This window comes from Pseudophryne corroboree, chromosome 8 (genome assembly GCF_028390025.1).
Source record: "Pseudophryne corroboree isolate aPseCor3 chromosome 8, aPseCor3.hap2, whole genome shotgun sequence".
Classification (NCBI taxonomy): Eukaryota; Metazoa; Chordata; class Amphibia; order Anura; family Myobatrachidae; genus Pseudophryne; species Pseudophryne corroboree.
In genome coordinates this window covers 307,683,865-307,755,953 of record NC_086451.1, presented here as the reverse complement: position 1 = coordinate 307,755,953, position 72,089 = coordinate 307,683,865, and the positions used below count along the sequence as shown (strand labels likewise).

The window sequence follows — 72,089 nt, the reverse complement described above, 5'->3', positions numbered from 1 at the left end:
AAGACTCCCAAAGAATAAACTGTAGTTTGTAGTAATCTGTGACATGCAAACTGTATTTGTTCTAGAGAATAGCACCCATCTCTCCTACCCTATAGCTGTTTTCTGTTGGTAACTCTTCAAATCTTGTACAAAATAATTTGCCTTTACACTATAAAGGCCCCCATACATTACCAACATATCGCCATAATTCTCAGATCCCCCAGCGGGGTCTGGAAATTGGGAATATTAAACATGTTTAAACTAGAGATGTGCACCGGAAATTTTTCGGGTTTTGTGTTTTGGTTTTGGATTCGGTTCCGCGTCCGAATCCAAAACACGGATTCGGACGCATTTTGGCAAAACCTCCCTTAACATTTTTTGTCGGATTTGGGTATATTTTGGATTTGGGTGTTTTTTTCAAAAACCCCTCAAAAACAGCTTAAATCATAGAATTTGGGGGTAATTTTGATCCTATAGTATTATTAACCTCAATAACCATAATTTCCACTCATTTCCAGGCTATTCTGAACACCTCACACCTCACAATATTATTTTTAGTCCTAAAATTTGCACCGAGGTCGCTGGATGACTAAGCTAAGCGACCCAAGAGGGCGGCACAAACACCTGGTCCATCTAGGAGTAACACTGCAGTGTCAGACAGGATGGCACTTAAAAAATAGTCCCCAAACAGCACATGATGTAAAGAAAAGAGAAAAAGAGGTGCACTGTGGTCGCTGGACGGCTAAGCTAAGCGACACAAACACTTCAACATCACAGGAATTATTTGTTCTAATCAATGGTATTATTGGGTCAAATCACTGGAAGAAAACGACAAAATCACAGGAATTATTTGTTCTAATCAATGGTATTATTGGTCCAAATCACTGGAAGAAAATGACAAAATCACTGGACTTAAATGGCAGTAATGTCGGGAATTATATCAAATGGCAGTACCACTGGACATATACGGAAGTGTCAGACAGGATGGCACTTAAAAAAATAGTCCCCAAACAGCACATGATGCAAAGAAAAGAGAAAAAGAGGTGCACTGTGGTCGCTGGATGGCTAAGCTAAGCGACATAAACACCTCAATATCACAGGAATTATTTGTTCTAATCAATGGTATTATTGGTCCAAATCACTGGAAGAAAATGACAAAATCACAGGAATTATTCATTCTAATCAATGGTATTATTGGTCCAAATCACTGGAACAAAATGACAAAATCACAGGAATTATTCGTTCTAATCAATGGAATTATTGGTCCAAATCACTGGAAGAAAATGACAAAATCACAGGAATTATTCGTTCTAAATTCTAATCAATGGTATTATTGGTCCAAATCACTGGAAGAAAATGACAAAATCACTGGAATCATTTGGCAAGATCACTGTAATTAATAATGAATTATAAATCACTGATATTAATTGGTAAAATCTCGCTATCGCCTGCCTAGTGAAGTGGAATCTAGATGGGATTTTGTACCGGGGACAAAATAACTTCATCAATTGTCTAAATCCCAATGCTCTAATGGCAGAAAACGGGCGCACATCTAACAGCGCACTGATTATACTGCTAACTGATTATACTGATCAATCACTGATTATACTGAGCACTGATGATACTACGGAGAACTGACACTGAGCAGCGAGAACAGCACTGGACTATTGTACTGTAGTATACTGGTCACCACAATGCAGCACTGACACTGAGCACTGTACTACTGTACTGTTCAACTATATACTGTTGGTCACCAAAATGCTGCACTGTACTACTATACAGGTATATACAGCTCACAACAATGCAGCACAGATATGGATACTTGAAGTGACACGGAGCTGCAAGATACAGCAATGGACTACTGTACTGTACAACTATATACTGTTGGTCACCAAAATGCTGCACTGTACTACTATATATACTCCTCACAATAATGCAGCACAGATATGGATACTTGAAGTGACACAGAGCTGCAAGATACAGCAATGGCCTACTGTACTGTACAACTATATACTGTTGGTCACCAAAATGCTGCACTGGACTACTATACATACTGCTCACAACAATGCAGCACAGATATGGATACTTGAAGTGACACAGAGCTGCAAGATACAGCAATGGCCTACTGTACTGTACAACTATGTACTGTTGGTCACCAAAATGCTGCACTGTACTACTATATATACTGCTCACAACAATGCAGCACAGATATGGATACTTGCAGTGACACGGAGCTGCAAGATACAGCAATGGACTACTGTACTGTACTACTATACTGGTGGTCACCAAAATGCTGCACTGTACTAATATATATAATATATATAGTATATACTGGTCACACAACAATGCAGCAGATATTGAGCACTGATGATCAGTATACTGTCTAGAACTGAGTCTGACACAGAGCTGCAAGATACAGCAATGGCCTACTGTACTGTACTACTATAATTATATACTGGTGGTCCCCACAATGCAGCACACTGAGCACAGATATTTGCAGCACACTGAGCACAGATATGGAGCTTTTCAGGCAGAGAACGTAGACATTTGCAGCACACTGAGCACAGATATTTGCAGCACACTGAGCACAGATATTTGCAGCACACTGTACAGAGATATGGAGCTTTTCAGGGAGAGAACGTAGCCACATCCTCTCCGTTCAATCTCCAATGCATGAGTGAAAATGGTGGCGACGCGCAGCTCTTTATATGGAATACGAATCTCGCGAGAATCCGACAGTGGGATGATGACGTTCAGCCTCGTTCAACCGAGCAAGGCGGGAAGATCCGAGGCTGCCTCGGACACGTGTAAACTAGGTGAAGTTCGTGGGGGTTCGGATCTCGCCGAACTGAACCCGCTCATCTCTAGTTTAAACATCTGGATTCCCCAATCCATCGGCAAATCAATGATTTAAAAAAAAAAATAATTTCCCTGATGCCCGGTCGACAATAATCTATTGCCACTGATCGGCAGATCTGATCAGTGGATTTAGTGTTCTGATCTCAGGACCTCCAAGAGATCAGAAGAAGAACACGAATCACAACTGTAAAAGAAAATAAAACCTAGATCCCAAACTCTTAAAAAATTCACACTTGGAAGAGTTAAAGAAGCTTATTTAAAATGTACACCTTTCCTGTATCTCATGATCTAAGTTACCATAGAAAGTTACAGCTTCATACATCTGGGGACTCTGTATTCTAGCAGTATACTTTGTTGCATTCCTGAAATTCAGGCTCCAGCTTGCAGGTTAGTGATTGCTCAGATGGGTTAGGTACGGCATGCTGGCGCTGAGAATGAAGACTGACCTTGGCATACCGAAGGCCACGATACCAACAGTTTTAGGGTAAGTATGAACTTCTGCCCTTCCCCCTAACCATCCTCTCCTGCAGCCTAAACCTAACCCTCCTCCTTCAGCCTAACCCTCCCACCGCAGCCTAACCATCCACCCAGCAGCCTAATCCTAACCCTCCTCCTGCAGCCTAACTGTAATTCTCCCCCACAGCCTAACCTACCCCTAGCAGCCTAACTGTAACCTTCCCCCTTGCAGCCTGACCCTACCACGAGCAGTCTAACCCTAACCCTTCCCCCACAGCCTAACCCTAACCATCCCAGCAGCCTAACCCTGACCTACCCCAGATACTTCTGTTCGAGATGTAGACTGTCGGGATTCCGGCATCTAGATTCTGACAGGTGTTGGGATGTTGGCACCAGTCTTCCATTCTTCCATCTGCCAGCATCCTGAACACTGGAATGTCAGCTACATTCCATTCAGATGTTCATAATAAAACAGCTTGGATACAATTACAAAAACATATTTTGTTTCGTAACAAACAGATCATTGTATATCTCAATTGTATGGTACAAGGAAAAAAAGGGATGCCATTAGGGAATCTGTATTCAGTCAGTGAGATGTACAGTAGCCCCAACCAGCTACTAGTGTGCATGTGACCTGTGTTCAACCTCAGTGTCGTAACTAGACATTTTGGTGCCCTGTGCCAGAAAAAGAATGGTGCCTCTTCTTCCACCATATTCAAAATAGGGTGTGCCAAAAAATAAGGGCATGGCTTTAAGGGGGAAGGGGCGTGGTTACAGAATAATACCAATTCACACTACACGGCACAGTAGTGTCCATAATACCCCTTTCACACTGCCAATGCCGGATCCCACCCGGGAATTGAAAGCCGGCCCTTCCCGGGTGAGATCCAGCATTGGCAGCTGCTGCTGACTTCCCCGAACCGGCAATAAGCTGGGCGGGTTGCCATAGCAGCGGGGGGGGGGGGGGGGCGGAGGCGACGGCGGGGAAGGAGGCGGCTCTGGGAGATGAGCTCATCTCCGCGCCACCTCTCCCTATCTAGTAAAGAGGGAGCCCGTTTACGCAGCCACTGACCCGGTATTCAACCCGGGTACAACACTGCTTTATACCCAGGTTGAATTGCCGGGTCAGGCGACCCGTGATTTCGGCAATGCCCCTTTCACACCGCACACCGACCCGTGTCGACCCGGCAATATGCGGTGTGAAAGGGGTATTATTCACATTACACTGTACAGTAGTGTCCGTTATTCACATTTCACGGCGCAGTAATGTCTGTTATTCACATTACAACACACAGTAATACCGATTATACACGTTACGACATGGTACAGTCCCTTATACACATTATGCCAAGTAGGACCCCTGATACACCTTATGCCAGGTGGAGCTCATATTAAGCCAGGTAGAGCCCAGTGTGTGTGTGTGTGTGTGGGTGTCAGTGAGCAATGTGTGTGTGTGTAAAAGAAGGATGCAGTGTCATTGAGTAGATTGTAAGCTTGCGAGCAGGTACTTCCTACCTCTATGTCTGTCTGTTTTTACCCAGTTTTGTTCTATTACTGTTGTTCTAATTGTAAAGCGCAACTGAATATGCTGCGCTATATAAGAAACTGTTAATAATAAATAATTGAGTAGTGTGTGAGCAATGTGTACAGCTAAGCTGTAACTTACAGTACATTACATGTGCCTGGTGATGAGCAGCAGCAGGCAGCAGCTGAGTCCCCAACCAGGAAGTCCTTCCACACAATGCAGGAGAGGAGGAGGGGGGCGGTGCTACAGCAGCCAGTGCTTCAGCAGTCTGCACATAGGTGGCCAATCGGGCGCTGCAGCTGCATACCACCACCACATATTACTATTGCAGAGCTTAACTGGAGATGTTGCCTGCGATTCTCCGCCCCCAGTCCATATGCAATGCATATGCACTGTGTGCCTGGCTCCGCTGGCACACGCCATGTTATGGCCCTGCACAACCTAAACTGCTGAGCAGGTGCAGCATCGCTGTTAAGCTGGGTACACACTCGACCAGTGGTTCTCACTGGGTCCTGAGGACCCCAACTGGTTTACGTTTTCCAAGTCACCTGGAAGCTGTCACATTTTAAAATTTCACAGGTGAACTGGAAAATGTGAACTGTTTGGGGTCCTGAGGGCCAAGGTTGAGAACCTGTGCACTAGACGATATGTCATCCGGTATTTAGTGTGTACCATCTCTGTCGCTGACGATGCACGCTCCCATTGGTTGTCAGTGACATCCTCCTTGCATGCAGGCTGATGGAAGACATCGCTAGCGAGGGCCAAGCTGACGAATGCAGCATGGCTGCCCCCGTCACCGTGGACATTGGCAAGTGTGTATGCACTTTGCTGATGCCTGCTCCCTGTTGGGTCCCATTGTGTGCGATGTCACTGGGTAAACACATCATTTATTGTGTACCCAGCTTTAGGGTGTGTATACTCTAGAACGATCTAAGACCGATAATGAGATTTATGGTAAGAACTTACCTTTGTTAAATCTCTTTCTGCGAGGTACACTGGGCTCCACAATGATTGGACAATGGGGTGTAGAGTAGGATCTTGATCCGAGGCACCAACAGGCTCAAAGCTTTGACTGTTCCCAGAATGCACAGCGCCGCCTCCTCTATAACCCCGCCTCCCTGCACAGGAGCTCAGTTTTTAGTTAACCATCCCAATGCAGTAGCAGGAAAAGAGACAACAACGGTTAGTAGCCACATACACCACACTCTCACGACAAGAGAAGTGTCAGCGGCTAATGCCATACCAACCCAAAAAAGCTAAGTGCGTCAGGGTGGGTGCCTTGTGGAGCCCAGTGTACCTCGCAGAAAGAGTTTTAACAAAGGTAAGTTCTTACCATAAAACTCGTTTTCTGCTGCGGGGTACACTGGGCTCCACAAGGAATGGACAATGGGGATGTCCTAAAGCAGTTCCTTATGGGAGGGGACGCACTGTAGCGGGCACAAGAACCCGGCGTCCAAAGGAAGCATCCTGAGAAGCAGCAGTATCGAAGGCATAGAACCTTATGAACGTGTTCCTGGAGGACCACGTAGCCGCCTTGCACAATTGTTCAAGGGTCGCACCATGTTGGGCCGCCCAAAAAGGTCCAACAGACCGAGTAGAATGGGCCGTAATGTGAGCAGGAGCTGACAGACCAGCCTTCACATAAGCATGTGCAATCACCATTCTAATCCATCTGGCCAGGGTCTGCTTGTAAGCAGGCCAGCCACTTTTGTGAAATTCAAACAAAACAAAGAGAGAATCAGATTTTCGAATAGAAGCAGTTCTCTTCACGTAGATATGGAGAGCCCGTACCAAATCTAAAGACCGCTCTTTGGGAGACAAATCAGGAGAGACAAAGGCCGGGACCACAATCTCCTGATTAAGGTGGAATGAAGAAACCACCTTAGGTAAATATCCGGGACGAGTCCTAAGAACCACCCGGTCACGGTGAAAAATCAGATATGGGGAACTACAAGACATGGCACCCAGATCCGACACTTTTCTAGCAGAGGCAATAGTCAGCAAGAACACCACCTTAAGGGAAAGCCACTTAAGGTCAGCTGAACCCAGGGGTTCAAACGGAGGCTCCTGCAACGCCTCCAAAACCAACGACAAGTCCCAAGGAGCCACAGGCGGGACATAGGGAGGTTGGATACGCAACACACCCTGAGTGAAAGTATGAACATCAGGTAAAGTCGCAATTTTTCTCTGAAACCACACAGAGAAGGCCGAAATATGAACCTTGAGGGAGGCCAGAAGCAGGCCTAAATCTAGGCCCTGCTGCAGAAAAGCCAAAAGTTTGGCTGTACTAATTTTGGAAGCATCATAATTATTAGATGCGCACCAAACAAAGTAGGAATGCCAGACCCTATAGTAAATCCGAGCAGAAGCCGGTTTCCGGGCCCGCAACATAGTTTTAATGACCTCTTCAGAAAAACCCTTAGCCCTCAAGACGGAAGCTTCAAGAGCCATGCCGTCAAAGACAGCCGGGCTAGGTCCTGGTAGACACAGGGGCCCTGAACGAGGAGGTCTGGGCATTGTGAAAGCAGAAGTGAACGCTCTGACGATAGGCCTTGCAGGTCTGAGAACCAGGGCCATCTGGGCCACGCCGGAGCTATAAGAAGCAGATTTCCTTTTTCTTGCTTGAACTTCCGAATTACCCTGGGCAGGAGTGACACCGGAGGGAACACGTACGGCAGCCGAAACCTCCACGGCACCACCAGCGCATCCACGAATGCTGCTTGAGGATCCCTTGTCCTTGCTCCGAAGACTGGAACCTTGTTATTGTGTTGAGACGCCATCAGATCTACATCTGGAAGACCCCACTTTTCCACTAGGAGTTGAAACACTTCTGGATGGAGGCTCCACTCGCCGGCATGCACGTCCTGACGACTGAGAAAGTATGCTTCCCAATTCAGGACTCCCGGAATGAATATTGCCGATATGGCAGGTAGATGGCGTTCCGCCCAACGTAGAATCCGTGAGACTTCCTTCATTGCCAAACGGCTTCGAGTGCTGCCTTGATGATTTATGTAAGCCACTGTGGTGGCGTTGTCCGACTGTATTTGAACAGGACGGTTCTGAATTAAATGCTGGGCCAGGTTCAACGCATTGAAGACCGCCCGCAATTCCAGAATGTTGATCGAGAGGAGAGATTCCTCCTTGGTCCACCGACCCTGAAGGGAGTGTTGCTCCAGCACCGCACCCCAACCTCTTAGACTGGCATCTGTCGTCAACAGGACCCAGTTGGATATCCAGAAGGGACGGCCCCTGCACAACTGTTGGTCCCGGAGCCACAAAAGTAGCGACAAACGGACCTCCAGAGTCAATGAGATCATGTGAGACCTGATCCGGTGAGGCAGGCCATCCCACTTGGCTAGAATCAGCCTCTGGAGGGGGCGAGAATGGAATTGAGCATACTCCACCATGTCGAATGCTAAGACCATGAGGCCCAGCACCTGCATCGCCGAATGTATCGACACTTGCGGATGAGAAAGGAAGCAACGAATCCTGTCCTGAAGCTTCAGGGCTTTCTCCTGAGACAAGAACAACCGCTGGTTGTGAGTGTCCAATAGCGCTCCCAGGTGCACCATACTCTGAGCAGGGACCAGGGAGGATTTCTTCCAGTTGATGAGCCACCCGTGGGCTTGTAGAAACCGGACCGTCATATCCAGATGACACAGGAGAAGATCTGGGAAATTTGCCAGGATTAACAAGTCGTCCAGGTACGGCAGTATCCTGACCCCTTGATGGCGGAGTACCACCGTCATCACCGCCATTACTTTGTTGAAAACTCGCGGAGCCGTTGTTAAACCAAAAGGTAACCCCTGAAACTGGTAATGAAGGTTGCCAATAGCGAACCTCAGGTATTGCTGATGTGACGCTGTTATAGGAATATGCAGGTAAGCATCCTGTATATCCAGGGAGACCATGTAGTCCGCAGGTTCCAAGGCCAGAACTATAGAGCGAAGGGTTTCCATACGGAACTTGGAAACCTTCACAAACTTGTTCAATGCCTTGAGGTTGAGAATGGGCCGGGAGGACCCATTCGGTTTCGGGACTAGAAACAGCGGAGAATAGTACCCCCAGCACCTCTGAGCAAGAGGCACCTGTACTACGACTCCTGTATCGAGGAGGGTCTGTACCACCGAATGCAGAGTGTTTGCCTTTGTCTGGTCCGACGGGACGTCTGTCTGGCAAAATCAATGAGGGGGTCGTTTTTTGAGGCCCGCCCAGTCATGCGGCAGGCCTATCGGTCTTGGAAGCTGGCTGACGGGCAGCCCTGGCTCTTTTGGGCTTCGGCTTACCAGGTTTGGAAGTGCGGGCCTGCTTGTGGTACGCCTGACCTTTTGCTTTACCTGAAGGGCGAAAGGGGCGAAAGGACGTACCTTTAGCCTTCGACACAGAAGGAGCGGTATTTGGTAGACAGGCAGTTTTGGCAGTAGCCAAGTCAGCCACTATCTTATTTAAGTCCTCTCCAAACAGAATATCTCCCTTGAAAGGGAGTACCTCCAGGGTTTTTCTAGAGTCCAGATCCACAGACAGGGATCTCAGCCACAATATCCGGCGAGCCAGGACTGACGTAGTAGAGGCCTTGGCTGCTAGGATACCGGCATCCGAAGCCGCCTCTTTAATATAGCGAGAAGCTGTGACAATATATGACAAGCATTGTCTAGCATGGTCAGAGGAGATTTCAGTATCTAACTCCAAGGCCCACACTTCAATAGCCTCGGCAGCCCATGTAGCTGCAATAGTGGGCTTTTGCACAGCACCCGTGAGGGTGTAAATCGCTTTCAGACAACCCTCCACACGCTTATCCATAGGCTCTTTTAGAGACGTGACGGTAGTGACAGGCAGAGCTGAGGAAACCACCATCCTGGCCACATGTGAGTCCACTGGAGGAGGCATTTCCCAATTCTTAGACAGCTCTGGCGCGAGGGGATAGCGAGCCAGCATCTTCTTGTGAGGCACAAACATCATACCCGGGTTTTCCCAGGGTTCCTGACGTATATCCACTAGGTGGTCAGAGTGAGGTAAAACTTGTTTAACCACCTTCTGATGCTTGAACCTATCTGGTTTCTTAGGAGGGATGGATGGCTCAGGATCATCCGTAATCTGCAGAATTAACTTAATAGCCTCCAAAAGATCAGGAACATCCACATGTGAACTACCCTCCCCATCAGCCGTATCTGAGTCAGAACCTGTGGGGTCAGTATACATGCCGTCTTCATCAGACGAGGTGTCAGTGACAGCAGTGGATTGTGAGGAGACAAGCGCTCGCTTAGAGGACCTCTTGGACTTAGGCGAGCAATGGTCAGACTTTTTAGTAGTCAGGGACTGGTTCAACTTCTTTAACTGAGCAGATAAATCGTCCGCCCACGGCGGGTTAGCTGCAGGGACCACATATGGTTGTACCGGCATTGGGGGTCCCATAGGGGGTGTTAGTTTATGAACTAGCGTATGCAGAAGCGCGGAAAAAGCGGCCCACGGTGGGTCAGTATGTGCCTCCGTTGCCACAGTCCCTCTGGGGGGCAAGGAGCCCCCAGAACCAGAGCCCACAGCTGCTATATTCTCCTCATATGGGTCTGTGGCTTCAGCAACACCAGCAGTGTGTTCAGCCCCAGAACCGTTACCCTCAGAAGCAGACATGATATAACTTGCAGTATGAGGTAACACTACAATTATCAGCAGCACTGTATCTCTAAACCCAAACCCCTGCGCAGTGTAGTCAGCACTAGCAGAGATAAAGGAGAGATATGGTGACTAAATCACAGAGAAAAATACGTAATACAGTATATCTTTGTGAAAATAAATATTAGATAAAACCTGACGCACCAAGACCTGCGCCCATGCCCTGGTGATCTAGTGGGATCGACTGTATCCACAGTGTCCACCGCCAGCGCGCGCGGCCCGCCTCCCACTGACCGTGCCGGATCACGATAGAAACCGGGTCCCGCAAGCGGGACCCACTTACCACCTCCCGAAGCGTGGCCACGCGATCCTGGAGAGCCCCAGCCATGTGTGTCTAACGTGAAGAAAACCGGAGCCTCCGCTGTAGGTACCCGGCAACCAGGGCTCGGGAGTGTACAGCGCCGCTGGGGAGAGCTGGAGCTGCAGCAGTGAATGTCACAAGACATTTACCAACGCTGCTGCCCTTGAAGTCTTCACTTTTTACCTCATTAAAAGCATTTCTTAGGGCTGCCTGGAGCAGCCCCTCTGTTCAGTGCCTGCTTACTGCAGCACCAACTTACAAAACTGAGCTCTTGTGCAGGGAGGCGGGGTTATAGAGGAGGCGGCGCTGTGCATTCTGGGAACAGTCAAAGCTTTGAGCCTGTTGGTGCCTCGGATCAAGATCCTACTCTACACCCCATTGTCCAATCCTTGTGGAGCCCAGTGTACCCCGCAGCAGAAATGTAATTTTCCTGCCAAATCGGAAAGACATATCGGCTAGATCGTACAGTGTGTATGCCCAACTTGCGTGCTCCTGCGGTTGCATGCATTATCCAAATGCAGTATGGCATCCTACATCGTACTGGCGTCCCCTACTTTGTCCAAGTGTGTATGCACTGCTGATGCAGGGTCCCATCGCCTGTCGGATTGGCCAGCTAGTGCTACACACCGATCTAGTTTGTAGCTGGCTTTCGTGTCAGCAGCTAGTGACGGAAAAATGTCACTCCCCTTATTTTTACACTACAATTTAGATTTCAGTTTAAACACACCACACCCATATCTAAATCTCTCTGCACATGTTACATCCACCCCACCTGCTGTTTGGCATGGTTATGCCCAGTTGTGTGTGTTTTTGCTTTACTAACAAACATGAAGCAGGCCCATGGCTTTGATTGGGAGCGCACAATGGGGGTAATTCCAAGTTGATCATAGCAGGAAATTTTTTAGCAGTTGGGCAAAACCATGTGCACTGCAGGGGGGGCAGATATAACATGTGCAGAGAGAGATAGATTTGGGTGTGGTGAGTTCAATCTGCAATCTAAATTGCAGTGTAAAAATAAAGCAGCCAGTATTTACCCTGCACAGAAACAAAATAATCCACCCAAATCTAACTCTCTCTGCAAATGTTATATCTGCCCCCCCTGCAGTGCACATGGTTTTGCCCAACTGCTAAAAAAAATTCCTGCTGCGATCAACTTGGAATTACCCCCAATAGCAAGTACTTAAACTATTTCTGACATTGTTTGGGGGTGTACAGCGACCACCCCGGCTTTTGTTGCAGCACTACTGTTTTGGAACGCAGTCTTTCCGTCTTTTGGATTTGATTGCGATGCAGTCAGGATCCTGGCATTTGGAATACTGATGTAGGAATCCCAACACTGCTCGGAATACCGACGCCGAGATCCTGACATGGATTACAATGCCGGCACTGGTATCACGATAACCGGGATGCCGAATGAGCAACTGCTACCACTCAGGAGACGTAAGCCGCCGGAGGTGGGGGAGGTTAGGTTTAGGCTGCAGGGGAGGGACGGTTAGGTTTAAGCTAAAGAAAGGGTGGGATAGGGTTAGGCACCACCTGAAAAAGTTAGGGCTAGGCTGCGGGTGGGGGAGGGTTATGTTTAGGCTGCGGGGAGGGAGGGTTAGGGTGGTTGGGGATTCGGGTTAGGTAACTCACTGTTTGGGTGTTGGGATTTCCAGCTCCGGGATGCCGCACTCTGTATTTTGACTGCCAGCATCCCGACCGCCGGGATATCATATGCAGTGTCGGACTGGGGCATAAAGGGCCCACCGGGGGAAATGCAGTGGTAGGGGCCCATGCTTAAGGGTGTGGCCAGGCAATAGTGGAGGTGTGGCCAACCACCACAGAGGCTTGGCTAAACTTTATGACAATGTACCAGATTAATAACAGCAATGCACTGTAGAAAATACACCATAGTCCTGTGCAGTATAATGTAACATATGTATAATATATAATTAAAGTACACTAGGATAGAGTTTGGAACCTAATCCCAAGAGGAGGTGGGCCCACAGGCAGAGGAGGTGTGCCCACAGGCAATGGGGCCTACCGGTGGTTTCCCCTGTTCCCTCTGTGTGCCAGTCCGAGCCATATCTTATGTATTCCCTCTGATTGCCTAAGGAGCTTGCAACTTCTGTAAGACGCATCATAAACACTTTATGAACACATTGAGAGACTGAATAAAAATGGCATATTGGAGAAGAGTTTACATGAATTTTTCCAAAACAAATGAACTGATTTTATCTGAATACCATATTGTTAATTTTCTTTGCTTCATGTTTTACCATATTTTAGGCTTCAATTTATTGAGAACATAAGAATTGATTTTATCTGTATTATTAATATAATTATATTGCTGTATGTATTACATTTTTCATTCATTTATAAGACTATATTCATATGTATTTGACTTCAAAGACTGTCATTGTTATACATTTAAAAAAAATCACAATTAAAATAAGATTCATTATGTTCAATTTTAACTCAGGTATTAACATATTAAAACTCTTCCCACTATAATTTATACTGTTGTTTACCTTGGTGTAATGTACTACAGGTTGAGTATCCCATATCCAAATATTCCGAAATACGGAATATTCCGAAATACGGACTTTTTTGAGCGAGACTGAGATAGTGAAACCTTTGTTTTTGATAGCTCAATGTACACAAACTTTGTTTAATACTCAAAGTTATTAAAAATATTGTATTAAATGTCCTTCAGGCTGTGTGTATAAGGTGTATATGAAACATAAATGAATTGTGTGAATGTACACACACTTTGTTTAATGCACAAAGTTATAAAAAATATTGTCTAAAATTACCTTCAGGCTGTGTGTATAAGGAGTATATGTAACATAAATGCATTCTGTGCTTAGATTTAGGTCCCATCACCATGATATCTCATTATGGTATGCAATTATTCCAAAATACGGAAAAATCCGATATCCAAAATTCCTCTGGTCCCAAGCATTTTGGATAAGGGAGACTCAACCTGTATTCAGCTCTCGTTTTCAACTATGTCCTTCAATACATCACAGCGAGTTGTGACCTAATTAAGTCGAAAGTCGGTAAACAATACAATTATAAACATGTTTCTAGAGCTAAATAACATAACTTTTCATCCAACTCAGACAGGTGTCAGATTTAAGTAATTCCAGTTGGCTGTTTCAGAGGTGAGACACCTTGTAGGAGAAAGAGCATTCTGATACCTCTGTTGATTTCATGAATCATTAGCCAGCTTCTAAAGTTAGGTCTTACTTGATAAGCGCTGATGGATACAGGAGTAAGAAGTCAGATCAAGTAATTGGGTAACTTGTCCAGAAAATAACTGAAATAAAAACAGACAAATTGAACTGTTCGCCTAGACTCCAGGGAGAGTTAGCAGATCTAAGAGCACCACAATGTTGCGTTTAGTAATTACATACAAAACCAATGGCAGATTGAATTGTAAAGAGTATAAAACTTGCTGAGGTGACTTTGAGGGGCTGTACTTTAAACAAAGTCACCGTTTAGTGATTTATCAATTACTAGCTGGAGTACCCGGTGTTGCCCTGGATTTTAAGAATGTCTGTTTACAAAAAGAAATGTAAATATTAAACACACAGTATAAATAACATTGTGATAGCTGAATACCCGTGCTTCGCTATGGGATGAGGGTGGTAAATTAGAATGATAGTTGTTCGCTAATTTACGTTGGTTGGAGATGTAGTATATAGGCATATCTTGCTTCCCGGACGCACTTTGTGTAGTGGCCGGACCCCTTTTTGGTCCCCCAAGGGACACTGCTCTTCCCACTATACAACTCTCAGTCTATGGCTTCCTGCTGCCTCCATTCCCTCCTTACATCATGTCAGTGCCCCTGTGAAATTATTGATTTTTTTACAGTTTCTTATATAGCGCAGCACATTATGTATCTCCTGATATACTCTGTGCTGCTGGGGGACCGTGCTACTTCCACTATATAACTCTCAATGTGTGGGTTTGTGCTACCTGCATTCCCCTCCTAGCATCATGTCACTGGCCCTGCCACATGTAGCCCTGTCATCACTGACATATCATGCATGTCCTGATATAGTGTGCTACTAGCCCACCCCTAGGGGTGCTAGTGGTGTGTTACCCCCACAGTGTTTGTTCCCAGAGTGTAACTCATATGTGTAGCAAGTTTGGTGTAAATTGCTCCAGGCATTCCAGAGTTATGCTGTCTGCTGAAATACTCTGTGCTGCTGTCTCACCGCTAGGGGTGTCTTACCCTCACAATGTTTGTTCCCAGCTTGTAAGTCATATGTGTACCTGTACCAAGTTTGTTGTAACTTGGTCCAAGCATTCAGGAGTTATGCTGTCACCTGAAATACTTCATGCTGCAGTCCCACCCCTAGAGGTGCTAAGGGTATCTAACCCCCACAGAGTTTGTTCACAGATTGAAGGTCAGATGTGTACCAAATTTGGTGTAAATTGCTCCATGCCTTCCACAGTTTTGCTGTCTGCTGACATACTCTGTGCTGCTGTCCCATCCCTAGTGGTGCTAGGGGTGTCTGACCCCCACAGTGTTTGTTTCCAGAGTGAAAGTCCTATGTGTGACTAGAGATGTGCACCGGACATTTTTCGGGTTTTGTGTTTTGGTTTTGGATTCGGTTCCGCGCCCGTGTTTTGGATTCGGCCGCGTTTTGTCAAAACCTCCCTGAAAATTTTTTGTCGGATTCGGGTGTGTTTTGGATTCGGGTGTTTTTTTTCAAAAAACCCTCACAAACAGCTTAAATCATAGAATTTGGGGGTAATTTTGATCCCATAGTATTGTTAACCTCAATAACCACAATTTCCACTCATTTCCAGTCTATTCTGAATACCTCACACCTCACAATACTATTTTTAGTCCTAAAATTTGCACCGAGGTCACTGGATGACTAAGCAAAGCGACCCAAAAGGGCGGCACAAACACCTGGCCCATCTAGGAGTGGCACTGCAGTGTCAGACAGGATGGCACTTAAAAAAATTGGACACAAACAGCACATGATGCAAAGAAAAGAGAAAAAGAGGTGCACTGTGGTCGCTGGACGGCTAAGCTAAGCGACACAAACACCTCAATATCACAGCATTTATTTGTTCTAATCAATGGTATTATTGGTCCAAATCACTGGAAGAAAATGATAAAATCACTGGAATTATTCGTTCTAATCAATGGTATTATTGGTCCAAATCACTGGAAGAAAATGACAAAATCACTGGAATTATTTGTTCTAATCAATGGTATTATTGGTCCAAATCACTGGAAGAAAATGGAATGGATGGATACTTGCAGTGACACAGAGCTGCAAGACACAGCAATGGCCTACTGTACAACTATATACTGTTAGTCACCAAAATGCTGCACTGTAATACTAGAAGCTATAGAAAAGTATATATATTATTGTTTATATCAGTACAGAGCAGTGTAACTGTGACACATGTGTCCTGACAAGCAGTATAGAAGCTATAGAAAATAAGAAAAGTATATATATTATTGTATATATCAGTACAGACAGAGCGGTGTAACTGTGACCCATGTGTCCTGACAAGCAGTATAGAAGCTATAGAAAAGTATATATATTACTGTATATCAGTAGTAGTACAGAGCGGTGTAACTGTGACACATGTGTGTCCTGACAAGCAGTATAGAAGCTATAGAAAAGTATATATAATATTACTGTATATCAGTACAGAGCGGTGTAACTGTGACCCATGTGTCCTGACAAGCAGTATAGAAGTTATAGAAAAGTATATATAATATTACTGTATATCAGTACAGAGCGGTATAACTGTGACCCATGTGTCCTGACAAGCAGTATAGAAGCTATAGAAAAGTATATATAATATTACTGTATATCAGTGCAGAGTGGTGTAACTGTGACCCATGTGTCCTGACAAGCAGTATAGAAGCTATAGAAAAGTATATATATTACTGTATATCAGTAGTAGTACAGAGCGGTGTAACTGTGACACATGTGTCCTGACAAGCAGTATAGAAGCTATAGAAAAGTATATATAATATTACTGTATATCAGTACAGAGCGGTGTAACTGTGACCCATGTGTCCTGACAATCAGTATAGAAGCTATAGAAAAGTATATATAATATTACTGTATATCTGTACAGAACAGTGTAACTGTGACACATGTGTCCTGACAAGCAGTATAGAAGCTATAGAAAAGTATATATATTACTGTATATCAATAGTAGTACAGAGCGGTGTAACTGTGACACGTGTGTCCTGACAAGCAGTATAGAAGCTATAGAAAAGTATATATAATATTACTGTATATCAGTACAGAGCGGTGTAACTGTGACACATGTGTCCTGACAAGCAGTATAGAAGCTATAGAAAAGTATATATAATATTACTGTATATCAGTACAGAGCGGTGTAACTGTGACACGTGTCCTGACAAGCAGTATAGAAGGTATAGAAAAGTATATATATTATTGTATATATCAGTACAGAGCTGTGTAACTGTGACCCATGTGTGTCCTTACAAGCAGTATAGAAGCTATAGAAAAGTATATATTGTATACTGGTGGTCCCCAGTCCCCACAATGCAGCACACTGATCAGATATTTGCAGCACACTGAGCACAGATATGGAGCGTTTTCAGGCAGAGAAAGTAGATATTTTCAGCACACTGAGCACAGATTATTTGCAGCATACTGAGCACAGATATTTGCAGCACACTGAGCACAGATTACGGAGCTTTTCAGGGAGAGAACGCTGCCACGTCCTCTCCGTTCAATCTCCAAAGCACGAGTGAAAATGACGGCGACGCGCGGCTCCTTATATAGAATATGAATATCGTGAGAATCCAACAGCGGGATGATGATGTTTGGCCGCGTTCTGGTTAACCGAGCAAGGCGGGAAGATCTGAGGCTGCCTCGGAACCGTGTAAAATGGGTGAAGTTTAGGGAGGTTCGGATCGCGGGGAACCGAACCGCTCATCTCTATGTGTGACACGTTTGTTGTAAATTGCAGCAGGCATTCCAGAGTTATGCTGTCTGCTGACATACTGTGTGCTGCTCTCCCACCACTAGTGGTGCTAGTGGTGTGTACCCTCACAGAGTTTGTTCCCAGATTGTAAGTCAGATGTGTACCAAGTTTGGTGTAAATTGCTCCAGGCCTTCCATAGTTATGCTATCTGCTGACATACTCTGTGCTGCTGTCCCATCCCTAGTGGTGCTAGGGGTGTCTGACCCCCACAGTGTTTGTTTCCAGAGTGAAAGTCATATGTGTGACTAGAGATGTACACCGGACATTTTTCGGGTTTTGTGTTTTGGTTTTGGATTTGGTTCCGCGGCCGTGTTTTGGATTCGGCCGCGTTTTGGCAAAACCTCCCTGAAAATTTTTTGTCGGATTCGGGTGTGTTTTGGATTTGGGTGTTTTTTTCAAAAAACCTTCACAAACAGCTTAAATCATAGAATTTGGTCAGCGGTTGACCGAAAGTAAGCTCACCGCTGACCTCAAAGTTCCCACCATTGGCTACAATGGAGCGCATAGGCGCTACATTGTATCACTGCCGTGTGCTGCCTGACAGACACTACAGGAGCACACAGCCAATCAGGAGGGTGCCACGACGTGGCGCTCCCTGATTGGCTGAAGGGACCCTCTTTGACAGGAGTCAGGGGGGGTCCTGGCAGTCGGGGAAAGGGGTCCCATGTGTAAACATGGGGCCCCTTTCAGTGCGTGGTCGGGTTTCCGTTTTATTTTTTTGCCAAGTACGTGGATTATTCAAAGGTCGGATTCTTCTCTGGATTATGTGAGTATAATTTTTTTCACAGGTACCCCAAGGATTCTACATTGAGAAGAGGATCGAGCCTTGTGTGAACATAGGTAAGTATGTGAGTATGTTGGTGTGCATGTATGTAATAAAGTTGTACTGTCACGGTGTGTGTGTCCTGTTTTTATTAGGGTATTTTTTTAGCAGTAGTACTACAGGTACCAGCGGGCCCGGTTTTCCACCGCATGCTGATACTTGTGGTTCTCCAAGTACCAGCTTGCGGGGGAGGCTTGCTGGGACTTGTAGTACTGCTACTAAAAACAATATTCACAATTTTTCACAAGGCTATCAGCCCCCCATCCGCCGCCCTTGGATGGGGGGGACAGCCTCGGGCTTCACCCCTGGCCCTTGGGTGGCTGGAGGGGGGGTCCCCTTGATTGAAGGGGTCCCCACTCCTCCAGGGTACCCCGGCCAGGGGTGACTAGTTGGGTATGTAATGCCAGGGCCGCAGGGACCAGTATAAAAGTGTCCCCCGGCTGTGGCATTATGTACCTGGCTAGTGGAGCCCGGTGCTGGTTTTAAAAATACGGGGGACCCCTACGCTTTTTGTCCCCTGTATTTTTGGAACCAGGACCAGGCGCAGATTCTGGTGCTGGTTGATTAAATATGGGGGAACCCCTGTCATTTTTTTCTACGTATTTTTTCAACCAGGACCGGCTCAAAGAGCCCGAGGCTGGTTATGCTTAGGAGGGGGGACCCCACGCAATTTTTTCCAGATTTTTTAAGACTTTAATCAACTTTTTAAGGTACACAAGGAAGCCCTGCACGGATCTCACAGATCCGGCCAGGATTCCTTGTGTTTTTTCAGGCAGTGTTTTACTCATCACTCCCATAAAACACTGCCTGATATTACGAATCACATCGACATCGGAAAAAACGATTGTGCAAAACTCAGCAGCTTAGTGAATGATCGTATCAGGATTCAAAAAGTTGCAGTAAAATGCACCCGATACCATTCGAGTTCAAACACCCTTCAAAACGGCCAAAACACGAATATTAGTAAATAAACCCCACTGTTTGTTTCCAGATTGTAAGGCATATGTGTACCAATTTTTTAGTACATTGCTCCAGCAATTCTGGAGTTATGCTGTCTCCTGATATACTCTGTCCTGCTTACTCCCCCGCAAGGGTGCTAGGGATTTCAAATTGTTTTAGTTGCCTCCGCCGTGTTTTAATACACTTGTATGTCAAATTTCACGATCTTCTCCACAAGTGGCCGACACAAACACCTGGCCCATCTAGGAGTGACACTGCAGTGTCAGACAGGATGGCACTTTAAAAAATAGTCCCCAAACAGCACATGATGCAAAGAAAAAAAGAGGTGCACCAAGGTCGCTGTGTGACTAAGCTAAGCGACCCAAGTGGCCGACACAAACACCTGGCCCATCTAGGAGTGGCACTGCAGTGTCAGACAGGATGGCAGATTTAAAAAATAGTCCCCAAACTGCACATGATGCAAAGAAAAAAAGAGGTGCAATGAGGTAGCTGTGTGACTAAGCTAAGTGACCCAAGTGGCCAACACAAACACCTGGCTCATCTAGGAGTGGCACTGCAGTGTCAGACAGGATGGCACTTCAAAAAATAGTCCCCAAAAAGCACATGATGCAAAGATAAATTAAAGAAAAAAAGAGGTGCAAGATGGAATTGTCCTTGGGCCCTCCCACCCACCCTTATGTTGTATAAACAGGACATGCACACTTTAACAAACCCATCATTTCAGCGACAGGGTCTGCCACACGACTGTGACTGAAATGACTGGTTGGTTTGGGCCCCCACCAAAAAAGAAGCAATCAATCTCTCCTTGCACAAACTGGCTCTACAGAGGCAAGATGTCCACCTCCTCCTCATCGTCCGATTCCTCACCAATTTCACTGTGTACATCCCCCTCCTCACAGATTATTAATTCGTCCCCACTGGAATCCACCATCTCTGGTCCCTGTGTACTTTCTGGAGGCAATTGCTGGTGAATGTCTCCACGGAGGAATTGATTATAATTCATTTTGATGAACATCATCTTCTCCACATTTTCTGGAAGTAACCCCGTACGCCGATTGCTGACAAGGTGAGCAGCTGCACTAAACACTCTTTCAGAGTACACACTGGAGGGGGGGCAACTTAGTTAATATAAAGCCAGTTTGTGCAAGGGTCTCCAAATTGCCTCTTTTTCCTGCCAGTATACGTACGGAGTGTCGAAGTCAAAAATATTACATAAAAAGAACATACAAACTACACACATATAAGTCTCTGTACTTGCAAATATGCGCAGCGAGCACAGCAATATATGGTAACACCCGCATTTACACGGACATGCCACAGAGATGGATTCAACACTTATTTCATACAGTACCTAACTATAATAATATCAAGCGCCAGACATCATGATGATTTAAAATTATATATAATGAAGTAATGTCATGTATGTGTATTATTTAAGCGAAACAAGATAGACTGGTCATGTTTACTATTGAAGCAACCAGATTGATGTGTAGATTCGTTTGATGCTTGTTCTGAAGTTGTGGGACAATGCAGCGGATAATTATGATTAAATGTATAAAAGCTAAAATCACTTTTATTAGAACAATAGATATTCCAAACAGGTGGTGGACAGGAAACTCAGGTCAGCCCTTTGGATGTCTTCAAGGCTGAACCTGATTAGCATATACAAAGAGACTAGTGACTCATCATGAGTCCCCTCCCCCAGAAACTAGATAACACACTGCTGACCACACAGGAGGTTAGTTCCTGGTTTGGTCTCAGAGGAAGATGGAGTCCCAGCATTACATACAGAGAGAGAGAGAGATAAGATACATTGAGGGAATGGTATTGTATGATGGCATGTAACTGTAACTGTATGTAACTGTATGTTTTAACTGCTTACTGTGTGAGTGTAACCATGTAACTATAGGTATACTGTACTTTTTAAAATATTGAATCCATATCTTTTAATAACAAATATATACATCAATGAGCTTTGGAACTCAGATAATGTGTGGGTGTAATGTTTTCTCTTATGGGATGCATTGTTTTGCTATGTATAGTGCACATTCATGGCACATGGTAATAAGATGTGCAGGCATTTACAATATATATTAGAGCGGGCATTTTAAATATTTGTGAGGAATCAATTTGGCATTCACAGATGAGGGCTCTTACGGGATATCAGGGGCTTAATGATGCACTGTACATTACAAACGCGGCTGTAATTGACCGGCTCCGATGGACGCATCGCGAAGCTGATGAAAATAACATCCACGTGTATTGTTGTGGTATCAGTAAGCCAATGATATGAAATTTCAAGGGACAATGCGTTTCACATAATATTTAAGATGCTAAAATGTATTTTTATTGTTGCAAAACAAGGTTCAAATAAGTCATATTGTGTTTGATTCAGATTGGATTGTTTATCTGTTAAGTAGGTTTAAAAGTTGCTGCATAGCCTTGATATAGTTTTTTTTTAACTCAGGCCTAAAATAACTTCTGGTGCTTGTCTGGTGTGTGATTTCTTTGTGACAGAGGAAGCCGCATGGTCTGTCCTCCATTTTGGACTAACCACATGGCCTGTCCACCATTTTGTGTAATCCTCACGCATGTGGAAGGGGGAGGAGCAGTGGCCATTTTAGGCAGGTCATTTTCTAAATAACTGATTTTCAGTTCTGCTCAGAACAATCAGCTTTGCTTGGTCACATCAAACACCATTTATGAGTTACCAATGCATTTATTTAACCCATGACATAGTCAATTACAAATAGTTTCAATTGGGCCTAGTGAGAGTTAATCGTGAGATGAATAATTGATGTAAGAATTACACACAGATATAAACAAAGTTTTTTTTTCTTCTTCCTCCAGGATTTAGTTAAATCTGCTTGCTAGTTTAGGATAGCCATTGAAATGTTAATTAACCTGTCCCACTACCCTCTTGAACAGGCATATGAACCTCTGTTGATATGCAAATTAGAGACTTTGAAGGAAATGCATTCATTCAGTATGTGTGTACTGTGTGGGGGTTCTATGAGAGTCAAGTGGTATATATATATATATATATATATTATATATAATATTATTATAATTATGTGTGTGTTTATATCAGTGTATGTTCTGCAGGATAGCTATCCAATCTGAATCATATCATTTAAATTATAGATTATTGCAGTCATTATAGATCTGTGTGAAACCGGATACATTTGTTGCTAGTTAAAACTAAAATAAATGTTTAAGGTAGTAAGTGTAAAGCACAAATGCAGTCTGGCCTGGTTGTAAAGGTTCATACAGAAAAAACTGTGTGTTGTGTTAAGTGAGCGATTATAGCTAGTATTGCTCACATTTATAGAAGTTGTGGGATTTGTTTTATTGCGGACGTACGGTTTTGTACACGTGTCTCGGACAAAGTAAAGGACTGCGCACACAGCGTAAGAGACACGCACGGTCGCTGGTTTACGCAAAGTGCGTAAGAATGCGGGCGCTAAGTACAAATTATAAAATAGTGTCGTTTAGTTCAAAGGTGGGATAGAAGACATTTAATACAATAGCACATAACTATCTGATTTCAAAAGCAGGTTACTCTAAATTTAGTTTAAAACTGTATTGCCCCGGTGGGTAAAGCTGCCTATCTGAATGAATTAAAATTTTCTGTACAGAAAAACAAAGTGTATTTGAGTGAGCGAACGTAGGAGTGAGTGGATATTCGAACCCAGGGAATTCGGGATCCCGTCGTGTGGTACATCAAGGTAGTGGAGGATTGGTGGTGTAAGGCGGCTGACTCACGTTAGTATAAGGTTTAATACGCAAATCGTGAGGTGATTTGCAGAGGAGCGTGATAGTGCATAGTATTGCGAAGTATTGAAGTAAAAAGGTTTTTGTAATACGCTCCGTCTGAGGTTTCGCACCTTGTGATTCGATTCCAGTGGTCGTACGGCAGATAAGTAACAAGTACCTATATGCTGTGCGATTGGACCGCGCGTTTGTGTGTGCGATATATAGCGCAACGTGATATCCTTTTTACGAGCTTTTGCGTAGAATCGTGGTATCATTAGCACTGTATAGAGCATACGTAAGCGTGATTTGTGTATAATAAAGCGCATAGGGAGTTTTCGCTGGTCTCTCTCAGGAAAATCTCCAACGACAGATACTTAACTGGAAAGGGTAATTTATTCCTAAAAACTTCCAGTAAATATAGGTCAATAGGGGCCCTAAGTTGGGTACATTGCCTTCACTATCGACAGTGTATGGTAGTACTGGCCAACGTGGGCGTGAGCGGGTGAAGAGCGCTCTGAGAACTTTCACCGTCACCTTATATTGAGTATTTTGGTGTTTGTGGGAAAAGGCCCACAATTATGGGAGCCAGTTGCTCAAGTAAGGGACGTTTAACCAGGGTTCAGGTTGAAGAGCCGCGGCCCAGGGGGTCAGCGATGTTTAAAGGAAAAAGTTTTATGTGTGGGAAATATGGTCCACACGCTGAAGACTTTTTGTCTGAATGGGAACGTATGACTGACAAAGATAGGGTACCATTCCCTAGGGTGGGAAGCTTTCAACCATAGGTATTGCAGAACTTAAGCAGTAAAATATGTCTTCTTAAATCCCAAAAACAAAGGGTCAGACATACAAATTGTTTAAACCTGTGGCAGCAAGAAGGGTTGGTGAGTTTGATCCTAAGGTATTGCAGGTGGTATGTCTAACCAAAGTCATATAAGACAAGAATGGAAATATAAGAACTGTTTGAACTTGTAGCAACAATAAACAAGTAGGAAGAAAAAAAAAGAGAATGCAAGTACACCGCCATATGTAGATGCGGAAGCAGTTACGGCCAGCATACAAACTATAGAAAATAATAAAAATATTAAAAATATGACTGTAACCTATATATGTACTAATGAATATTGAAGTTTTATTTAGGAGGAGAAGGTGATCTGATCGTTTTCAGCCATTTCTCATGCACCCAGAGGAGTATCCAACCGGTAAAAGAAGAGCAGTAGCCTGTGGGGGAAGTGGCTGAGACCAGTGGAACAGGTAAGTATGGTATCATTCGTGTACATATATAGTAAAACCCCCAAAAAATAAAACAAAAAGAAATCAAGAAAGTAACGTCAGAAATTGAGAAAAAACCTGTCCGCACATTAGTATTTGCCAGTAGGAAAGCGGACAGAGACAAGGTAACCCTGGGTATTTCTTTCAGTTACCATATAAGAAGTATTCATTCCTAGTAATGCCCCTAGTAAAGATGAGCTTGGAAATGTTTGTTGGACCATGTACAGACCCTTAATACGGGATGAGAAGGATTGAATGAATACTTTGCATGACCTAGAAGCTTGTTAAACTTTTTTTTTGTTTTTGTCTCTTGCAGTAATAGAAAACTCTCCATCTGGATAAGACCACTGGTAAACACTAATTCGGCAAATGGGAGGTGGCTGTCTCTGTGCAAATGGACGGGCTCAATAAGGCATTGAGTGTCAGGGTGCAGACTTCTTTGCAAGATTGGAAAGGGGTCACAGTAGCTAATCTTAGATAGTGTGCTATTGAACATCACAAGAATAGTGCTAGGCGCAGGGAACAACAGGTGGAGAGGTTGAAGACTGTAAGTATACTGGCACATACAGGAAAGACCCATCAACCTAAACCCCAAAACCCGGATAGTAGGAAAAGACCTAGGATATGTTACACTTGTAGGAAGGAAGGGCATTTTGCCAGAGATTGTAGGAGTAGTAGGACACATAGTCAATATAGATCCCCTAGACAGAAAACACAAGCCACATTATTAAACACATAGACGGGACCAAGGGACATACAGTAAGGAATCATAAGCCATATAGAAAACACAGATTCGGCTAATGGGAAGAACAAAATAAATGCAACATTACCCTTTGACAAAACTTGAAGCCTAATGTCGCATTCTGCTGTTCTAGATGCATGTCCATCACAGGTAGAGGAAATTATCTCACAGATACCGGGTTCCCTATAAACTTAGGATGGACAGGACACTAAATTGATGGCTGGGATAGTCCCAGTAGAGATAAGACACACAGAAATGTATTTTTTTAAGGGGAGTAGACCAAGTAGAGAATCACTTCCCCGTAGTGCCCAATCCAGTTGTCAATTTTTTATAAAATCTTCTCCACCTCTACAAACTCATCTGTCACCAACCTCTATTCTGTTTCTTTACAGTTTCCTCTTCATCTTTTGCGTTCACACAGGGTAGTACAATACATGGACACAATTACAGTTCAAACTCCACATGCCTAGGTCCTTCAGAGTTCTGCCCGAACCCAGTATATCTAACAGCATGATGACACCAGTATTACTGCAGTGTGCCTTGTCATGCACAAAGGGTGGAGAATGGAAATACTGGTGAAGGGAAATTTTGTATAGACACTGATATGTCTGTTGGTGAATGACAAACCTGACATTTTCTTTTTCATTTTCTTCTTCTTTTTCTCCTCTAGAGATGTTTCTTTTTTCTTTTTGAGTTATGCTCATGGTACTCTACATTGCAAACACACGATAGTTAAATTATGATACAAAAAAATTGTGTTCCCTACAGGAAAAGGCAGTCTGGAGGACAAAGGGGTATGGCCAGGAGTCCTCAGGACTGTGGGCAGGTGGACACGGTAAGCCAGTAGCCCCCAGAGCATACCTTCCAAGTCTAGCTGAGGTGGCATACGGTCTGACTCATCTAGACAAAGAGGGTAGGTGCAGGCTGATGAGAGTCTACTGGTGTGCACCAGGATTCTATTCTCATACAGGTAAGAGAGCAATGACCTGTCTTGCTTGCTTGAGGAAGAATATTGGTAAAGCAATACCAACAGAGCCATCCCATATCCCTCCTGCAGACGGATCTTTTCAGGAAATACAAATCGACTTCGTACAGTTAACACCCTTTAGGAACTATTGTTATGTATTGGTGTGCACTGATGTTTTCTCAAACTGGGTAGAGGCATTTCCTGCCACCACGGATGCTGCTGTGTTTACCGCAAAGAAAAATTGTGCAGAAATTTGTGTGTAGATAATGGTACCCCTAGAAGTAGGAGCAAAGCTCAAAATTGTACTATTGTGATCATAGATACTGCCACTGGTATTATGTAGCTTCGGAACCACTCCCAGATCTTCACTCAACGAATCACCCTCTTCGAAATTTGTTTTTGTTTTTGTTTTGGTATTTGTGGTTTTTTTGGTTGTTTTTGGAAGACAACCTCATGTCATGATTAAACCGCACACTGATCAGAAATACACCAATGAGGTGACAGTACAGTACCTTATTGAGATGAGCCAGCATTTGAGAACTTTACAAAAGAACTTGAAACTGTAGATTGCTGGTTTGCCAAATACTAACTGTCTTGATTGTGAACCAAGAGACTGTGTGATTGTTCTTACGCTCAGGTTGCCTAATAGACAGGTGGGAAGGACCATACCAAGTTTTGTTGACAGCACGAAAGGTCGCCGAAAGAGAGACTTGGGTCCACTCGTCCCACTGCAAGAAGGTCACTGATCCGGAGAGAACTTGTGACAAAGTAGTTTATTACTCACATTCATCGAGTTTGTGTAGTTTGGTAACTGTGTGTTCGAAGTGAACTGTGTGTTCCAAGTGAACTGTGTGTTCAAAGAGCAAGGCAAAGAGAACCTCGTATCACTAGAGACTCTGTTCCGTGATGACTGAGAGGCGGCACTGTTGAACACTACCTGAGCGTACTAAAGGACTGCAGAAAGACCAGTCATTGTAATTGATTTGTTATGAACAAGAGTTGTTTTGTTCTATTTCTCTTTTCTCTCTTTCCCGCTGACAAACATTCATTTTTCAGGATATTCTATTTTTGCAAGGTTTTTTTATGAGGAGTCGAGTGTGGGACTGGAACTGGTACTGTAGGAAGGAGTAATTTCCTCATAGGATCCCAGGATTAGCCGATCAGTTTGTTAAAGTCAGAAAAATCAAAGTTCTAGTAGTTATGGAGTTCAGAGGTAATCAGGAACAATCAGACAATGGCTATTCAGACATTGCAAATAAAGAGCTCATTAATATACGTGGAAGAAAGGTTTATGAGTGGCTCTCCCCGAACTCTGAAGGTTTATGTTATTTAGGAAGGACACTACTTATAACCCTTGTTCAATTATTAAACAGACCTAGCATATGTTCCAGAAATGGAAACAATGTTCAGAAAATGATAGGAAAATGTAGATCATGAAAATTTTATACAGATGTAGCCAACTTTATCTTGACTGTTTCTCCGCCGAGACGGGCGTTTAGCCACGCTAAGGCGATAGCTGAGTTTAATCACAGGCAGGCGCGTTGAGACGATCTAGATACTCATCATGCATTACACATCTCCACCACTGTGTGGCTAATGCTCCACTAATCCAGTACTTTCGATCGTACAGTATAGCGGCGGATTGATCTACAGCTCTGGCAATACTGTAGGCGTAACGGGAAGCGGTGGAAAAAGTATGGAGTACAGTACTGTATGTGTATGGAGACGCAACTACAGTAATTGTAATTGTGTAAAAGGAATAATGTACAGTACAATGTATAAACACCGTGCTTTTTAAAATATGAAATATACTGTATGAGCGTCTGAGTTCGCTAATGCATAATGGGAATGGAGGACTAGCAGGAGGCGGAGGAAAACACCGTGCTTTACAAATGCGAGCGTCCGAGTCCTCTAAGGCATAAACCAACAGCAATGGGGCGAGGGCCGGGCGCTGTTTGCAGTACTTTCACACATGAAATTAGAAATCTCTCATGAGGCGTCGTGGGCTAGGGGTGAAGGCTCCCACCTCCCTCGCTGGGGGTCCAGGGTTCGAGACATGATGTGCTTTCTTTCTTTTTTTTTTTTTTTTTTTCTGTAATAATGCACTGTATTATTTTATTTCCATTGTAAGACAGTCAATGGAAGGATGCACACAGGTTTCACATAAATCAAAGTACATCTGCAGGAGCGATTCTTTACGCTAAATGCACCCAAACAGCGTGAATGAAATGAGTGTATTCTGGCGCTACCAACTAAGCAAAACAGTACTGTAGATCTTCAGCGTTTGTGCATTGCACAGGACCTGAATTTCCTCCCTGTGCAGGCCCCCAGGGGGGAAGGGCGATGGGGGTAGGGGGGAGACGATGGAAAATACTGTGCCTTTGAAATGCAATTACATGAGCGTCCGAGTACACTACGGCATACTGTAAACCAACACCAATGGGAAGGAAGTGCCAACCTTATTTTTAATGTGTTCCCGTGACATTCACTTTAACATTTTTTTTTTTCTCTCCAATACAGTACATCCAATGGAAGGATGCACACAGGTTTCACATAAATCAAAGTACATCTGCAGGAGCGATTCTTTACGCTAAATGCAACCTACAGTACAGTACGGTACTGTAAGTGAGCAAAATAGTACTACAGTGGGCGTTTGTGTATTGCACATGACCTGCATTCCCTCCCTGTCTACTGCATGATCTGTGCAGGCTCCCATGGGGGAAGGGCAACAGGCTAGCAGGAGGCGGAGGAAAACACCGTGCTTTACAAATGCGAGCGTCCGAGTCCTCTAAGGCATAAACCAACAGCAATGGGGCGAGGGCCGGGCGCTGTTTGCAGTACTTTCACACATGAAATTAGAAATCTCTCATGAGGCGTCGTGGGCTAGGGGTGAAGGCTCCCACCTCCCTCGCTGGGGGTCCAGGGTTCGAGACATGATGTGCTTTCTTTCTTTTTTTTTTTTTTTTTTTCTGTAATAATGCACTGTATTATTTTATTTCCATTGTAAGACAGTCAATGGAAGGATGCACACAGGTTTCACATAAATCAAAGTACATCTGCAGGAGCGATTCTTTACGCTAAATGCACCCAAACAGCGTGAATGAAATGAGTGTATTCTGGCGCTACCAACTAAGCAAAACAGTACTGTAGATCTTCAGCGTTTGTGCATTGCACAGGACCTGAATTTCCTCCCTGTGCAGGCCCCCAGGGGGGAAGGGCGATGGGGGTAGGGGGGAGACGATGGAAAATACTGTGCCTTTGAAATGCAATTACATGAGCGTCCGAGTACACTACGGCATACTGTAAACCAACACCAATGGGAAGGAAGTGCCAACCTTATTTTTAATGTGTTCCCGTGACATTCACTTTAACATTTTTTTTTTCTCTCCAATACAGTACATCCAATGGAAGGATGCACACAGGTTTCACATAAATCAAAGTACATCTGCAGGAGCGATTCTTTACGCTAAATGCAACCTACAGTACAGTACGGTACTGTAAGTGAGCAAAATAGTACTACAGTGGGCGTTTGTGTATTGCACATGACCTGCATTCCCTCCCTGTCTACTGCATGATCTGTGCAGGCTCCCATGGGGGAAGGGCAACAGGCTAGCAGGAGGCGGAGGAAAACACCGTGCTTTACAAATGCGAGCGTCCGAGTCCTCTAAGGCATAAACCAACAGCAATGGGGCGAGGGCCGGGCGCTGTTTGCAGTACTTTCACACATGAAATTAGAAATCTCTCATGAGGCGTCGTGGGCTAGGGGTGAAGGCTCCCACCTCCCTCGCTGGGGGTCCAGGGTTCGAGACATGATGTGCTTTCTTTCTTTTTTTTTTTTTTCTGTAATAATGCACTGTATTATTTTATTTCCATTGTAAGACAGTCAATGGAAGGATGCACACAGGTTTCACATAAATCAAAGTACATCTGCAGGAGCGATTCTTTACGCTAAATGCACCCAAACAGCGTGAATGAAATGAGTGTATTCTGGCGCTACCAACTAAGCAAAACAGTACTGTAGATCTTCAGCGTTTGTGCATTGCACAGGACCTGAATTTCCTCCCTGTGCAGGCCCCCAGGGGGGAAGGGCGATGGGGGTAGGGGGGAGACGATGGAAAATACTGTGCCTTTGAAATGCAATTACATGAGCGTCCGAGTACACTACGGCATACTGTAAACCAACACCAATGGGAAGGAAGTGCCAACCTTATTTTTAATGTGTTCCCGTGACATTCACTTTAACATTTTTTTTTTTCTCTCCAATACAGTACATCCAATGGAAGGATGCACACAGGTTTCACATAAATCAAAGTACATCTGCAGGAGCGATTCTTTACGCTAAATGCAACCTACAGTACAGTACGGTACTGTAAGTGAGCAAAATAGTACTACAGTGGGCGTTTGTGTATTGCACATGACCTGCATTCCCTCCCTGTCTACTGCATGATCTGTGCAGGCTCCCATGGGGGAAGGGCAACAGGCTAGCAGGAGGCGGAGGAAAACACCGTGCTTTACAAATGCGAGCGTCCGAGTCCTCTAAGGCATAAACCAACAGCAATGGGGCGAGGGCCGGGCGCTGTTTGCAGTACTTTCACACATGAAATTAGAAATCTCTCATGAGGCGTCGTGGGCTAGGGGTGAAGGCTCCCACCTCCCTCGCTGGGGGTCCAGGGTTCGAGACATGATGTGCTTTCTTTCTTTTTTTTTTTTTTTTTTTCTGTAATAATGCACTGTATTATTTTATTTCCATTGTAAGACAGTCAATGGAAGGATGCACACAGGTTTCACATAAATCAAAGTACATCTGCAGGAGCGATTCTTTACGCTAAATGCACCCAAACAGCGTGAATGAAATGAGTGTATTCTGGCGCTACCAACTAAGCAAAACAGTACTGTAGATCTTCAGCGTTTGTGCATTGCACAGGACCTGAATTTCCTCCCTGTGCAGGCCCCCAGGGGGGAAGGGCGATGGGGGTAGGGGGGAGACGATGGAAAATACTGTGCCTTTGAAATGCAATTACATGAGCGTCCGAGTACACTACGGCATACTGTAAACCAACACCAATGGGAAGGAAGTGCCAACCTTATTTTTAATGTGTTCCCGTGACATTCACTTTAACATTTTTTTTTTCTCTCCAATACAGTACATCCAATGGAAGGATGCACACAGGTTTCACATAAATCAAAGTACATCTGCAGGAGCGATTCTTTACGCTAAATGCAACCTACAGTACAGTACGGTACTGTAAGTGAGCAAAATAGTACTACAGTGGGCGTTTGTGTATTGCACATGACCTGCATTCCCTCCCTGTCTACTGCATGATCTGTGCAGGCTCCCATGGGGGAAGGGCAACAGGCTAGCAGGAGGCGGAGGAAAACACCGTGCTTTACAAATGCGAGCGTCCGAGTCCTCTAAGGCATAAACCAACAGCAATGGGGCGAGGGCCGGGCGCTGTTTGCAGTACTTTCACACATGAAATTAGAAATCTCTCATGAGGCGTCGTGGGCTAGGGGTGAAGGCTCCCACCTCCCTCGCTGGGGGTCCAGGGTTCGAGACATGATGTGCTTTCTTTCTTTTTTTTTTTTTTCTGTAATAATGCACTGTATTATTTTATTTCCATTGTAAGACAGTCAATGGAAGGATGCACACAGGTTTCACATAAATCAAAGTACATCTGCAGGAGCGATTCTTTACGCTAAATGCACCCAAACAGCGTGAATGAAATGAGTGTATTCTGGCGCTACCAACTAAGCAAAACAGTACTGTAGATCTTCAGCGTTTGTGCATTGCACAGGACCTGAATTTCCTCCCTGTGCAGGCCCCCAGGGGGGAAGGGCGATGGGGGTAGGGGGGAGACGATGGAAAATACTGTGCCTTTGAAATGCAATTACATGAGCGTCCGAGTACACTACGGCATACTGTAAACCAACACCAATGGGAAGGAAGTGCCAACCTTATTTTTAATGTGTTCCCGTGACATTCACTTTAACATTTTTTTTTTTCTCTCCAATACAGTACATCCAATGGAAGGATGCACACAGGTTTCACATAAATCAAAGTACATCTGCAGGTGCGATTCTTTACGCTAAATGCAACCTACAGTACAGTACGGTACTGTAAGTGAGCAAAATAGTACTACAGTGGGCGTTTGTGTATTGCACATGACCTGCATTCCCTCCCTGTCTACTGCATGATCTGTGCAGGCTCCCATGGGGGAAGGGCAACAGGCTAGCAGGAGGCGGAGGAAAACACCGTGCTTTACAAATGCGAGCGTCCGAGTCCTCTAAGGCATAAACCAACAGCAATGGGGCGAGGGCCGGGCGCTGTTTGCAGTACTTTCACACATGAAATTAGAAATCTCTCATGAGGCGTCGTGGGCTAGGGGTGAAGGCTCCCACCTCCCTCGCTGGGGGTCCAGGGTTCGAGACATGATGTGCTTTCTTTCTTTTTTTTTTTTTTCTGTAATAATGCACTGTATTATTTTATTTCCATTGTAAGACAGTCAATGGAAGGATGCACACAGGTTTCACATAAATCAAAGTACATCTGCAGGAGCGATTCTTTACGCTAAATGCACCCAAACAGCGTGAATGAAATGAGTGTATTCTGGCGCTACCAACTAAGCAAAACAGTACTGTAGATCTTCAGCGTTTGTGCATTGCACAGGACCTGAATTTCCTCCCTGTGCAGGCCCCCAGGGGGGAAGGGCGATGGGGGTAGGGGGGAGACGATGGAAAATACTGTGCCTTTGAAATGCAATTACATGAGCGTCCGAGTACACTACGGCATACTGTAAACCAACACCAATGGGAAGGAAGTGCCAACCTTATTTTTAATGTGTTCCCGTGACATTCACTTTAACATTTTTTTTTTTCTCTCCAATACAGTACATCCAATGGAAGGATGCACACAGGTTTCACATAAATCAAAGTACATCTGCAGGAGCGATTCTTTACGCTAAATGCAACCTACAGTACAGTACGGTACTGTAAGTGAGCAAAATAGTACTACAGTGGGCGTTTGTGTATTGCACATGACCTGCATTCCCTCCCTGTCTACTGCATGATCTGTGCAGGCTCCCATGGGGGAAGGGCAACAGGCTAGCAGGAGGCGGAGGAAAACACCGTGCTTTACAAATGCGAGCGTCCGAGTCCTCTAAGGCATAAACCAACAGCAATGGGGCGAGGGCCGGGCGCTGTTTGCAGTACTTTCACACATGAAATTAGAAATCTCTCATGAGGCGTCGTGGGCTAGGGGTGAAGGCTCCCACCTCCCTCGCTGGGGGTCCAGGGTTCGAGACATGATGTGCTTTCTTTCTTTTTTTTTTTTTTTTTTCTGTAATAATGCACTGTATTATTTTATTTCCATTGTAAGACAGTCAATGGAAGGATGCACACAGGTTTCACATAAATCAAAGTACATCTGCAGGAGCGATTCTTTACGCTAAATGCACCCAAACAGCGTGAATGAAATGAGTGTATTCTGGCGCTACCAACTAAGCAAAACAGTACTGTAGATCTTCAGCGTTTGTGCATTGCACAGGACCTGAATTTCCTCCCTGTGCAGGCCCCCAGGGGGGAAGGGCGATGGGGGTAGGGGGGAGACGATGGAAAATACTGTGCCTTTGAAATGCAATTACATGAGCGTCCGAGTACACTACGGCATACTGTAAACCAACACCAATGGGAAGGAAGTGCCAACCTTATTTTTAATGTGTTCCCGTGACATTCACTTTAACATTTTTTTTTTTCTCTCCAATACAGTACATCCAATGGAAGGATGCACACAGGTTTCACATAAATCAAAGTACATCTGCAGGAGCGATTCTTTACGCTAAATGCAACCTACAGTACAGTACGGTACTGTAAGTGAGCAAAATAGTACTACAGTGGGCGTTTGTGTATTGCACATGACCTGCATTCCCTCCCTGTCTACTGCATGATCTGTGCAGGCTCCCATGGGGGAAGGGCAACAGGCTAGCAGGAGGCGGAGGAAAACACCGTGCTTTACAAATGCGAGCGTCCGAGTCCTCTAAGGCATAAACCAACAGCAATGGGGCGAGGGCCGGGCGCTGTTTGCAGTACTTTCACACATGAAATTAGAAATCTCTCATGAGGCGTCGTGGGTTAGGGGTGAAGGCTCCCACCTCCCTCGCTGGGGGTCCAGGGTTCGAGACATGATGTGCTTTCTTTCTTTTTTTTTTTTTTTTTTTCTGTAATAATGCACTGTATTATTTTATTTCCATTGTAAGACAGTCAATGGAAGGATGCACACAGGTTTCACATAAATCAAAGTACATCTGCAGGAGCGATTCTTTACGCTAAATGCAACCTACAGTACGGTACTGTAAGTGAGCAAAATAGTACTACAGTGGGCGTTTGTGTATTGCACATGACCTGCATTCCCTCCCTGTCTACTGCATGATCTGTGCAGGCTCCCATGGGGGAAGGGCAACAGGCTAGCAGGAGGCGGAGGAAAACACCGTGCTTTACAAATGCGAGCGTCCGAGTCCTCTAAGGCATAAACCAACAGCAATGGGGCGAGGGCCGGGCGCTGTTTGCAGTACTTTCACACATGAAATTAGAAATCTCTCATGAGGCGTCGTGGGTTAGGGGTGAAGGCTCCCACCTCCCTCACTGGGGGTCCAGGGTTCGAGACATGATGTGCTTTCTTTCTTTTTGTTTTTTTTTCTGTAATAATGCACTGTATTATTTTATTTACATTGTAAGACAGTCAATGGAAGGATGCACACAGGTTTCACATAAATCAAAGTACATCTGCAGGAGCGATTCTTTACGCTAAATGCACCCAAACAGCGTGAATGAAATGAGTGTATTCTGGCGCTACCAACTAAGCAAAACAGTACTGTAGATCTTCAGCGTTTGTGCATTGCACAGGACCTGAATTTCCTCCCTGTGCAGGCCCCCAGGGGGGAAGGGCGATGGGGGTAGGGGGGAGACGATGGAAAATACTGTGCCTTTGAAATGCAATTACATGAGCGTCCGAGTACACTACGGCATACTGTAAACCAACACCAATGGGAAGGAAGTGCCAACCTTATTTTTAATGTGTTCCCGTGACATTCACTTTAACATTTTTTTTTTCTCTCCAATACAGTACATCCAATGGAAGGATGCACACAGGTTTCACATAAATCAAAGTACATCTGCAGGAGCGATTCTTTACGCTAAATGCAACCTACAGTACGGTACTGTAAGTGAGCAAAATAGTACTACAGTGGGCGTTTGTGTATTGCACATGACCTGCATTCCCTCCCTGTCTACTGCATGATCTGTGCAGGCTCCCATGGGGGAAGGGCAACAGGCTAGCAGGAGGCGGAGGAAAACACCGTGCTTTACAAATGCGAGCGTCCGAGTCCTCTAAGGCATAAACCAACAGCAATGGGGCGAGGGCCGGGCGCTGTTTGCAGTACTTTCACACATGAAATTAGAAATCTCTCATGAGGCGTCGTGGGTTAGGGGTGAAGGCTCCCACCTCCCTCACTGGGGGTCCAGGGTTCGAGACATGATGTGCTTTCTTTCTTTTTTTTTTTTTTTTCTGTAATAATGCACTGTATTATTTTATTTACATTGTAAGACAGTCAATGGAAGGATGCACACAGGTTTCACATAAATCAAAGTACATCTGCAGGAGCGATTCTTTACGCTAAATGCACCCAAACAGCGTGAATGAAATGAGTGTATTCTGGCGCTACCAACTAAGCAAAACAGTACTGTAGATCTTCAGCGTTTGTGCATTGCACAGGACCTGAATTTCCTCCCTGTGCAGGCCCCCAGGGGGGAAGGGCGATGGGGGTAGGGGGGAGACGATGGAAAATACTGTGCCTTTGAAATGCAATTACATGAGCGTCCGAGTACACTACGGCATACTGTAAACCAACACCAATGGGAAGGAAGTGCCAACCTTATTTTTAATGTGTTCCCGTGACATTCACTTTAACATTTTTTTTTTCTCTCCAATACAGTACATCCAATGGAAGGATGCACACAGGTTTCACATAAATCAAAGTACATCTGCAGGAGCGATTCTTTACGCTAAATGCACCCAAACAGCGTGAATGAAATGAGTGTATTCTGACGGACTGTGCATCTTCGGTATTTGTGTATAGCATAAGACCTGTGAAGGCTCCCAGGAGGGAAGGGCGTAGGGCAAGACAGTGGAAAATACTGTGGTCAAAGAAAGGGCATATGTAAAACTAAGGGAAACTGTCACAAAGTACAGTAACTACAGTACTGTACGTTGAATGCCTGGAACGCACGACGTCTGAGACGCACGACGTCTGAGACGCACGACGTCTGGATCGCTCATTGAGCATAAGCATGGCTGCTGTACCTGTAGTACGTGACCGTCCCTATGCTCTGGGTGAGCTGCGTCTCCTCGTTCGCTGGCGGGACAGAACTCTCGCCAGCAACGAGGAGAAAGTTAGGGCATATAGGAGGGCCAGCAGGGATATCCTCCGGACCTACAACCGGAGGAGAACGGTGAGGTCTCTCCAGAGGAGATGGAGCGACCTCGTGAGGAGGACCCCACGACGCCTGCAGGCCATAAGGGATTGTAAGTACAGTACATTACTGTAGATTACTGTACTTTAAGTTACTGTAGTTACAGGTACAGTACATTATAGCAGGGGCTGCTGTAGCAGCAGGTATCCGGTCTATACAGCACTGTACAGTATTTGTGGTAAACAAATGGTTAAACAAGGACCAAACATTAACCCGGGTCAAAAGGTCAATTTGTTTTTTTGCGTCGACCTAGATGGTGCGGCTTTTGAAATTGGTTGACACCAGTTACTGTAGGTTGACATGGTCGTTAAGTTGACATGGAAAAAGATCGACATGCGTTTTACAAAAACAATTGTTATTTTTTTAAACTTGTGTATATACAGTAGTTCTTTACAATCCAGGTGGTCTACGATTGTGCAGTGTACAGTATCATGCAGTGTACAGTATATGCAATGTATCACAGTGTATCGTGCTGCGTAATTGCAGCGTGTCATGCAGTGTACATTCAGTATATGGTATTGTGCAGTGAGTGTAATACATAGTGAATCACATCGTGCAGCAGAGCCGGCCTTAGGCATAGGCAAACTACAGTAGGCAAATGCCTAGGGCATTTGCTATGCTTAGGGGCACCAGCAGCTTCTGCTGATTAAAATGATATGCGGCATGCCTATATTTTGCGTGACTGCGGCTGTATCTGTACCTGGCTAGGGCCAGCACTGTCGTGCAGTGTACTGTATACACATGTGGTAATTGCAGTTTTTTGTGTAGTGTACATTGTATCATATTTTGCAGGGAAATGTGCAGTTTGTCATATCACGCAGTCGTGCAGTGCATTGTGTGGTTTAATTGCAGTGTGTCGTGCAGTGTGCCGAAATTTGTGTTTCAGATAGTACAGTGTTCTAAGGGATGTTACTTTGGCAGAAATTATTCTAAGGGATGTTACAGTGGCCTAATGTGTTCTGACGTGCATTACTCTTGCATAAGGTTCATGACTGGCAGATCTCTACTTTGTGACGTAATGTGGATATACTACTGCACTACTGTGACGTACAGTAACGTGAATAAGGTGCTCTATTGTGTGACACAACGTGAATCAAGGACAGTACTGTGACGTGAATACGGTGCTCTACTGTGTGACACAACGTGAATCAAGGACAGTACTGTGACGTGAATACGGTGCTCTACTGTGTGACACAACGTGAATCAAGGACAGTACTGTGACGTGAATACGGTGCTCTACTGTGTGACACAACGTGAATCAAGGACAGTACTGTGACGTGAATACGGTGCTCTACTGTGTGACACAACGTGAATCAAGGACAGTACTGTGACGTGAATAAACTGCACTACTGTGACATGACGTGAATAAGATGAATTCAGGTGAGTACTGCATCATCTGTCATGAAATCAATTTGTAATGTAATGAACAGTACTGAGATGGTTAAGGGTGGGAGGGCTGCATGCTGATGTGTGTCATAATGTTTATAAGGGCAATGCTTATGTGTGTTACAATGTCTATAAAGGTAGTGTTCTGTCTAATACCCTGGACCTACTGTACTGTAGCGATACTGTAAGTGTACTGTATGTCACATTTAGAAATGTGCCCCTTAAGTTTTGAAGACAGTACAGTACACTATGCCCTCCTGAGTGATTAGGTGCAGGGTACTAGAATGAACAATTCCATTTATTGTGATGTCATAAAGATGCTGTCAATGTTGAATTTCATTGGCTGTACAGTATGCTGCCATTATACTGTATATATATTTTTACAGGGCTGGTAGCACGACGTCACAGGAGGCGGGACAGGCGCCGCCAAGCTGGTAAGTATTGTCAAATACAGTAGTGTACAGTACATAGTGATTTCTATAGTCCCAACCCCCTGTCCTGACCATCACAGATAACTCGCTGCAATCCGTTAATGTTAAGAATGTCTGTTTACAAAACTAAATGTAAATATTAAACACAAAGTATAAATAACATTGTAGATAGCTGAATACCCGTGCTTCGCTACGGGATGAGGATGGTAAATTCCAGTGATAGTTGTTTGTTAATTTACGTTTGTTGGCGATCTACTGTAGTATATAGTACTGTATACTTTAAGCATACTGTATCTTGCTTCTCTGATGCAGATTGTTTATTGGCCGGACCCCTTTTTGGTCCTGGATACTGTGCAGTACATGTTTCAAATTGACAGCTTCACTTACAGTACTGTTATTTTTTTTCCCACAGTACCACCACCACCACCACCTGCTGCGCTGCCAGGTATTGTGTAACGAGAATTCTGGTGCTACTGTCATCGTTGTTACACTACTGTACATGTGTCCTGGATACTGTGCAGTACATGTTTCCAATTGACAGCTTCACTTACAGTACTGTTATTTTTTTTCCCACAGTACCACCACCACCACCACCACCACCTGCTGCGCTGCCAGGTATTGTGTAACGAGAATTCTGGTGCTACTGTCATCGTTGTTACACTACTGTACATGTGTCCTGGATACTGTACAGTACATGTTTCCAATTGACAGCTTCACTTACAGTACTGTTATTTTTTTTCCCACAGTACCACCACCACCACCACCTGCTGCGCTGCCAGGTATTGTGTAACGAGAATTCTGGTGCTACTGTCATCGTTGTTACACTACTGTACATGTGTCCTGGATACTGTACAGTACATGTTTCCAATTGACAGCTTCACTTACAGTACTGTTATTTTTTTTCCCACAGTGCCACCACCACCACCACCTGCTGCGCTGCCAGGTATTGTGTAACGAGAATTCTGGTGCTACTGTCATCGTTGTTACACTACTGTACATGTGTCCTGGATACTGTACAGTACATGTTTCCAATTGACAGCTTCACTTACAGTACTGTTATTTTTTTTCCCACAGTACCACCACCACCACCACCTGCTGCGCTGCCAGGTATTGTGTAACGAGAATTCTGGTGCTACTGTCATCGTTGTTACACTACTGTACATGTGTCCTGGATACTGTACAGTACATGTTTCCAATTGACAGCTTCACTTACAGTACTGTTATTTTTTTTCCCACAGTACCACCACCACCACCACCTGCTGCGCTGCCAGGTATTGTGTAACGAGAATTCTGGTGCTACTGTCATCGTTGTTACACTACTGTACATGTGTCCTGGATACTGTACAGTACATGTTTCCAATTGACAGCTTCACTTACAGTACTGTTATTTTTTTTCCCACAGTACCACCACCACCACCACCTGCTGCGCTGCCAGGTATTGTGTAACGAGAATTCTGGTGCTACTGTCATCGTTGTTACACTACTGTACATGTGTCCTGGATACTGTGCAGTACATGTTTCCAATTGACAGCTTCACTTACAGTACTGTTATTTTTTTTCCCACAGTACCACCACCACCACCACCACCACCACCACCACCTGCTGCGCTGCCAGGTATTGTGTAACGAGAATTCTGGTGCTACTGTCATCGTTGTTACACTACTGTACATGTGTCCTGGATACTGTACAGTACATGTTTCCAATTGACAGCTTCACTTACAGTACTGTTATTTTTTTTCCCACAGTACCAACACCACCACCACCACCACCTGCTGCTGCATCCGAGAGCTCCGGAAGTGGTAATAATTACTTTTTGTTACAGACACACTAGTTTCCTACAGTATTACTGTAATTTTTGTATTTTACAATACTTGTCATCTTTTACACACAGACCGCCTCGTAATTGATACAGAGGAGGAGCTCATTCCCATTGATTCGGGGGAAGAGGAGCCAGATTATAGTAAGTACAGTAGGATTTTCTCAAGCCCATTCTTAAAAGTATTGACCAAGTCCACTTTTATTACTTTTCAGGCAGGGAATTCCAAACATGTACTGTACAGTATTTCCCTCACTGTGAAGACCCCTTTTCGCCTCTGTGCGAAATCGCCTCTACTTCAACAAGAGTTACTGTGCACGTGTCCTCTGTGTCCATCTTATCAAAAACCGTTCCTGTGTATTGTCCCCTTACTGTATACAGTATATTTGTAAAGGTTAATCATGTCCCCTCTTAATCTCCTCTTTTCCAATGTAAACATGCCTAGCCTGCCTTTCCTTGTATTCCATCTTCTCAATCCACTTCATCACTTTGGTCGCCCGCCTCTAAACCTTTTGTAGTTCCACGATATCCATTTTGTATTATGGTGCCCAAAATTGTGCATCCGACCCACCCTCCACTAGCCTAACCCTCCAATCATACTCTGAATCCACACTCTGCATTCTGAATGTCGGGATCCAGACAGCAGGTCTTTTAAATACAGTACTGTATGTCCCCTACCGCTGGACAGTCATTCTGCTCCTACTGTATTATGAATATATCTCTGCCTCCTGTAGCACTGTACTACTGTGCAATTTTGTAGTAACTGTACTCTACTGTATTTTGTTTATAATATTTTTTTATTTTCAACTCAGTAATTATTGACAGTGAGGATGAAAAACCCTCTCCCCAACTTGGTAAGTAAACTGCAGTATTGTACTGTACTGTACATTGTGTTAAACCAATGGGTTGGGTTTGCGTGACCAGCAGTCAGGATTCTAGCGGTCAGGTGACCGACAGTGGCATCCTGATTGCAGCAATCCCAACAGGGTGAGGTACGGTATCCTAACCCTCCTCCACTACCCCCTGATTCTGGCCTCGACATTCTCGTCTCTGTGTGCGAAATTTACTCTCCTCCTCCAATTCCTGACTGAATTTTTGCTTTACTGTATTCAACACAGAATACAAAAGTATATTTCATGGATTTTTTGCTTTCACAGGCCCTACACTGTCACAGGCGGTGGCGGAGGAGGAGGAGGAGGACCAGGACTCTCTGTCCCTCACCACACTGCACCCATTAAGTAAGTCCAGTCCGGTACATCGTGCCTCTGTAGAGCCAGTTTGAGCAAGGAGAGATTGATTGCTTCTTTTTTTGGTGGGGGCCCAAACCAACCAGTCATTTCAGCCACAGTCGTGTGGCAGACCCTGTTTATATAACATAAGGGTGGTTGGGAGGGCCCAATCACAATTCCATCTTGCACCTCTTTTTTTATTTATTTTTTTATTTATTTATCTTTGCATCATGTGATGTTTGGGGAAAATTGTTATAAGGTTTGATGTAAAAAAAAGGTTAAAAAAAAGAGGCAGATTAGATGGGCAAAGTGGTTCTTACAGTATTTGTCATCAAATTCTATGTTTCTGTATGCAGACCCTCCAACATGACCCGCCGCACTGCTCTGTTTCTAGACTTCCCTCTTAATTTATGATTTCCATCACCTGTGTTGAACTAGTTATATGATAAGAAAGCTGTTTCTTCACAGGTGATGGCAATAATAAATTAAGAGGGAAGTCCAGAACCAGAGCATTTTGTACCATGTTGGAGGGTATGTGTATTTCCTGGAATTAACCTTTTTTTTTTTTCACATTAATGTTTTTTTTCACAGGCCCTACACTGGAACAGGCCACGGAGGAGGAGGAGGAGGATGATGATGATGCTGCTGCATTTAGTGGTAAGAATTATTACTGACATTGATCTGATGCCATCAGAGTAGCACTTTTCATCAGATTTTTCTGGCAAATGCGTAGAAATCGGATGAAAATTGTTTTTGTTTGAACTGGTGATATTGCCCATACAGTAGCAACCGATCACATCCCACATTAACATTTACAGTATCTAGTTACACTTACAGACGATAATACAGTACAGTAGGTAATATTTGATTGGTTGCTACTGTATGGACAACATCCTGTTCTAAAAAAAACACCCATCTTACTCAATTTCTCTCTCTCTCTCTCTCTCACCCCTTGTCACTGTCTCTCCATTCATCTCTCTAGATACTGTCAGTGATGAATTTCCCATTAGGCACGAGAGGCACGTACTGTACCTAGTGGCGGCATCTGTTTGGGGGCCTCAGTTGGATGCTTACAGTATGCTAATACTGTCATCCCAAAAATTACCACTACAGTAACTGCTAAATATTTTAAGTGTACTGTACAATATGCACATACAGTACTGTACAGTATACATAATTCAAAAGAAAAAAGAGTTGCTACTGTACCTTATTCTAGTCATAATCACCGGCATACGGGTCACTCACAAATTTTCTGATGGTCTCGGTGGGGTCCCTTGGAATCACCATGCCTGTCACAAGCATACCTTTTTTTACCCACCTGACACTGGGCCTGGACACTAGTGTACTATTACTATACTTTTTACTGTATACTGTATCTTATAATATTCTTCTCTTTTACCCACAGACGACGAGCCAGAATACATTTTTGGTAAATATACTGTACAGTAGCAATAGTTGGTACTGTAATTACAGTATTTTTTTTTTCTCCAACATTATTTTAAGTCAAACTGATATGACTAACTGTACTGTATTATCTTTTTACAGTCCGTCGCCAACCAGTGGAGGAGACACCTGGTAATAAAATAGAAATACATAATGCACTGTACTGTATTCTAACTTACTGTAACATGTATAACACTGAGCTGATCATCTTCACACCCTCTGACATAACCTTACAGTACAAACTGTACTTTCTCTCCTTTTTCACCCTCTTCACTCCACAAATGCATGCTGCGTTTCCTGACTACTGATATAATAGTGTGTAGAGCGTAGCGAGGCACCGTGCCCACCGCGTGGCGAGCGAAGCAAGCATGCAAGGGGCTGCTTTCCGCTCGCCGCCCCTGTCGGGATTGTGTGGTCGGGATTCCGGCGTCTGTATTTTGACTGCCGGGATCCCGTCCAGCGGGATTACGTACTGATCTCCAGTCTGAGCCTGCCCTAGGCATAGGCATACTTGCCAAATGCCCAGGGGCACAAGCAGCTTCTGCTGATTAATATGATATGCAGCATGCCTACAGTATATTCTGTGCATACAAAATGCATTACTAATGTGCAGCATTATGTGTATACAGTACTTTGTTGTGTAACATATACTGTAGCAAGGGCACTACTGTGTGGTCTAATGTGAACAAAGAGCAATATGATGTGATGCAATGTGAATAAGTGGGAATACTTTGAGGAGTAATGTGGTACTATCATATGATGTAACGAGAAAAAGAGACACTATTGCATGATATGTTGTGAATAAAGTTGCAGTACTGTGTGGCGTCATTTCAGATTGGGGAATTACTGTGTGGCCTTGCCCCTTCCCAGCAAGAACATGCACCGTTTTGGGATGCACACCGAATGTGCACACTGTTGCTATTTTAAACATACAGTACAGTAAGTTGGAGGAGCACCAAAATGACGACTGCTATGGTTGAGGGGTGATGGTGCTGGGAAAGGGGTACAGGCTCAGAGGCGGAAATAGCATCTGTGCAAGGGGGCAGCATCCAAAAACTTGACTAGGGAATCATATTATTTATGGCTGGCTCTGAGTACAGTCCACTATTATGGATAGTACTCCCTACAACACCACCTACAGTACTGTAACCCTCTTTTTTCTGAAGCGGTCATGAAATGTCATGACTGCTAATACATACAGTAAATGTCTACAGTATTTGTACTGTGGTGTTTAATTCCTTTGACAATTTGTTTATGACCTATTGAAGCTAAACTCTTGTACAGTACTTTATATTTTGAATACCAGCAATACAGTATAATACTGTACCTACAGTATACAGTAATAATTGTTTACTATTTGAATGTGACTAAATGTTTTTTTTTCTCCAATATAGTGCCAATTATTTATGGGGGCCCCAGACAGGGGCAAGATAGGTGGGCTGGCCCAGAAGCGGGCAGGCAGCAGCCCACTTATACAAGAGGTAAACTAAAGCAATGTTTAAATTACCTCGACAGCATACAGTAGTGTTTGATTTACTGTACTGACAATACAGTACTGTACATTGTAAATAACAATATTGTCTAATATAGAGTAAAGTACTGTATTGCCATTACTACACTGTAAAGTATTCAGTATTTGTTTTGTAATACTGTCCTTTTTTTCCCACAGAACAGTTGCAGCGTGCCATCCAGCTCCAGCGGGTGGTGGTCCACCTCCTAGTGGACCACTATTTTAATATTTTATTAAGTTTAATTTAATTTTATTTAATAAAAATTTTTGTTCTTGTACTCCATTGTATAGTATCTTTTTCTACTGTATAAGATAGGCATACTGTACACCATACAATTATCTGGCAGATAATCTGCAAGATCTGGCTGTTTGTAATGAAATTCTCTCCTAATTTAGCTGTGGTGTACAGTACCTCCTGAGTGTGCTGGGGTGCTTTCTGGCCAGTTTGGGGTGATTTGGAGCAAGTTTGGTCGGCCATCTGGCCGACATGTGCTGTCGACTGTTTGGCAAACATGTGTTTTCACTCCAGCATGTGTGTGTCAGGCATTTTGTGTGTGTCAGGCATTTTGTGTGTGTCAGGCATTTTGTGTGTGTCAGCCATTTTATGTGTGTCAGCCATTGCTGTGTGGTTCCACAAATGTTAGCGTGTCAAAGTGCTGACCACTGACACCACTATTTCACTTTGTACCGCATGCCTTTTGTGGAACCACACAGCCCAGCATGACTTATTGCTGGGCTGTGTGGTTCCACAAATTTTCTTGGAAAACAAATGAACATGAGTGTCTTTACTTTAATACTTTTTTTTTTTTTTCCCCCACAGATATCTATATACACAAGAAAAGAATGTAACGAAGAACAAACTACTTTTTTGTTTTAATTAACTTTCAAACTTTATTTAAAAAAAAACACCTTTTTTTTCTTCAATAAACTTTTAAAAATAGAAGTTTCCTGTGGTTTTTATTAAAATATGAAATGCAAGATGCCTAACCAAGTTGTTTTACATACAGTATACCACTCTTAATTGAATTCCCATCATACAGTAGTACTAATTTATACAGTACAGGAAGTTGGGAATACAAACATTGGAAACCACGTCATGTTTATTTTAAGAAACACTTTATTTACGGACAAAATCATTTGGAACATGTAACATCACACATACTGTACTGTATTGTAATAAAGCCAACATCACACATACTGTACGGTACTTTAATCAAAAGGTAACAGCACAAATACAGTAACAATATCAACTTTAACATTTTTATAATTTATTTTTTTGTGGTGGTGGTGCGGGGTAATGGTTTTTGTACTTTATTTTTAGGTTTTGCTTTTTTGAATTATTTTTCGTTTTTGTCTTTTGCTTTTTAACACTGTCGCATACGGACACCAGAATAGAGGACTGACAACAGCAGCCCCTGGATGGAAACGCAGCCCAAGGCCCCAGATGGACACAGCACAATGGACTCGGCTGCTACTGGATAGATACAGCAGCGCCCAAAAAATCAACAGGAATAAAAGGGGCAACTTGTAACAGGCCCTTACATTACCAGGAATGTGGTGAGCCAAGTTCATGCACTCCCCTTTGAGTAACCGAGCTGCTCCAAGTGGATTCAGCACAGTGCATGCAGCCCCAGAAAATGTACAGGTCATACAGGTACATTGACACAATTTTTTAGCTTCAGCTGTGTGAAGCTGATGTGCTGAAGCTAGGAGGTAGGTAATGATCTGGTTTCATCATAGTCGAGCTTCCAAGTCATTTTCCTCTTCGTTCTCAGCACAGAGTTTATGGTATCCCTTATCTTCCTCTTTTCTGGATCACCAATCCTCACGCGGCGTTCACACCTAGCCATGATGTCATGTACCAGATTTTTGGGCAGCGGAAGTTTGCCCTTGGAACCATCAAAGTTCACACGATTGGCCCATGTCAAGTATTTGTCGTACCGTACATGGTGCTGGAACAGAGAATATGCATATTTCTGAATATGTCCATTTGAAGCTCTGTACAGATGGTCGTCCAGGGAAGTTGAGATGACAGCCAGGGCAATATTGTTCAGAGAGCCTCCGAATGTATTGCGAAGTGGCCTGTGAGCAGGTGTGCTGGTCATCATTGGTGTTCCTGGCAACAGCACACTTGAATCCAGGCCTCTGCGGTCGTCCAGCCCTCTGCGGTCCTCCAGGCCTCCTCTGCGGTCCTCCAGGTCTCTTCTGCGGTCCTCCTGGTCTCTTCTGCGGTCCTCCTGGTCTCTTCTGCGGTCCTCCAGGCCTCCTCTGCGGTCGTCCAAGTCGCTGACTTCGTCCAGTCCGCTGCTGTGGTCCAGGCCTCTGCGGTCCTCCAGGCCTCCTCTGCGGTCCTCCAGGCCTCCTCTGCGGTCCTCCAGGCCTCCTCTGCGGTCCTCCAGGCCTCCTCTGCGGTCCTCCAGGCCTCCTCTGCGGTCCTCCAGGTCTCTTCTGCGGTCCTCCAGGCCTCCTCTGCGGTCCTCCAGGCCTCCTCTGCGGTCCTCCAGGTCTCTTCTGCGGTCCTCCAGGCCTCCTCTGCGGTCCTCCAGGCCTCCTCTGCGGTCCTCCAGGCCTCCTCTGCGGTCCTCCAGGCCTCCTCTGCGGTCCTCCATGTTTCCTCTGCGGTCCTCCAGGCCTCTGTGGTCGTCCAGGCCTCCTCTGCGTTCGCCCAAGTCGCTGACTTCGTCCAGTCCGCTGCTGTGGTCCAGGCCTCTGCGGTCCTCCAGGTCTCTTCTGCGGTCCTCCAGGTCTCCTCTGCGTTCGCCCAAGTCGCTGACTTCGTCCAGTCCGCTGCTGTGGTCCAGGCCTCTGCGGTCCTCCAGGTCTCTTCTGCGGTCCTCCAGGTCTCCTCTGCGGTCCTCCAGGCATCCTCTGCGGTCCTCCATGCCGCTGACTTCGTCCAGTCCGCTGCGGTCCTCCAGGTCTCCTCTGCGGTCGTCCAGGCCTCCTCTGCGGTCCTCCAGGCCTCCTCTGCGGTCCTCCAGGCCTCCTCTGCGGTCCTCCAGGCCTCCTCTGCGGTCCTCCAGGCCTCCTCTGCGGTCGTCCATGCCGCTGACTTCGTCCAGTCCGCTGCGGTCCTCCAGGTCTCCTCTGCGGTCGTCCAGGCCTCCTCTGCGGTCGTCCAGGCCTCCTCTGCGGTCGTCCAGGCCTCCTCTGCGGTCCTCCAGGCCTCCTCTGCGGTCCTCCAGGCCTCCTCTGCGGTCCTCCAGGCCTCCTCTGCGGTCCTCCAGGCCTCCTCTGCGGTCGTCCATGCCGCTGACTTCGTCCAGTCCGCTGCGGTCCTCCAGGCCTCCTCTGCGGTCCTCCAGGCCTCCTCTGCGGTCCTCCAGGCCTCCTCTGCGGTCGTCCAGTCCGCTGCGGTCCTCCAGGTCTCCTCTGCGGTCGTCCAGGCCTCCTCTGCGGTCGTCCAGGCCTCCTCTGCGGTCCTCCAGGCCTCCTCTGCGGTCCTCCAGGCCTCCTCTGCGGTCCTCCAGGCCTCCTCTGCGGTCCTCCAGGCCTCGGTCGTCCAGGCCGCTGACTTGAACCGCTTGGTGGTGTGTTGCAATGATGGTGCGGCAAACTCCAACTTGCCATTCTTCCCTCGTTTGTTCAATGACTTTCTTCATGGCTTCTACCATCTGTTCCTTTATGCCTTCTTTAAGGCCAGCCACATCGGTCTGCAGCTGATTGACCTGTCCACCAACTTCTGACTCCATATTGGTCACCTTACTGAGTAGCTCCTTTAGTAAAACAGGACAGGTACACTGGCAGTCCTGCACTTTGGTGTTCACATCTGTGAAATGCAACCTTCTTCGTGGTGAATGTGTCATGTCTTCTTGTCCAGGGGTGGCTACATGGTCCAAAAAAGAAGCTTCCTGATGCAGCGTGTTTGTCACGTCCTCTAGCACCGGTATTTCCAGATTCATTGGCTGAACACTGTGATCTGCAGGAGATGGAACAATTACATCATTTGCCACACCACATATCATCTCCAACGTATTATTCTTTGCCTTGGCATTTTTTCGTGGTTTCACCACATTTTCTTTCTGAGCCGCCTTGGCAGTTTTCTTCTTCTTTTGTGGGACTAATGCAGCAAGTTTCTGTGCCACTGATGGGTGGGTTTTGGCACTCCCGTAAAATCTGGTAGTCTGCATTCTTTGTCTTTTGTCTAAAAATATAAAAACCACAATAAGAAAACATGTAAAGCACAGCATGCTAAAAATAGCAAACAACTGTACATTTTCAAATAAAGTGCACAACAGTAAAGTGCAAATACTGTACAGTATTTGCCTTTTTTCCCTGTGCCTCCCAACAAGAACCTCTGCAGGAGGGACAGAATGCTCTGTTACGGACTTCAGTTTAAATATACAGTATGATTACCATCACCTGTGCGAACAACTATACTGTACAGTAGTTACTGTATTTGATAAGATAGGTGTTTCACCACAAGTGATAGCAATCATTCAGTACTACTGCACATACCTGTAGTACACCGGGATAAGCAAGGTCTATGTACATTACGTTATACCGAGCTGGATCGCTTAGCAACCTGACAAAATGGCCACCGACCGTGAACTCCCAGCACGTGGCAGCGCTTGGATATGGAGTGAGATACAGTATGGTACAGTCCAGGGGCAATGCTGAAGGAGCGTCACAATCCCCTAGCTCAATTACTAGAGCCATTTTAACAGCAGTGTGGGCCCCTGGACACAGCAATGCACTGGGGCCCCTACCCACTCACCAGCGGAAGGGGTGGGGGGAGCTATCAGCGGCAGCTTTGATGCTCCGCGGGGGATAGGGGGGGTTCTATCTTTCGCTCAGTATGTACAGTAGGACCTGGAGAAATAATTTCTGCTAATTATTCCTTTACTGCACAGATGGGGCAGGAAGGAGAACACTAAACTGTAGAAGGGGGCATTGTGCTGAATGAAGGGGCCCTGGTACAGTACATGACTTCCAGGGTGGTAGGGGGTGTTTAATACACAGGGGAGGAGTGGATAATGGAGTGGGCTTAATATTAGTGTTATGGACTGCAATTAGTTTCCTGTATGAAACAGATACAGTACAGTAAATAACCCTCCTTGGAAGTGCATGGGCCCTGTGAGACTTACAGTAGTGTACAGCATAAGGGTCGACTGACATGATGTACAAGCATTACATACAGTACATGTCAGTACTGTATGTAAATTCTTCAATTATTGCCTAACAACAATGCTGCTTACTGTATATTAAATACTGTAGGCCTAGAAATGTGCATCTCAATATAGTAGTTAAAAACACAGGGGCCTATGTGGATAAGCGAGTTCTATGCACACAAAAAATGGCCACCGACCGTGAACCCCCAGCACGTGGCAGCGCTCGGATATGTAGTGAGATACAATATGGCATACATTTCACAGTTCAGGGGGCAATGCTGAAGGAGCGTCACAATCCCCTAGCTCAATTACATTGGGATAAGCGAGGTCTATGCACATTACGGTATACCGAGCTGGATCGCTTAGCAACCTGACAACATGGCCGCCGACCGTGAACTCCCAGCACGTGGCAGCGCTCGGATATGTAGTGAGAGATGGTATACATTTTAAAATACACCGGGATAAGTTGTACAGGCCATGGAGCAATGCACAGGGACATTCATCATTTACGTACAGTATATAAATAATTGTAAACCGTAAATGAAAGAATTACCGGTCAAATACTGTATGACGAAACTGTGTCAATGAGCTGGAACAGTATGGCCTGTGAAGAAGTTTTCGAAGGCAGAAACGGAGAGCAAATTATCAGGAGATTTCTGAAAGGTCGGAGAAGATCCACACAGCAAGTCTGCCTACGAGGAAACAGATTTGCAAAGTGGGTAGCGTAAAGCCTAACAACAATGCTGCTTACTGTATATTAAATACTGTAGGCCTAGAAATGTGCATCTCAATATAGTAGTTAAAAACACAGGGGCCTATGTGGATAAGCGAGTTCTATGCACACTAAAAATGGCCACCGACCGTGAACCCCCAGCACGTGGCAGCGCTCGGATATGTAGTGAGATACAGTATGGCATACATTTCACAGTTCAGGGGGCAATGCTGAAGGAGCGTCACAATCCCCTAGCTCAATTACATTGGGATAAGCGAGGTCTACTGTATGCACATTACGGTATACCGAGCTGGATCGCTTAGCAACCTGACAAAATGGCCGCCGACCGTGAACTCCCAGCACGTGGCAGCGCTCGGATATGTAGTGAGATACAATATGGCATACATTTCACAGTTCAGGGGGCAATGCTGAAGGAGCGTCACAATCCCCTAGCTCAATTACATTGGGATAAGCGAGGTCTACTGTATGCACATTACGGTATACCGAGCTGGATCGCTTAGCAACCTGACAAAATGGCCGCCGACCGTGAACTCCCAGCACGTGGCAGCGCTCGGATATGTAGTGAGATACAATATGGCATACATTTCACAGTTCAGGGGGCAATGCTGAAGGAGCGTCACAATCCCCTAGCTCAATTACATTGGGATAAGCGAGGTCTATGCACATTACGGTATACCGAGCTGGATCGCTTAGCAACCTGACAACATGGCCGCCGACCGTGAACTCCCAGCACGTGGCAGCGCTCGGATATGTAGTGAGATACAATATGGCATACATTTCACAGTTCAGGGGGCAATGCTGAAGGAGCGTCACAATCCCCTAGCTCAATTACATTGGGATAAGCGAGGTCTATGCACATTACGGTATACCGAGCTGGATCGCTTAGCAACCTGACAACATGGCCGCCGACCGTGAACTCCCAGCACGTGGCAGCGCTCGGATATGTAGTGAGAGATGGTATACATTTTAAAATACACCGGGATAAGTTGTACAGGCCATGGAGCAATGCACAGGGACATTCATCATTTACGTACAGTATATAAATAATTGTAAACCGTAAATGAAAGAATTACCGGTCAAATACTGTATGACGAAACTGTGTCAATGAGCTGGAACAGTATGGCCTGTGAAGAAGTTTTCGAAGGCAGAAACGGAGAGCAAATTATCAGGAGATTTCTGAAAGGTCGGAGAAGATCCACACAGCAAGTCTGCCTACGAGGAAACAGATTTGCAAAGTGGGTAGCGGGCGGTGACTGAGACGCTCTTTTATTCACATTCAAAAGTACCTGTACAGTATGCTCTGTGATTGGTGTAAGGATGAATGCGCCTATATTGGCACCAATCACAGCGGTAAGAATTCCTTTTGTGTGAATGTGAATAAAAGAGCGTCTCAGTCACCGCCCCGCTACCCACTTTGCAAAGCTGTTTCCTCGTAGGCAGACTTGCTGTGTGGATCTTCTCCGACCTTTCAGAAATCTCCTGATAATTTGCTCTCCGTTTCTGCCTTCGATAACTTCTTCACAGGCCATACTGTTCCAGCTCATTGACACAGTTTCGTCATACAGTAGCCAACAGATATTTGACCGGTAATTCTTTCATTTACGGTTTACAATTATTTATATACTGTACGTAAATGATGAATGTCCCTGTGCATTGCTCCATGGCCTGTACAACTTATCCCGGTGTATTTTAAAATGTATACCATCTCTCACTACATATCCGAGCGCTGCCACGTGCTGGGAGTTCACGGTCGGCGGCCATGTTGTCAGGTTGCTAAGCGATCCAGCTCGGTATACCGTAATGTGCATAGACCTCGCTTATCCCAATGTAATTGAGCTAGGGGATTGTGACGCTCCTTCAGCATTGCCCCCTGAACTGTGAAATGTCTGCCATATTGTATCTCACTACATATCCGAGCGCTGCCACGTGCTGGGAGTTCACGGTCGGCGGCCATTTTGTCAGGTTGCTAAGCGATCCAGCTCGGTATACCGTAATGTGCATACAGTAGACCTCGCTTATCCCAATGTAATTGAGCTAGGGGATTGTGACGCTCCTTCAGCATTGCCCCCTGAACTGTGAAATGTATGCCATACTGTATCTCACTACATATCCGAGCGCTGCCACGTGCTGGGAGTTCACGGTCGGCGGCCATTTTGTCAGGTTGCTAAGCGATCCAGCTCGGTATACCGTAATGTGCATACAGTAGACCTCGCTTATCCCAATGTAATTGAGCTAGGGGATTGTGACGCTCCTTCAGCATTGCCCCCTGAACTGTGAAATGTATGCCATACTGTATCTCACTACATATCCGAGCGCTGCCACGTGCTGGGGGTTCACGGTCGGTGGCCATTTTTTGTGTGCATAGAACTCGCTTATCCACATAGGCCCCTGTGTTTTTAACTACTATATTGAGATGCACATTTCTAGGCCTACAGTATTTAATATACAGTAAGCAGCATTGTTGTTAGGCAATAATTGAAGAATTTACATACAGTACTGACATGTACTGTATGTAATGCTTGTACATCATGTCAGTCGACCCTTATGCTGTACACTACTGTAAGTCTCACAGGGCCCATGCACTTCCAAGGAGGGTTAGTTACTGTACTGTATCTGTTTCATACAGGAAACTAATTGCAGTCCATAACACTGAAGTTGTATTTTCAGTACTGTACAGTATACAATACTTAAATTTGAACATCAGGTACTGGATAGTAAACATGTACAGTATTAACTTCTATCATAAAACTCTTATGCATTTTCAGATGTGTAAATTTTAGACTACAGTATTCACAAATGTTTTCTCTCCATACAGGAATTATAGTTGGACAACATGCCAGTAACTATCAACAAAACGATGAGCAAGATAATCGCCAACATGAAAAAAGAAAATAAAACCATCAAAGAGATCCATGCATGGCTCAAGGAAAGTGGCATTATAGTCACTTTAGAAACGGTGCGCTATCATGCATTCGAGAGAACAACGCCCAGATTTGTATTTCCTACAAAATGCACATGGTACGTACTGTACACTACTGTAATGTTTAAATGACTTGCTTTATACCATAAACAATTTTTTTGAAATAAAATAAAAACTTCATCAATTGTAACTGTGATTGTGCTGTTCATGAATTCATATTTTTCATACTGTATTGTACTGTAGGAGAGTGCAACAAATTGTGGAGGAACTAACTCGTGAGGATGATGAGCGTACTGCTCTGCAAATAAAACGAATTCTCCATTCCAAGTATGACCTGGACATATCGGCCACCAGCATCAGAAGGATGCGACGGAAAATGGGATGGACCTTTGGCGCAACAAGGTAAAATACTGAAAGCAGTATAAACCATACAGTAAATGCACTGTTAATAATCCCTTGATACGTGATATAATAATGCCATAAATCATTATACAGAGTGTGTACTTTATACTATATACAGTATGTGTGTGTGTATATACTGTATATACAGTATTCTATCCCAAAAGAGATACCTACTGTATAGGCACTCAGAGACAGCAATGAAGCATTGCCGGCTTATTGTGATGATTACATACTGTATACTGTGTGTGTGTGTTTGTGTGTATGTACAGTATGTATATATATATTACTCTGTATGTAACTTAATGTACTGTATGTACAGTTTAATGTATACAGTAGGTATATAATACAGTATACTGCACATACAGTCTACTGTATATACAGTAATCTGTAAATCTGTAATTTCATAACTGTATCTGATTTCATTATTTTTGGCTCTTCACAGGATATCTCCAATGATAAGAGATGTGAATAAAGAAAAGAGAGTGGAACAGGCACGGCGATGGATTGAGAGTGGTGAAACATTTGATGATGTCATTTTCACAGCTGAATCGTCTGTTGCCCTTGAGCGGTTCTCCAGAATGTCATTCAGGAAACGTAACCATATCTCTTTAAAACCACGCCCAAAGCATCCATTGAAAATCCATGTATGGGGAGGCATATCACGATTAGGAGCTGGTCCCCTATTATTTTTCGAAGGTACAGTACAGTACTATACTTTATTCTGTGCCTGTGTTCTGTAAAAATACATGTTGTACTGTAGAGTACGTGTAACTGCACAATAAAAGGAGTTGCTTATTAATGAACAACATTTTTTGATTTCTGTAGGAATCATGGATAAGAAATATTTCCAAGAAACAATAGTAGAGAAATGTATGGTGCCATTTGTGAATAAATATTACCCAACTCACCATAGGATATTCCAAGACAATGATCCTAAACACTCCGCCTCAGCCAAATTTATGGAAGAGAAAGGTATGAATTGGGAACGCACACCACCAGAGTGAGTATTCTTTCAACAGTGTACAAGTAAAATTTTGGATAGCACTCTAGTACTGTAAAAAAAAATTTTGTTTAATAAACAGTACAATATTGTATGTTTAATTTTCTCTATTTACTGTAATGTACTGTAATTAATTTTTTCTATACGCTTTTTTTTTTTTTTAATTAGATCACCAGACATGAACCCAATCGAATTAGTGTGGGCTCAATTGAAGAGGTACGTTAGGAGTGTTGCAAAGCCAACAACAAAACAGCAACTGGTGGATGGGATAAAGAAATTTTGGCTAGAAGTACTCACACCTGAACATTGTAATAATTATATAAATCACCTGTATAAAGTATTACCTGTTGTAGTTGAAAGAAATGGTCAAGCCACAAATATGTAGTTCTGTATTTTCTGTTTAAAATTTTAAATTGGTGCATTATTAAAAAAAATGATAAAATTGCCTTTGTCTGATTATTGCATAAACTAATGTAGAATATTATACAGTAGTAATGTTATTGATGTGTACTGTATGAACAGTTATTTTCAGTTTTATAAGTCCTGAATAAGAGTACTGTACATTTTGATCAGTGCAGTACATGGAATCGGATGTTGTAATACTTTATTTTTACATTAATATTGATGTTTTTCCAATAAATATTCAATTTTACAGTATGGTACGGTACAGTACATGAGGGTACCTGTACAGTATGATACGTCATTATGGGGGAGAAATACTGTATCCACTAAATGTACAGTAAAATGTTTTTTTCTTATTACAAACACACAAATGCATCTCAGATGGAAATATGCTATACACAGCAGACAGCTTATGGTGACAGAACTTCCCTACTGTATCCCCACCCATAGTCGTGGTATATTTTAGATTGCCTAATGAGACACTCCTGCAGCATTGCCAATGATTCATGTAAAACCTGTGTGCAAACAGTATCTGTATTGAATGCAAAGTACAGTAAGAGTACAGTATACAGTATTATCAGAGCCAAACCTGACCAACATGATGCCCTAGGCTAGATTTTGGCTGATGCCCTCTTGCACAGATGCTACGTAGTTCCGCCTCTAACCCTGCACCCCTTTCCCAGCACCATCACCCATTTTGGCGCTCCTACCCCCTATAATCTAAATAAGAACAATGTGCACATTTAGTGCCAGCCCAAAACAGTGTACAGTATGTTCTTGCTGGGAAGGGGCATGGTAACACAATAATACCCGAAGATGAAATGACACAACACAGTACTGCAACTTTATTCACATTATATCATGCAGTGGTGTCTCTTATTCTCATGACATCATATCATAGTACCACATTACTCCTAACAGTAATGCCCCTTATTCACATTACACCCCACCACATTCATCTTTATTTACATTAGACCACAGGTTCTCAAACTCAGTCCTCAGGACCCCACACAGTGCAGGTTTTGCAGGTCTCACAGAATCACAAGTGAAAAAATTAGCTCCACCTACTGTATGGACCTTCTAAAATGTGTCAGTTAGTAATGAATACATCTGTGCACTTGCTGGTTTACCTGCAAAACATGCACTGTGTGGGGTCCTGAGGACCAAGTTTGAGAACCACTGCATTAGACCATGCAGTAGTGCCCTTTCCTTATGTTACACCAGAAAATATTGTAGTACACCTTATACACATACAGTACAGTAATGCCACACATTAGTAATGCATTTCATATTTAAATTTTCTGATTTAATTTCATAGAGCCGCAGTCACTCACAGAATATAGGCATGTACTGTAGCATCTCATTTTATTCTGCAGAAGCTGATTATTCCCGTTTGGCTAGTTTGCCGCCTCTGTACAGTATATCACAATAGAAAAAAGTTATAGTGTCAGTGAAAAAAGCACCTCATGACAGATACTGTACACAAGCTCATGTCTAAATACTGTATACTGTAAGCAGTGACATTAAGGGGTACAGTACTGTATATGCAATTGCAGTCGAATTCCGGAAGGAATACGGAAAAAATGGACACGGGATCCCCCATCTTTTTAGAACCAGCACCGGGCTCTGCGCCTGGTCCTGGTGCAAAAAATAAGGGGGACAAAAAAAGCGTAGGGGTTCCCCATATTTTTTGAATCAGCACTGGGCTCCACTAGCTGGACAGATAATGCACAGCCGGGGGAGACTTTTATACAGGTCCCTGCGGCCATGGAATTAAATACCCAACTAGTCACACCTGGCCGGAGTACCCTGGAGGAGTGGGGGCCCCTTAAATCAAGGGGACCCCCCTCCAGCCACTCGATTATCTCTATCACCCCTGTGTATTGTAGCTAGGGGATTGTGACGCTCCTTCAGCATTGCCCCGTAGCCTGCAAAATCTGTGCTGTTATTTGCTCCATAGCTGAGTGCCTCCTAGGAGCTACTGTAGGAGTCACAGGCGGTAGCCATTTCAATTGAGTCTGCCCTGCTATAGAATTGTACAGGTATGTGTACATTACCGTACGGTGCATAGAACCTTTACAGTAGAAACTCTCCTGCAGCTTTGGCCTGCTTTACTGTATGTACTGTAAAACTTGTGTTTTGTCAGTTTGCTATGCGACCGAGCCCGGTGTAACGTACTGTACAGTACTGTAATGTGCATAGACCTCGCTTACAGTATCTCTGTGTATTTTGGCTAGGGGATTGTGACGCTCCTTCAGCATCGCCCCGTAGCCTGCACAGCTTATGCCATTTCTCATTCCATACCCAACTGCTGCCTGCCACGAGGTGGGGGTTCAGGAGGTGGGGGTTCATGGGTAGTGGTCGTTTTGACAGTGTGCTATGCGATTGAGTCCGGTGTACCGTAATACTGTATGCAATCCTACAGTAGCTTATCCCTCCCCTGTGTATTTTGGCTAGGGGATTGTGACGCTCCTTCAGCATTGCCCCATAACCTGCACAAGGGTTCAGGGGCGGCGGCCATTTTGCCAGTGTGCTACAGTATGTCATCGAGTCCGGTGTACCATAATATGCATACTGTGTATTTTAGCTAGGGGATTGTGACGCTCATTCAGCATTGCCCCATAGTCTGTACAATCTGGACTATTACTTGCTCCGTAGCCTAGGGCCTCTGTGGGGCAAGGAGTCATAGGTGGTAGCCATTTCTATTCAGTCTGCCCAGCTACAGAATTGTATGTGTACTGTGTACGGAGCATAGTACCTTAACCTGCATAGAACCTGCAGATTATGGTACACCGGACTCGATCGCATAGAACCGCTCATGCAGCTACTGTATGCCCTGGTTTGCAGTATGTGAATAAAAAAAATAATAAAGTGTCTGAAAAAAACTACAGTAACATGCATTCGTACAGTACTTAAGGAATCGAACCCTGGACTCTGAGTATAGGAAGCGAAACACTTCACCACTTCGCCGCAGACAAATGTATAAATCCGTTGGTTTTGATTATGCTGTAATGGCTACGGGATTAGGACGATAACACTGTAGAAAATTCCTAATCTTGAGAGGCAATAGTGAACTTGTAACACACATCCATTTGCGACAGTGTACACTACTGGTTTTACAGTACTGTGTTTTGTCTGCGGGACTTGCACGCTCACATACAGTATTCATAAAGTATTGTAGATGGATCATATACTGTATGCTGTACTACTGTATTTGCGTCGGTGTCGTACTGTATATACTGTACAGTACTGTATTAAATAATGCAGCGTAATGAGTACAGTATTTGCTGTATGCAGCGTAATGAGACGCCTTAGTAAAGTAGTCCTTATTATGTATGTCAGTATTGTATTTTACGGGAGACCACACGCATGCGCAGTGGTGATTGTAAAAAGCGACATCTGGTGGCTGATCGCAGGTATTACACGTAAAGGTAACGCCAAACGTCAAATGTCTGTCTCCGTGCGATTAGATAGCCTCTCTGTGGCTAGGCGCGCCTCGCTACGCCACAGTACGCTGCGTATGGTCGAACGGGACAACCGCCGCGGCCACTCAAGATAAAGGTGGCTACATCTGTATGTCACTGTCACGATTTGTTTGTGTCTTCTTCATCTATCCAGCAGAACCTCAATCGAATCCAAACATCAGTGTACAAAGATGTAGGTACATGTATGTGTGAAATGTTCGTCGCAAATCAGACATTATAAGCCAAAGCACTGTCCCAGCATACTCTATAGGTTGAATGTTGTCCCAAACCCAACCAGTGGTTCCGTGACTGCCGAGTGCATATAGAGGATGTCTCGTCCTCCTCCCTGTCTTTCCCAAATATAGTCAAGTGTCTGATTTGCGAAATGCATACATACTTGTGTCTAGGTCAACGATTATTGTATGAAATATTTTTTCTTATGTTAATAATTGATGGCAGTTATTGTTTACTGCCAAAGTGTGGACTGTCGAAGTAAAAAATATTACATAAAAAGAACATACAAACTACACACATATAAGTCGCTATACTTGCAAATATGCGCTGCGAGCACAGCAATATATGGTAACACCCGCATTTACACGGACATGCCACAGAGATGGATTCAACACTTATTTCATACAGTACATAACTATAATATATCAAGCGCCAAACATCATGATAATTTAAAATTATAGATAATGAAGTAATGTCATGTATGTGTATTATTTGAACGAAACAAGATAGACCGATCATGTTTACTATTGAAGCAACCAGATTGATGTGTAGATTCGTTTGATGCTTGTTGTGAAGTTGTGGGACATTGCAGTGGATAATTATGATTAAATTTATAAAAGCTAAAATTACTTTTATTAGAACAATAGATATTCCAAACAGGTGGTGGACAGGAAACTCAGGCCAGCCCTTTGGATGTCTTCAAGGCTGAACCTGATTAGTATATACAAAGAGACTAGTGACTCATCATGAGTCCCCTCCCCTAGAAACTAGATAACACACTGCTGACCACACAGGAGGTTAGTTCCTGGTTTGGTCTCAGAGGAAGATGGAGTCCCAGCATTACATACAGAGAGAGAGAGAGATAAGATACATTGAGGGAATGGTATTGTATGATGGCATGTAACTGTAACTGTATGTAACTGTATGTTTTAACTGCTTACTGTGTGAGTGTAACCATGTAACTATAGGTATACTGTTCTTTGTAATATATTGAATCCATATCCTTTTAATAACAAATATATACATCAATGAGCTTTGGAACTCAGATAGTGTGTGGGTCTATTGTTTTCTCTTATGGGATGCAGTGTTTTGCTATGTATAGTGCACATTCATGGCACATGGTAATAAGATGTGCAGGCGTTTACAATATATATTAGAGCGAGCATTTTAAATTTTTGTAAGGAAACAATTTGGCATTCACAGGACAGTAATCGTTAGCAGGCCCATCAGTACAGACCAGATGTCAGCAATCACTCCAGACTGCCCTGTATCACTGCCAGCGGGTGGGCTCGGAATTCTTAGCCTTTTCCTTGCAGCCCCAGTTGCGGGAGAATATGAAGGAGGAGCTGTTGACGGATCACGTTCCGCTTGACTTGACAATTTTCTCACCAGCAGGTCTTTGAACCTCTGCAGACTTGTGTCTGCCGGAAAGAGAGATCCAACGTAGGTTTTAAATCTAGGATCGAGCACGGTGGCCAAAATAAAGTGCTCTCATTTCAACAGATTGACCACCCATGAATCCTGGTTAAGCGAATTAAGGGCTCCATCCACAAGTCCCACATGCCTAGCGGAATCGCTCTGTTTTAGCTCCTCCTTCAATCTCTCCAGCTTCTTCTGCAAAAGCCTGATGAGGGGAATGACCTGACTCAGGCTGGCAGTGTCTGAACTGACTTCACGTGTGGCAAGTTCAAAGGGTTGCAGAACCTTGCACAACATTGAAATCATTCTCCACTGCGCTTGAGTCAGGTGCATTCCCCCTCCTTTGCCTATATCGTAGGTAGCTGTATAGGCTGAAGCATATAGAGGGTTGAATTCCACCTCGTTACCACCTCTTGCTTCAGATGATGGTGGGGCAGGTTCAGGAATGTTTGCTGGTGCTCCAGTCTTCGGCATGCAGTGGCTGAATGCTGAAAGTGGCCCGCAATTCTTCGGGCCACCAACAGCATCTCTTGCACGCCCCTGTCATTTTTTAAATAATTCTGCACCACCAAATTCAATGTATGTGCAAAACATGGGACGTGCTGGAATTTGCCCACATGTAATGCACGCACAATATTGGTGGCGTTGTCCGCTGTCACAATTCCCCAGGAGAGTCCAATTGGGGTAAGCCATTCTGCGATGATGTTCCTCAGTTTCCGTAAGAGGTTGTCAGCTGTGTGCCTCTTATGGAAAGCAGTGATACAAAGCGTAGCCTGCCTAGGAACGAGTTGGCGTTTGCGAGATGCTGCTACTGGTGCCGCCATTGCTGTTCTTGCTGCGGGAGGCAATACATCTACCCAGTGGGCTGTCACAGTCATATAGTCCTTAGTCTGCCCTGCTCCACTTGTCCACATGTCCATGGTTAAGTGGACATTGGGTACAACTGCATTTTTTAGGACACTGGTGACTCTTTTTCTTAAGTCTGTGTACATTCTCGGTATCGCCTGGCTAGAGAAATGGAACCTAGATGGTATTTGGTACCGGGGACACAGTACCTCAAGTAATTCTCTAGTTTCCTGTGAATTAACGGTGGATACCGGAAACACGTTTAACACCACCCAGGCTGCCAAGGCCTGAGTTATCCGCTTTGCAGCAGGATGTCTGCTGTGATATTTCATCTTCCTCGCAAAGGACTGTTGGACAGTCAATTGCTTACTGGAAGTAGTACAAGTGGTCTTCCGAATTCCCCTCTGGAATGACGATCGACTCCCAGCAGCAACAACAGCAGTGCCAGCAGCAGTAGGCGTTACACTCACGGATGCATCGGAGGAATCCCAGGCAGGAGAGGATTCGTCAGACTTGCCAGTGACATGGCCTGCAGGACTATTGGCTTTCCTGTCTAAGGAGGAAATTGACACTGAGGGAGTTGGTGGTGTGGTTTGCAGGAGCTTAGTTACAAGATGAAGGGATTTAGTTGGCAGTGGACTGCTTTCGCTGTCACCCAAAGTTTTTGAACTTGTCAATGACTTCTGATGAATGCGCTCCAGGTGACGTATAAGGGAGGATGTTCCTAGGTGGTTAACGTCCTTACCCCTACTTATTACAGCTTGACAAAGGCAACACACGGCTTGACACCAGCTGTCTGCATTTCTAATTCCACCCCGAAGAGGTGATTTTTTTTGTAATTTGACCAGGCATGTCAATGGCCATATTCTTCCCACGGACACCAGGTGTCTCCCCGGGTGCCTGACTTAAACAAACCACCTCACCATCAGAATCCTCCTTGTCAATTTCCTCCTCAGCGCCAGCAACACCCATATCCTCATCCTGGTGTACTTCAACAGTGACATCTTCTATTTGACTATCAGGAACTGGACTGCGGGTGCTCCTTCCAGTACTTGCAGGGGGCGTGCAAATGGTGGAAGGTGCTACCTCTTCCCGTCCAGTGTTGGGAAGGTCAGGCATCGCAAACGACACAATATGACTCTCCTTGGGGATTTGTAATTTAGAAGAACACACAGTTCTTTGCTGTGCTTTTGCCCGCTTAAGTCTTTTCATTTTTCTAGCGAGAGGATGAGTGCTTCCATCCTCATGTGAATCTGAACCAAGGTCTCAGCCGTTCCTTGCCACTCCGTGTCGTAAATGGCATATTGGCAAGTTTACGCTTCTCCTCAGATGCTTTTAATTTAGATTTTTGGGTCATTTTACTGAACTTTTGTTTTTTTGATTTTACATGCTCTCTACTATGACATTGGGCATCGGCCTTGGCAGATGACGTTGATGGCATTTCATCGTCTCGGCCATGACTAGTGGCAGCAGCTTCAGCACGAGGTGGAAGTGGCTCTTAATCTTTCCCTATTTTACCCTCCACATTTTTGTTCTCCATTTTTTAATGTGTGGAATTATATGCCAGTAATATATCAATACCAATGGCCTACTGTACCGTACTGCTATATATTATATACTGGTGGTCAGCAAAATTCTGCACTGTCCTCCTACTATATATACTGCGCAAAACTTAAATGCACCACAGGTATGGATGGATAGTATACTTGATGACACAGAGGTAGGTAGAGTAGTGGACTACTGTACCGTACTGCTATATATTATATACTGGTGGTCAGCAAAATTCTGCACTGTCCTCCTAATATATATACTGCACAAAACTTAAATGCACCACAGGTATGGATGGATAGTATACTTGACGACACAGAGGTATGTAGATCATTGGACTGCTGTACCGTACTGCTATATATTATATACTGGTGGTCAGCAAAATTCTGCACTGTCCTCCTACTATATATACTGCGCAAAACTTAAATGCACCACAGGTATGGATGGATAGTATACTTGACGACACAGAGGTAGGTAGAGCAGTGGACTACTGTACAGTACTGCTATATATTATATACTGGTGGTCAGCAAAATTATGCACTGTCCTCCTACTATATATACTGTACACATCAACTAAAATGCACCACAGGTATGGATGGATAATATACTTGACGACACAGAGGTAGGTAGAGCAGTGGACTACTGTACCGTACTGATATAATACTGGTGGTCATTGGTCAGCAAAATTCTGCACCGTCCTCCTACTATATACTACAATGCAGCACAGATATGGAGCGTTTTTCAGGCAGAGAACGTAGATATTTTCAGCACACTGAACACAGATATTTGCAAGCACACTGAGCACAGATATTTGCAGCACACTGAGCACAGATATTTGCAGCACACTGAACACAACTGAGAGAATGCTGCACACGTCCTCTCCCTATCATCTCCAATGCACGAGTGAAAATGGCGGCGATGCGCGGCTCCTTATATAGAATACGAATCTCACGAGAATCCGACAGCGGGATGATGACATTCGGCCGCGCTCGGGTTAACCGAGCAAGGCGGGAAGATTCGAGTCCGCCTCGAAACCATGTAAAATGGGTGAAGTTCTAGGGGGTACGGATTCCGAGGAACCAAACCCGCTCATCACTACCCTGTAGTAGTGCCACCTGTAGTAATGCCCTCAACCCCCGTAGTTATGCTGCCAGTAATTATGCCCCCAGTAGTTTAGCCCCTGTAGTTATGCACCCAGTAGTTTAGCTGCATGTAGTTTAGCCACCATAGTTATGCCCCCAATAGTTTAGCCCCCTGTGGTAATGTCCCATGTAGAAGTGCCAGCGCTTACACACACACACACACACACAAAAAAAAACCACAATACTCACCAAGCCCCGCTCCTGCTTCTGGACCGCTGCCCTCCGTCTGGCTCCTACTCCTCGGAACTATGGGATGACATGTCTCATAGCGCACAGCCACACACTCCCAGAGCTGGAAGCCGGAGCTCAGGCGTGAGCTTCTGCCTCCAGCTGCCGCTGTGGGGAATGTGTCGGGCACCCACTGGTTACACAATCTCAGCAGGCGAGGTTAGGTGAGCCATCGGGTTAGTTGGGCCAGAGGATGCGGAACTGGTTCCGGCTCCAAATGGAACTGATGGAATGCAGTTCCGCCCCATTCCGGCTCACTTTAACCCCTGGTGCCAATACTGAGTGACCCAGGCAGGGGGCCGCGACCTGCATGTCAGGCACAGCGAAGTCCAAACAACCTTGCAGGAGTCCCTGGTGAAGACCACCGGCGTATTAGACTCCGCGTCACTGTTCTGGGTTATCTTCAACTACTCAGTATTGGTTTTTGTAGAAGCAGTTTATAAGCAAGAATTACAGATGTAGCCATGCTCATCTTTGCTGCGATGCGACATGCTGCAACACGGCTTGCTGCATGGCATGCCAGGCAGCAACTATTAAAACTGTTTGCAGCGGCAAATGCTCCATTGATTTCTAATGTAATTGAGAGAATAGTCACAGATTAGCACGCCATGCAGCAAGCCATGTTGTAGCATGTATATCAGGCCAGCAACCTTCACTATAATAACCCCTGGTTCTGCATCAGTCAGAGACCAAACCTTGGATTCACAAAAACCCACATTTGTGACACATATGCTTTATGATTTTGAGTTGGATGAAAATGCATTTGTGCTGCAATTTTGCATAGGCGTAAATTGTATCACACTGAGCATGCACACCACTTGCAAAAGTACTCATATTTAGTTCTATACATATCTCAAAACTGTGGCCCTTGGTGTTCGGTGTTAAGTTTGCTTAAATTAAAAGGAAAAGCAATACATTATCACACTGTGGTTTGAGCCACTGCGGCCGTTGCATATAAATATAACCGCTAAAATACATTGCGTACACACGCCGGCACGTTATGCGCACAATACAATGACACGTGCGGCTGAATACACCTTACCCTAAACAAGAATGGAATGCAACACCAACAGTTAAATGTAATGTTGTGGTCCAACGCATCAACAGTATTTACTTATATATATATAAATATATACAGTATGTAAAAAGGGTACAACAATATACAGAGAAGAGCTACAACCAATAATACATACGTTTAAATTGTGAGCGGCTTCTGGATCCAGGCCTCAGTCAGTCTTAGCAAGATGACCTTCAGAGAATAGAGACTGAGCCTGGTCAGGAGGCCTCTCTTTTATACAATGTGTCCAAATACAGTACAATGGGAAGTGTAAGCTCTTCTTTCATAGGTCAGAGGGCAAATAATTTACAGTACATGAGGGGTCATAGGTTGGTTTGAATGAATGGGCGATGCTTGGTCCAGGTGTACTTGCAGATGTTCGCCATTGGGTTCCCGCCGAATATCATGAGTACAGTATTACAGCAGTATGCGAATATTACAATTCTGCATATATCTATATGCAGAAACATGCGATAAACTGGAAATAGCCACCGGAATGTAGATCACAAAATACTGTACATCTGGATACCAGACACTAAGACCTAATACTGCTCTATTCCCTCACACCATGTAAAGCTGAATAGCTCTGTTGTTTTACCTTTTAAGTGTATGTAAGTTGCTGACAAAGTGTGTGGAGACTATGTGTGAATTATGCACTATGTGAATAAAGTATTGAACATGTATTTGTGTCTTCTGTGCAAATGCGTTTGCTACCGTATATACTCTTGCCATGCGTTAATACGCAAGGCCTGGGTACGTAGCATGCATGCATGCATGCGTACGCGCGGCGCAGTTTGCACGTGTGTGTAATATTTTTTACTTTGACAGTCCACCCTTTGACAGTAAACAATAACTATTATAACTGTCACACTAAATATAATTAAATTTCAAACACATAACTCGTGACCAAAACACATGTACTGTATGTATTCATTTTGCAAATCAGACATTGACCATAGTTGGGGAAGACAGGGAAGAGGACGAGACATCCTCTATATGCGCTCGGTGGTCGCAAGACCACTGGTTGGATGTTGGACAACATTCAACCTATAGAGTATGCTGGGACAGTGCTATAGCCTATGATGTCTGATTTGCACGAACGTTGCATACATACATGTACCTAAGTCTTTGCACACTGATGTTTGGGTTCGGTAGAGGTTTTGCTGGGTAGAGGGAGAGAAAAAAACCCCAAACAAATGGTGAAAGAAACAGACCATGAAATTCATTTACATTCCTATCACAGTACTGTTTCTATTGTTGGGTCGTATACCAGATCTGCCGCATTTACAACGCACCCGCTCCTTAGACTCATCAGGTTTGTATTGTGGTTTGTCCTTTTTCGCTGCGTCAAAATTTTAACACATTTAAATATCAGACTGGTTATTATGACAACACCCAGGATGCAGAGAAGCTTCCCCACTTTCGCGATTATTCCTTGTGCCCACTCTCCTAACCCAGAGAACCACTTGAGTGGGTTCAACCATGAGGCCCATCCAGTCAATTCATTACCCACAGCCGCTAAAGTGAGATTGTGTTTCTTTCTAAACTCCCATTTTAACTGTAATATCTCATCCATCTTTTGATCAATGATTTCTTTTGGATACTCAGTACTGTTTGTAATATACGTACAGCACTTCACACCATACTGAGTCGCTACAGTAACACAATACCCACTCGTCTCGGACGTGACGTAATTCAAGACCATTCTGTGTTGTACGAATTCCTTCTTGTAGGCCTGAAGCTCCCTACCCGTATACCTGAAGGTGTCGTCATAAATCTCAGTGATATTGTCTATCAAGTTCGCTATAATTTATGATTCCTCTGGCAGTACGGGTGATGTCTAATGCGAGAAGAATCTGAATCCCGGTGGATTCATGAATCAAATTAGAGGCTGCTGGCTCTACTCTATCTATGAGGTGTCTCTTATAAATGTGTTCGTAGTGGGTGTTAGTATAAGGAGGCGGAGCGCTGCGGTGAATGTCTTTCATTTTGTCATGTGCAATGGTCATGATTTCTGGTAGTTCTCTGCCTATGTAACATAACCCTTCAGAGATCGGAGTAAGCCACTTGTACGCTTTTCTTCCACATATGAAGTAAGCATCATCTGGGAGAACATAGGGGACAAAATGCATTAATATCATGTCACAGATAATTCTCACAAAGAAACCTGTCCCCAGTTTTTCCATCTGCTTGACACAAGTATCTGGCTGGATGATGTGCGCACAATGTCCCTGTGACACTTTTCCAGCCCACATGGTTTTGGTCCCACGTGTATACTTGTATCAGAAGTACCTCCCACTTGTGGCTATCCTACGTACAAGTTCAGAGTTGATGAGCTCCTCGTCAGCTCTGTGTGAGGTCTTTGATTATTCCACGTCACTTCCCAATTTCCTGGTTTCCGGAAATTGGTTACATTGAAACAAAGTAGGGATCTGTCTATGTGGTACTGGTGGAGCTTAAGGCTCGGGAGTTTAGATATATTGAATTTTCTGTCCACCGGTCTCCCCCCATGCAATTCGAGTACCTCATTTACTGTTAATGGGTATGGCACTAACCCCGATAAACTTTGTCCTTGAGGTACTTATGAGCACACCCAGCATTCTGTTTGGTTTAAGACCGTACCCACTAGTGAGTGATAGTCACTAAAAGGATGTCCGTCAATATCGATATTATTATTTGACTGACATCTCTGGATGCACTCATCTTTAACTATGTGGTCGCAGTACTTACATATGCAGTATTCATCAGACAACAACCCCTCACATTGTCTCCGAACTCTGTAAGATCTCTTACTTATACCAGCTTTGACCAGAGTGATGGACTGATCCTGGGATCCTACAAATTCATCCTCTTCATCAGAACCCATTCCATATCCTTTCTCAACTTCTCGGGGGCCCTTGCAAAAACACATTGTCCTGATCAAAAATAGAGTCAAAATCTAAATCCGGAATAGGGATAACAGTCTTTTGATGCAGATCCATTTCGAGGAGAGGAGGGGAAGAGGAAAAAAATTGGAGAGGGGGTGTTGGAGAGGGAAAAAAATAAGATAACAGTCCTTGATTTTGTTTTTCACCACGCTCAGGTATAGTTCGACAGTTCTGCCTTTCAGCTTTCCCGGAATAGATTCTCCAGTGATATCAGGTTTTCTTCACCTTTCTCTTTCTCACGAGCTTTCTCTGGGTTAGCGACCTTCTTGCAGTGGGAAATTCCTTTGCTAGTTTCTCAATTCTTGGCTCTTCCTAACCATGTATTGCACAGTCATCTCATTATTGCATTTCAGATCATTCTCGGGATCTATCATTACATGGGGCTGTCGTCCAAAAAGAATTTAAAAGGGTGATAGGTTAAGCGGTGACCTGGGAGTGGTTCTGATGCTGTACAACACTAGTGGCAATGCCTCCGGCCACAACAGTCCAGTTTCAGCCATCACTTTGCTCAGCTTGTTTTTAATAGTGCTTTTCATTCTCATCACGTTCGTACTGTCCTGTGGTCGGTAGGGAGTATGAAGTTTGCTATTAATACCCATAAGTTTGCACATAACCTGAAAAACTTCAGCTGTAAAATGGATACCCCTATCAATTTCAACGATCTTAAGAATACCATATCTACACACAAATTCCTGCACAATTTTCTTTGCGGTAAACACGGCAGTATTTGTGACAGCAGAAAATGCCTCTACCCAGTTTGAGAAAACATCAGTGCACACCAATACATACTTCAAATTCCTACAGGGTGGTAGCTGTATAAAATCGATTTGTGTTACCTGGAAAGGTCTGTCTGTAGGAGGGATATGGGATGGCTCCGTCGGTATTGTCTTACCAATGTTCTTCCTCAAGCAAGTAAGACGTCATTGCTTTCTTGCTTGCCTGAGAAGAGAACCCCGGTGCACTCCAGTAAGCTCTTACCAATTTGCACATACCTTCCTTGCCCAGATGAGTCAGACCATGTGCCGATTCAGTTAGGCTTGGGAGATACGCCCTGGTGGCCACTGGCTTACCTTGTCCATCTCTCCAGAGTCCTGAGGACTCCTTACTATATCCCTTTGCCTTCCAGACCGCCTTCTCCTATAGGGAACACAAATCTTGCATCTCAATTAACTGTTGTGTATTTACTGTATTGAATGTCATCAGTTTTGTGGTGGTACTTTGTGTAGTGGTGCTTGCTGCCAATTTAGCAGTTTTGTCCGCCCAGCTGTTACCAAGTGATATTGGATCTTGGTTGTGTGTGCTTTACACTTGATAACAGCCACTCTGTCAGGTTCCTGTATGGCCGTCAGCAGTCTTTTGATGTGTGATGCATGCACCACAGGTGTGCCAGCTGCCGTCATGAAATTTCTGAGTCACCACAGGGCCCCGAATTCATGCACTACTCCAAAAGCAAATCTAGAGTCTGTATATATATTAGCTGACTTACCCTTTGCCAACTCACATGCTCTGGTCAGTGCTACCAGCTCAGTGACTTGTGCTGAGTGAGGTGGACCAAGGGGTTCAGCTTCTATAATACCTTCATCATCTACAACTGTGTATCTGGTGCACAGGTCTCCTGAGTCCGTCTGTCTGTGACAACTACCATCCGTGTAAAAGGTAAGGTCTACGTCTTCTAGTGGGTTGTCACTAATGTCAGGTCTTGCAGTGAAAGTCTGGTTCAAGTATTCCATACAGTCATGTGTATCAGTGTGTGTACTAAATCCTCCTTCACCATCATTCTCATCCTCCACCCTTTGTGCATGACAAGGCACACTTGGCAAATACGTTGCAGGATTTAGGGTGTTACACCTTTTTATGGTGATGTTTACAGGGGCCATCAGTGACAGTTCCCATTTTGTAAACCGAGCGGATGAGACATGTCTGGTTTGGGCGGAGTTTAGCAAGGCTGATACTACATGAGGTGTATGGATTGTCAGGTCACGCCCTAGCACTATGTCTTCACTCTTACTTACCAACAAAGCAGTTGCTGCAACACTTCGTAGGCAAGTGGGGAGAGACCGGGCTACAGTGTCAAACTGTGCACTGTAGTAGGCTACCGGTCTGCTGGCATCACCATGTTTTTGTGTTAGGACCCCTGCCACGCACCCAGTACTTTCGATACCATATAGTTCAAAAGGTTTCTCATAATCTGGCATCCCCAATGCTGGTGCTTTGTCAAGCATTCTTTCAGTCTCTCAAACGCCAGTTCAGACTCCTCAGTATGAGAAACCCATTCTGGTTTACTTGAAGAGACCATTTCTTGCAGTGGTAGTGCCAAAATAGAGAAACCCGGAATCCAATTCCGACAATATCCACACATTCCTAGATATGTGCGAATTTGTTGCTGATTCTGCGGTAGAGTATTGTCATGGATGGCCTGTATCCTGTCAGTGGTCAGATGTCTTAGTCCTTGGGTCAAGCAGTGTCCCAAGTATTTAATCCTTGTCCGGCACAACTGTAATTTATCCTTAGAAACCTTGTGTCCTGTCTGGGAGAGGTGAAACAGAAACTGTTTAGTATCTGCCAGGGATGTCTCAAATGAACCAGAGCATTACAACAAGTCATCAACATATTGTATCAGCACCGACCCATTCTCAGGCTGAAAGGATTGCAAACAGTCATGTAGGGCCTGGGAGAAAATACTTGGGCTGTCAATGAAACCTTGGGGGAGACGGGTCCAGGTGTATTGTACTACCCTGTAAGAGAAAGCAAAGAGGTACTGGCTGTCGGTGTGAAGAGGACCAGAAAAGAAAGCCGATCAGAGGTCAATTACAGTGAAGTAAGTAGAGGTAGAGGGGATCTGCATAAGAATGACAGCTGGATTGGGCACTACGGGGAATTGGCTCTCGACTATTTTGTTTATCCCCCTTAAATCCTGCACTAGCCTGTAGCCCCTCCCCCCACTCTTTTTTACAGGGAAGATGGGACTATTGGCTGTGCTGTACGTCCTGACAAGGATGCCCTGCTGTGCCCTGGAAGTGAGTATAGAACTTATTAATATAGCCATCCGGGCCCGGGGCTTTATCTACAGGGAGGGCTTTAATTACCCGCCGGAGTTCGCTCTCCGACCACGGGAGTGACAAGGATTGGAGGTCCGATGATTCTATATGTGGGAGGGACAAATTCTCTAGAAATTGATTAATATCAGCAGGGGTTGGTTGTGGAGTCGAAGGATCGTCTTTCAGGTTATACAGCGACGCATAATAGGTGGCAAAAGCAGATGCTATGTCCACCGGGTCTGTCACTTTTGTACCATGCTGATGATTAATTACCTTCACCCGATCCCTCGCTGTCTTAGCTCTCAGTTTCCTGGCCAGCAATCTGCCTGCTCTATCTCCCTGGACATAGAACCGTTGTTTCAATCTAAACAGATTTTTCTGAACTTCCGCCAGTGCGAGGACATTCCACTCCTCTCTAACCTTGAGAAGATCTCGGTACAGGGATTTATCCGAAGGGGTAGATTTAAGCTTATTCTCGAGAATGGCCAGCCTGTTCTCCACATCCTTCTGGTGGGCTGCCCTTTGCTTGCGCAACCGGGCCGCCGCTTGAATCACTGACCCGCGAGTGACCGCTTTGAGAGCACACCAGTGTGTGAAGACAGATGTGTCGGCCGGGTCATTAGTGGCTAGGTACATGGCGAGCGTTTGAGCTATGGAGGCCTTGGCCTCTTCATTAGAAAGAAGATGGTCTCCGAGGCGCCATGGAAAGGGCGGTGCACCCAACATAGAGGGATCCCATCTAAGGGATAGGGCGGAATGATCTGACCATGCAACCGGCAGGATTGTAGCTTTTTTAATTTGTTGGAGGGTCCATTTATCCGAGAACATCAGATCGATCCTGGAGTATGATCCATGAACCGGAGAGTAGAAAGTATAGTCCCTACCAGTGGGGTTTTTGGCTCTCCAGACATCATACAATTCGTATTCGTGTGTTAAATGTCTAAACGCTGCGGAATGGTCACATTTAGATAACGCTTTCGGATAA

The 72,089-nt window shown here is 44.6% G+C and overlaps 1 long non-coding RNA gene across 1 annotated transcript; it reads left to right on the top strand.

Moving 5' to 3' along the window:
• Nucleotides 1-40,531: 40,531 nt before the first annotated feature.
• On the top strand, nt 40,532-43,255 carry LOC134947739 (uncharacterized). Its single transcript, XR_010182737.1, has 6 exons — nt 40,532-40,595; nt 41,264-41,305; nt 41,609-41,689; nt 42,272-42,337; nt 43,086-43,109; nt 43,226-43,255. It is a non-coding gene; the product is annotated as an uncharacterized LOC134947739 (long non-coding RNA).
• Nucleotides 43,256-72,089: the final 28,834 nt, after the last annotated feature.